Genomic DNA, 71,926 nt, shown 5'->3' on the forward strand with positions numbered 1-71,926 from the left:
CGCTGGAGGTCAGAGTCTCGGGTGGAACGCTGGAGGTCAGAGTCTCGGGTGGAACGCTGGAGGTCAGGGTCTCGGGTGGAACGCTGGAGGTCAGGGTCTCGGGTGGAACGCTGGGAGTCTGAGTCGGAACGCAGGGAGTCTCGGTAGGAACGCAGGGAGTCTCGGTCGGAACACTGGGGGTCTCGGGAGTCGGGGTCTCGGGAGGAACGCAGGGAGTCTCTGGAGGAACACAGGGAGTCGGGGTCTCAGGAGGAACACAGAGGGTCAGGGTCTCAGGAGGAACGCAGAGGGTCTCGGGAGTCGGGGTCCCGGAAGGAACGTAGAGGGTCTCGGTTGGAACACAGGGGGTCTCGGTCGGAACACAGGGGGTCTCGGGAGTCGGGGTCTCGGAGGGAACGTAGAGAGTCTCGGGAGTCGGGGTCTCGGCGGGAACGCCGGCTGATTCGGCCTCGGGTGCGCCGGCTGGAACGCCGGCTGATTCGGCCTCGGGTGCGCCGGCTGGAACGCCGGCTGATTCGGCCTCGGGTGCGCCGGCTGATTCGGCCTCGGGTGCGCCGGCTGATTCGGCCTCGGGTGCGCCTCCAGCCGGCTGATTCTGCCTCCGGTGCGCCGGCTGGAACGCCGGCTGATTCTGCCTCCGGTGCGCCGGCTGGAACGCCGGCTGATTCTGCCTCCGGTGCGCCGGCTGGAACGCCGGCTGATTCTGCCTCCGGTGCGCCGGCTGGAACGCCGGCTGATTCTGCCTCGGGTGCGCCGGCTGGAGGTGAGCCGGAGCGGAGCCTCGGTCCCGGCTGCGGGGGCGAACCGCAGCGAAGCCTCTGAACGGGCTCCGGGGGCGAGCCGCAGCGAAGCCTTGGAAACGGCTGCGGGGGCGAGCCGCAGCGAAGCCTCGGAAGCGGCTGCGAGCCGCAGCGAAGCCTCGGAACGGGCTCCGGGGGCGAGCCGCAGCGAAGCCTTGGAAACGGCTGCGGGGGCGAGCCGCAGCGAAGCCTCGGAAGCGGCTGCGAGCCGCAGCGAAGCCTCGGAACGGGCTCCGGGGGCGAGCCGCAGCGAAGCCTTGGAAACGGCTGCGGGGGCGAGCCGCAGCGAAGCCTTGGAACCGGCTGCGGGGGCGACAGCTCCGGAAGGCGACGAGGGGCCGGGTCCCTCGGCGGCTCCCATCGCTGTCTCCGAGCTCGCAGCGGAGGAGGTGCTTCCGGAAAGCGACGAGGGGCCGGGTCCACCGGCGGCTCACGTCGCTGTCTCCGGGTAGACGGCGGAGGAGGTGTTCCCGGAAAGCAACGAGGGGCCGGGTCCACCGGCGGCTCACGTCGCTGTCTCCGGGTAGACGGCGGAGGAGGTGTTTCCGGAAAGCGACGAGGGGCCGGTTCCACCGGCGGCTCAGGTCGCTGGCTTCCCGGACGAAGAAATCGACGGGGGCCGTACCCGGGGGGTGCTAACACCAGCCTTGTTCCCCGGAAAAGCTCCCGCTGCAGGTCGGCGAGAGCTTCAGCTAGCTCCCTGTCCTCCCTGCTGGATCTCCGCCTCGGTCCGCTCTGCTTTTTCGGAGGGAACCTCACTCCAGCTGGGTCCATAATAGCGAGCCTCACCGTTCGGTCTGGTCGGGTCCTTCTGTCAGGAAATGCGGGTGGTGAGAGTGGTGAGGCAGATGCAGCGGACCCAGGTATGATGAATATGATGTTTTAATTACGGAAAGCCAGTCAAAACAACGAACAGCAGGCACAAGGAAACACTGACGACGAACTGACTAGACATAGACGAGGACCCGACGAGGAACAAGGAACACAGGTGGAGTTAAATACACGGGAGGGTAATCACAGAGACGAGACACACCTGGGAACAATCAAGGGGAGGACAGGACAACGAAGAGACTTAACGACACAGAAAACTCTAAATAAACAAGGAAAAACACAGATCATGACACCATTTAGAATACTCCAGTCAACAAATTATTTTAACAAGGTTAGAAATATTCAACAAAATTTTACTGTATTCCAGTTAGAGTAATGGGAATACGGTAAAATTAATAAACTACAAAAAATAGTAAAAGGGAACAAAAAATGCAGTGAAAACAATAACAGTCAAATTACAATAGGGCTTCACAGCACAGTTTTAATGCTTCATTAAACCAATGCAAAAATGCAATACAGTAATACATGCATGTCCACACAATGTGAATATGTGTTTAAGAACCAAGTTGTGAAGAACTGGTAAAAAATAGTTTTCAAACCCATTAAGAACAATAATTGGGACATGTTAAGAATGCAAAGCAGAAGGCAAATTAAACACTATTTTGATAGAAATGTTCAAAAATATTTGCTGCATTAGGACTTTCCACTGAGCAAAAATGATTTGGTTTATGAAGTCATGGGGATTCCAGCTGTGATTAATCCTTTGTGGGAGCTGTGCACAGCTGGCGGGGAACATCCTGAAATGGCATGTAGCCTTCCAGCTAAAACTGTGCATTCTGGGAATCTCTTGTTTGTGTAGTGTGCTTCAGTCCATGACTGAGTCCAACACTCACAATTCTTTAAATGTCTTTCCAATAAGAGGGGAAAAAAGTTAGCTTAACTTCAGAGCTGTGTTGAACTTTCTCAGAAATTTCAACCTATTTGCAGGTTGTCTTACACCAATACAAACAGCCCAAAAAATTACTGTAACAAATATAAAACATGATCTTGAAGGGTTTTTCTGTTGTATTGACTGTATATATTTTTATGGGAAGTACATGGACTTTTTTAACCTGTAATTTTCCAGCTACTGCTGGGTATTTAAGGGAAATAGCTCTGTGATGAGCAGAAAAGCTGGCAATTGCATGATAATATCAATTTCTGCTGTAGGAAACGTGAGAAGAAATCTTTAGGAGGTGGAGAGGATTCACATAGATCTCCAGGGCCACTTCTCAAATGTTTCACAATAGACTGTGTTGCAATTCAGTTTTCCTCCCATGTCTTTTTTCTGCATCCAATCCCCAGTGAGTTTTCCAGTCTAACTTGATTCCCAAATACTTGTGGGTGTGTGACAGGAGCAATCCCTGTAATGCTGGTTACATGTTATCACCTGCAGCTTTTTCTGACATTTTATTTCTGTCTTTTTTTCATATTTTGACTTTTTTAAAAATAATTTGACAATTTTTCTCAGATTTCAAACCTTTCTTTCTTAGACATGACTTTTCACAGATTTTATTTTTTCCCCTTAATTTCAGGAGGTGGGGTCAGACTTGTGACTTTTCTCATATTTCTGACATCTAGGATTTCTAACTTTTTCTCTGGTTTAAATTGTTTCTAGATTTTTTCAGATTTCTGACAATTTTTTGTTAAATATCAAAATGTTTTTATTTTATCTTTTTTTCTTAACTTCTATTTTAAGATTGTCTAGGGGTCATACTGAGCTTCTTGATCCAGCTATGTTTACAGTAGGGGTTGAACGACTACATATTTTTTAAGGTCGACTACATCATGATAATAGTCGAGTCGATGTCGACTAGTCGCGGTGACGTCATAGTGACGTAAGCGCAAAAACCCTTCACATCTACTTGGAGGCTTTATTAGCTATTTTCACGGCAAATATTGACCCCCCCACCATGGGCGTAGGTTTGGGTATGGACGGTCGTGACATGTCACGACCAATATTCAAGGGATATAAAATAGTCCGGACCAATTTTTGCCATATTAATAAAAATAAAAAAACATATGTATTTTTTAACAAAAACAAAATAAATAAACGAAAATCTACATTGATTAGTTTAATATTTCAATATACTACGCAGTGGTAGCATTCCTTTTAAAATTCGCTGTTATGAACTATGACGACCCATGCAGCTGTTGGCTCAAAGAACATGGATCTACGTTCTTTGATTAGCTGCACCAGGCGGGTGTCAGTAAGTTGTAAGGTCCCACCAAAACGTAGACCAAACCTACGCCCTTGCCCCCCCCACACACACACTCTCCCCTTCTCCTGCTTTTACTAAGTCTATTATGGAGATTCTTCGTGAGCAGCGGGGAAAAGTTTGTTGCACAAAGTCGGGTCTGACTTTTTTTTTCGAAACACCGGCTGATGCTGATGATCTCTGGATAGTTACTATAGGACTCAAATTATCACACTGACTACGTGGTGCTTTTGGAACATCACAAATATAAATAAAGTTCACTCGCTGTCAATATTCTCTTCGCTAAGAGTTGTTGGGGTTTTTTCTTGGTTGACATGTAGGAAAACAAGGGCATCAACATGAGCCGGATGAAGGCTTGCCCGCTTTCTCGTAATGGTATTCCCAGCGAGAGAGAAAATCCTCTCGCTGGGAGTGCTGGGAGTTGTTCAGGAGCTAGCATTAGCAGATGCCTTTTCAAATGACTGTGCATCGCGGTCGTACTTTTGTTGTACTTCAGCACAGTTTTGCAGATTTTGCATGTTACGGTAGTTAAACCAGAAGAGTCATCTTTAGTGAAATATTTCCACACTGTTGACGAATTTCTACCTGTTTGACAAGATGCGGGCTTGTCCTCGATCTGTTTTGAAGACGCCATTTTGTAGCCAGTGTTCTGTCAGATCTGCTGTCAGAGTGTCATACACTTCTGACAGCTGATCTGATGACACTTCTAAGCACGAAGTGTCATTCTTAGCACAAACTCACGGCTATATATATGTCAGACAAGTATACACTGTCATTACCAACTACAGGCTTTTATTTAATCAGCAGCTGTCATTACCACAGATCTTTATTTAATCAGCAACATAACATCATAATGTATTAGTTAGATCGTCGTGACAAAGACACTCGCGAGCCAGCTAAGTGACATCCTTAGCAGGAAGGGGGCGAGTTTTAGACAGCTCGTGTTTTGTAGTGGACTGCAGCTGCAACTCCATCTCCTTTTAAAAACACTGTAAAACCACAAATATGCATCCATCTACATATCATTTAAACTAATGTATTAACTTATTTTTCTTGTGTCTTGTGACGTATACTGTGCTGTCAGATCAGCACAGGCTCTCACCACCGGCAATCACATGACTGCGACTAGTCGACATGAAATGTAAAAACTCGCGAGACGTCCTAGAGTCGACTAGTCGACTAATTGGTTCAACCCCTAGTTTACAGTAGGGAAGGTTTCTTCAGTGAGTTCTGGTTACACTGTTTACTTCTGAATGCAGTTGTTTATACCAGGTTTTATTTAAAAATATCAGAGTAAAACATGTTGGAAATCCCAGACTGTTGAGATTTTTAAAAATAGAATAGAATAGATTAGAATATACTTTACTGATCCCCAAGGGGAAATTGCTTATTTGTTGAAAGCTACTCCATCTTAGGTAATAAATACAAAGTTAGTAAAATATATATACAGTATATACCTAAGAGTGATAAGTTCAAAATGACTAGATGTAAACAAATAAATAAATAACAAGCAATCACATGGAATATATTAATCAATAAATAACCTGTAAATGAGCGCAGAAAGAAATTGAATCAATTAGCACAGACTTGGGCATTGTAAAGCCTGATGGCAACAGGCAGAAATGATTTTCTGTGGCGCTCTGTGGTTGGTTCACTTTGGCAAAATGAGTCTCTGGCTGAAGGTGCTCCTGTATCCGGCCAACACGTCATGGAGTGGATGAGACTCGTTGTCCAAGATGACTTGCATCTTGGATAGGATCCTTCTTTCTGACACCACTGTCAAAAAGTAAAGCTCCACTCTAACGACGCTACTGGCCTTCCGGCTCAGTTTGTTCAGTCTGTTGGTGTCCTTTACCTTCAGTTTGCTGCCTCAGCACGCCACACCATACAGGATGGCACTGACAACCACAGAGTCATAAAACATCCTGAGCAAAGTCCAAGATATGTTGAATGACCTCAGAAAGGAGAGGTGACTTTGGCCCTTCCTGTACACAGCATCAGTGTTCTTGACCCAGTCCAGTTTTTTTTTTATCAATGTGGACGCCCAGATATTTCTAATTCTCCACAATGGCCACACTGACCCCCTGGATGGTAACAGGGGTCACTTTCCTCCTGATCCTCCTCCTCAGATCCATCACCAGTTCCTTGGTCTTTGTCACATTGAGCTGCAGGTGGTTCAGTCCACACCATGTGACAAAGTTGTCCACAGCAGCCCTGTACTCAGTCTCATCACCCTCTCTGATACATCCCGTCATCTGAGAACTTCTGGAGATGACAGGTCTCAGTGCAATAGCTGAAGTTGTATGTATAGAGGGTGAAGAAGAAGGGAGCGAGGACAATCCCTTGTGGAGCTCCTGTTTTGCTGACAACACTGTCTGACACATAGTGTCACAGGCGCAAGAACTGTGGTCTGTCAGTTAGATAGTCCACAATCCAGGACACAAGGGGGGATCCACCTGCATCGCCGTCAGTTTCTCAAACAGTAGAGCAGGATGGTGTTGAATGCACTTGAGAAGTCAAAAAACATAATTCTCACAGCGCTCGCTGGCTGGTCCAGGTGAGCGTATGCGCGGTTCAGCAGGAAGATGATGGCATCCTCAACTCCAAGCTTGGGCTGGCAGGCAAACTGCAAGGGGTCCAAGTGTGGATGTACCAGAGTCCGGACCTGCTCCAGGACGAGTCCCTCCAGGGACTTCATAATGTGGGAGGTCAGAGCCACAGGCCTGTAGTCCTTGGAGTCACAGGGGACATTCAAAATGAGGAATGTTTAAAAACCTCTGTGTGATTTTTGCTCACTATGTCTCAAAAAATTCCAGCACTTTGTGGTTGTAAGGTGAAAAAAGTTCAGGAGTGTGACTCATTTTGCTGATTTGTTTTCATCTTAGTATAGAGTTTCAAGATTTATAAAGACTCAAATAGCATCCATCTTAGTTAAACTTCCTTTTTTAGTAGTCTCCTTATTTAGTCCAGCACTTTGATTTCACAAGTGACAGTCTTGGTTATTAAATGTTTCACATGTACACTCTTTGATTGTTTAATTCAGGGATTCCACATTCATTGTGCACAGTAATGGCCAGTGAACCACAGTAAGTTTCCTTTCTTCTTTCCTGTTCCTGTTTTGGCATCTGGCTGTTGTTGTTTGTTTGTAGTCTGTTCCGCTGCGCCGCCTTTTTCCAGTGTGTCACAACCAAATGTCTAACCAAGCGCTAACAGGAGGACTCACGGGGTCTGTGAAAGAGTATGTGTAAGTGTATGAAAAAGAAACCCTTTTATTTTCATGCTGTAAAATTAAACGACACAAGGGGTGTGTGTGTGTGTGTGTGTGTGTGTGTGTGTGGGTATGTTGGGGTGTGTTTGGAGGGGGTGTGAAAGCTGTTTGTATGTGTTTGTGTTTTAGTTCTGTTCCCCAGGGTCAGTGTGAAGGCTTTAGCGCTCCGAAGACACAGTGTGGCAGGTAAATAAACAGGCACACGCACACACAAACACACCCCAGGACCTGTCTGTGAGTTAACCAGGTGAAACTAAGCCAGCGTGGGATAAGAAGTGGGCCTGTATGTTTGTAGATTTCAACATTTCAAAAGCTCTCATCAACAGAACACACTGACTCCATAATACAACTGTAAATTAGAGGGTAATTAAAGTCATGTCTTAATGTTTACTTCCCAACATCCACCAAGCAAAATTTTAACCAAGTTAGTGAAGTTAATAATGCTAGGATGGAGGAGTAAAATGGCAAGATATTATGCCAGCTGCAACTTTACAATGTTGTTTCTTGCTTCTTCTCAAAATACTAAACATGTATTCATAAATTATTACTTTTCTTACTTAAAAATTAAAGTACATCATCAACATATTTCTTATATGTGCTTTACAAATTTTAGTAAGTTTATTTATAAAGCACTTTTTTTATAAAGGCAAAACAATTGTATTTTCGTCGTAACTTTTTGAAAGAAAAAAAGCATAAAAAAACAAAAAAAATAATGTAACTGTTGTTTTGAGTATATGTGTATTATGAAATCATAAATAATATGGTGTTGATTGAAAGGTGTGAGTTTCAAAGGAAGAAGGAGTCCCTTACAGGCAAAGTAATCAGTTGACCGTACAGTCATGTTTTGGCAGGTGGCAGGTAATCAGATTGGTGTTTCATAAAAGTAGGATTATGAAATCCAGGATAAGAGATAAAACCAGTTATGACATAAAGCCTTCATCCTGTCCTTATTCGTTTCACAAAGACCAAACCAGGCTCAGGAGGAGCAGCAATGTCAAGCCAGGCTTAAGTAATTCAGGTGAATGCGAGCCAACAGATTTCTTCAGCAGACCATAAGATCGATCACAGATTCATTGATGTACACTGGATAAATTGTGTGCCATACCTCACACCAAACAAACATCATCATTTAATTGAGGATTATGAGGGATTGCTGCTACAACAGCAAACGATAGCAGATCGACTGAATGAGCAATTAGATTGATATTCCAAACCATTCTTAACTAAAAGATCTGTTATGATCTAACCTGTCATATGCTCAAATAAAAAACTTTAATCTAATACATGAACAGTAGAAATCAATATTATAACATGTTAATCTGAGCGAATTTATCCATGTTACTCTTTTTTGTTTCACATCTTATATACAAGTATAAAATAAATATGTTAACAGAGCAAACATAACAACTGATCAAGATTAAATATAAGAACATTTTGCAGTATCTGGAAGTATGTGGATAACATGTTGACTACAAAGTGCAAATGACTTATATTGATAACTTAGAAGGTATAACACCTATCATCTTTAATTAGGTTTACCTATAGTTAACTTCCTGTTTGAGTTGTGATGCTTTTGTTTTGAAGGGACAGTTTCTTGTTTAACTGCACAAAGACAGCTTAATGGCAATCAAAGGACAGAAGATAAATTGCAATCAAATGTATCTTATTATTTGACCCTTATGATGTAAATAAGTGCATGTTTAAATATTGTGTGATTTAAACTGAGTATTTGTTTAATTATATGCCAAAAATAAAGTTAATTTACATTGTAACCATTGTTTTAAGTTAAGTTAAAAAGAATCAGTTACCATATTTTCTGGACTATAGAGTGTACCTTACTATAAGCCTCCTCAACTTAAAAGCTGCATCATATGAACTTCATGTAGTTTCCATGATGTTTGAGTTTGAAGAAATTTCTCCACCGTGCCACAAGATAGTTTGTGCTTGTTCTAAATGTAAATTAGAGCTTTCTTCTTTGATTTCCAATTTTGACTTCCAATTATTCACTTCCTGCTAAAGAGCCCCCTGGTGGTTGAAGAAAAATCCACAGGAAAGCCTCACCAGGCTATAAGCCACATGGTTCAAAGCGTGGGGAAACAAAGTAGCAGCTTATAGTCCACAAAAAACTGTAAGTATGTAAAGTATGCTACAAGTAATATATATAGCTTGACTTAATGACAATACATGTGCTTCGTTATCAGTCATTTAATCCCCTCATCAGATCATTTGTCTATCAAGCCCTTTTTGTCAAACAACTTTTCTGAACAATCTTTTTGTTCAGAAACACAATCAAACTTTAACAGACCTTGTATGGGCCTTTGTAAAATTAATTATGGTATTTTCTAACATTATAATATTAAAATAATAATACTATGTAGAATAATTGTATTTTAATGCATGGTGATAAAAAAAAGACCAAAACAGACAGATAAGAAAACAACGGGGCAGGAGCTGTCATCGGTGGCCAAGCTGGCCAGCCTGTGGATTCACTGCAGTCTCTGGTGGGGAACTAGCTGTTGTTCTCCACACCAAGAGTCAATTTTGCATTAACCTCCCATCCCTGCCAACACTGTACCAACTCCTTGGCAGGATAGTTGTTTTGAAGAGCTCCAAAATCTTCAAACCCAATCCAAAATTTGAGAACTATGTGTACAACTAGTTCTGTGCCAAGAAACCACCAATTTACCAGCAATTTATGTTTAAGAAAAGTGGTTATATATCCAACCATAATTATGCCTTAAGAAGTGCTTGCAATCCCCCATAATTACCCAAATATTATTGGGTATATGTATGTATATATTTGAGCCACGAGTAATTCTGCTTCAACTAATTGTTGTTTGTTGAATACTGTATTATCAGTCTAAATTGTATAGATCCGCTTTTATGTTTAAAAATAAATCCAAACAGCTGGTTCAGTAGTCAGGGTAAAATTGACACTTTTTAGATTTCTTGGCTTTTTATGATAAAACTGTAACCTTCAAAAATAATTTCACCTTACTAGTACTCAGAGTAGTACTCAGAACAAAGCAACATTTAATAATTCTGAGATTAATATTTTGCATTATTTAGTTTTTTTTGTAATTTGGCTGATTGAAAAGTCAATTTTCCCCATTTAATATAGAAACCTGTGACTTTATCTGTCCTTCTAATAGAACCATTTGTATTCCCTGTTGCCAGCTGCTTCATTAGCAACATGGTGACAAATAGTTTCAGTATCTCCTGCTCTGTTTTCATTTACACCCAATCAACTTTATTGATCCAGAACCTCTCACATCCACCAGTACAGTATCTTACTCTGCATGTTTGCTCTCTCTCACACATACAGAGGAACAGAGAGCAAGATAGATAGAGCGGATGGGGGACAGAAACAGAAGAAAAATTCCAAAAGATTTGAAAAACGGGGAAATAAAAGGCTAAGTGACAGCAGGAAAACTCAATCCATCCGTCACCTCTGAGAGCCAGTGACCTCTGTGTGAGTGTGTGTTTGTTTTCCCGAGTGGCCCTTTGTGTCAAGGGATGCGAAACTTAAATCAGCAATTAAGGTAAATAATTAAACAGGTTGACAATGGATTATTAATGAGACGGATGGGCTAATTGCCCTCCACTTTGAATGGACAGATAACACCTGAAGATAGATTAAAAAAAATACACAGAGAAAGCAGCAGAGTGACAATTACAGTCTGGGGTAAAGAAATAAAATAAAATGAATTACTTGAAAAGACGTTAAAGGAAAAGCAGCTAATGCTTCTACAATTCCTTTTAACATAGATGTGAAACATGTGCTGCATGCAGGAAATAAGGAACAGGAACCATGATCCATGAGTGTTTGGATTTTGGGTTTCTGAGTTCTTTATCATTGTCATTTGAATTTTTCTATATTATTTCATCACCCTGTGTTTATGCTGCATTGCTGCGGAAGAACAATCCCAGTTAACTAAATGAAACCTGGAGATGTATGTATTATTATTGGTAATAATTATTAATTATTATTATTATTATTAAAAAGCATATAGCCTTTGCTGTGGCCATGTGCCACAGCAAATGGAAATGTAATGCAGAAAAACAATTGAAGAATAACTCAAACCCACTTTTTTTCTCACTCACTGTGTCACGCAAACTCAGTGCTATGGCAACTGTTTCAGGATTCAACAACAAAAAACACTCAAACTTTTCCCACACAAAGACCAGAATATTTAATCCGTTACTTGTTATGTTTTTAGGCTTAATATTTATTTTGCTATTACAAATAATTGTTTGCTGTGCTAAATTTAAACAGTTCCGCTGATGAGCTGTCAGAGTTGGTGTGTAGGTCGTCTTTTTTATTTTTTGACTGAACTAAAACACAGATTTCCACATCACATCTACAAGCTTAGGTTGTAAAACTCAAGCAAGAATAACTGAACTACTTCTCTCACTATTTTTATTTATTAAAACTTTTCCTGACCTTGTTTTCCAGTGTTAACAATTAGTATCAGAACACTGTTCCTTTTTCTTTTAACAGACATATATTTAAGATTTAGCAAGCTATGTTAATAACTTAACAGCTAAAACCAATGGCAGTCATCGTCATAGAACAGCTTTTTGGGGGAGATGTTGGTGGAATCTCACACACATCTCACACTGCCTGGGGTCCATATATATGTATATATTTAAGTGTATTTAAGTGTATACACTGAAAAAATATAAACGCCCCATGTCCCATGCCAAGTTTGGGCCACACAATATATAGAGAAACTCAAAATATATTTTCAGTAATTACTGAAAATATATTTTCATTAAATATGTTTTACTCAAATATATTTTCCTATCAATGCCAATATGTTATTATATTGGCATTGATAACATTGTGGTATGCCCATTTGTAACGAATTGACAGTCCTTTGAACATGATAGGGATCAGGGTGAGGAATTTGCCAAGCATGGAAGTTGGTTTCTCGTAGGCGAACTTCCTACGAGAAGCACAACAGACTATTGGTCTGTTGTGTAGACCAATAGTCTCATCAACTGTGTGTGTCACTGGTCTTAGCCAATCCCGGAGATGTACGAGCCAGATGTGGTGATCTTGTGCTGGAGTGGTCACGAGTGGCCGACGAGAATGAGGTCAATTTGTAGAAGCTCCAGTCTGTTGGACACAAACTCTTAAACTGACGATGACATTGAGCCATGCAGCTACTGCTCTGCTGGACATCCAACATGCCAATGGCATGCTCCCGTATAACTTGAGACATCTGAGGCATTATGACTTGTGACAAATTGTAACATTTTGTCAGAATAAAAGAACAATCTTCATTTTACTCAAACATATACCTACAAAAAGTAAAATCAGAGAAATTGATCATTTTAATTAATTTTTTTCCATATACATACACACACCCGCACCCCCTATACATATATATATATATATATATATATATATATATATATATATATATATATATGTGTGTGTGTGTGTGGTCCTCTACAATAATTCAAATTCTCATGTTGCTCTTTTGAAAAGATAATTGCCCACCCCTGTTCTAGATCATACACCCTCTATCTTAATTAAAGTTCCTCTTCTTCTCTGTTTTGTCTCCCCCTCTTTTCTTCATGTCACTATCTTGCCAGTGCATAATATCTCTCAGCAAGGAAGGCTGTGGCCCCCTTTTCCCTTCCAGAAGAGATTCAATTGGACTGGAAGCCAATCAGTCACTGAAAGTATCGAGCTTTGATTGGATTTGCTTGGGGCTGACGGGATGAGGTGGGTGGGCAAGGGGGCCCAGCTTTGATTTTAACTCTACTCCAATGAAAGTAAATCTGATGTAATATTGCTGTAGACGCAAAGGACAGACGGACTTTGGGTGTGTTTAGGTGGAAGGGTGGATGGTGTGTGTGATTGTAGCTGACATCTGTCATAGCTTGAGCTTTTAAAACTGGACCAACTCTGACTGATGTCTCTGGAAGTTGAGCTCTGGCAATCTAGTATATTGAGTAGCACTGGGCTATGGAACATTTTACATCTAAAAAATTAAAATAAAAAGAAAAACAAACCCTGGATATAATGTGATCAGTGATACAAGAATTTGCTGTTTTAGATTTTAGGTATTTTAGTAAAACAAATATTTTTTTGTTATGGTTTAACCTTTTTGTAACTGAACAATAGCCATTATACAGCAAAATTACAATATAGACAATATATAATAACATGCTATATATTGTTAAGGTATGTTGAACCAAGCACTGCTGTGGTAACGACTGCTCTCACCCTCAACACACCCATAACCAAGAACACTCACAACTCCAACTACTGGGCAAAACCACGTGAAAACAAGGTCCTGTTTTTGTAAGCTATAATAAAAATATTAGTTACCAATGATCTTCAAAGCAGAAATCATATCCATTTCTATAGAGTGACACACAGAACATTGAATTGCTTGTAAAAACAGTTCTAATGCAACTGAACTTGTTACTGTACCGCCTGTGAAAGGAACAAAAAATGTCAATGTCAATGTCAAATTTATTTATATAGCACTTTAAAACAGGCATAAAACTGCACCAAAGTGCTGTACAAGAATGACAATAACACAAATGAATAAAAACAGAGTATCAAAACACTAGTTTAATTAAATGCTAAGGAATAAAAATGAGTTTTAAGAAGCGATTTAAAATGATCCAGGCTGTGGGCAGATCTAATTTGGAAAGGAAGATTGTTCCATAGAAGAGGAGCAACAACAGAAAAAGCCTGATCTCCTTTCCTCTTAAGTTGGGTCCTGAGGAACTGTCAGTAAAAGCTGATTATTTGAATGTAGGGTTCTGGACACAGACTGAAATTTTAAAAGGTCCCAAAGATAAGGGGGAGCTAATCCATTTAAAATTTATAAGTTAATAAAAGAATCTTAAAATCTATTCAATAAAAAACAGGCAGCCAATGTAAAGAGGCCAGTATGGGCCTTATATGGTCACCCTTCCTAGTTCCTGTAAGAAGTCGTGCTGCTGCGTTCTGGATGATTTGAAGTCGCTGCATCTGTGATTTATCCATGCCTCTATATAATGAATTGCAATAATCCAAACGAGATGTAATGAAGGCTGGATAAGTCCTTCAAAGTCCTTAAAACCAAAATAAGATTTAACTTTTGCTAAAATCTGCAGGTGATAAAAACTTGATTTAACGACAGAGCTAACTTGTTTATCTAGCTTTAAACAGCTATCAAAAGTAAAACCAAGGTTCCTAGCAGAGGTCTGACAAAACCGAGCTAAAGAACCAAGAATCAGATCTGGATTTGTGGTGTGAAGACTCTGACCAAATAATATAACTTGTATTTTACTTTGATTGAGGTGAAGAAAGTTTTGCTCCATCCAAGATTTGACTTCTGCTAAACAATCGATCAATAGCTGAAGAGATTTATTTTTACCATTTTGTAGTTTAAGGGGCATATAAATATGGACATCATCAGCAAAGCAATGAAATGAAATGGTAAACTTATGGAAAATCTGACCAAGAGGTAATAAATACCAAATAAACAAAATGGGACCTAAAATTGAGCCTTGAGGGACGCCGTACTTTAAAGGTTTGGCCCCAGAACAACATTGGTCTAGATGAACTGAGAAAGTTCTGTTTTCTAAATAAGACTTAAACCATTCAAATACTGGGCCTCTCAGGCCAACACAATGTTTTAATCTATGTAACAGAATCTGATGATCTACAGTATCAAATGCTGCGCTCAGATCTAAAAGTAATAAAACTGCGACATTGCCTGAATCAACTGTTAAAAGAAGATCATTATACACTCGAAGCAAAGCTGTTTCAGTGCTATGAGCAACTTTAAACCCAGACTGAAATGTCTCAGTTATATTATTGTCTTTTAAAAACATTTCAAGCTGAATAAAAACTAATTTTTCAAGGACCTTAGATAAAAAAGGGAGTTTAGAAATGGGCCTAAAATTTGCTAGTACGCTTGAGTCTAGATTAGGTTTTTTAAGAAGGGGTTTAACCACAGCATGTTTAAGAATTGATGGGACACAACCTGACTGAAGTGAGGCATTTATCACCATTAAGATATATAGGCCAGAAGTAAGAAAAATGTCTTTTATCAGACAAGTAGGAACACAATCCAAAGGATAATTTGATGGCCGCAGATGCTTAATTATTGAGGTCAGTTCATCTAAAGAAACTGGCTGAAAATGGTCCAGAACAGCTGTACATTGTGGCATTTCTGGGGAATCTAAATCTAATAGGGTATTCAAGCCTCTAAGAGCTACAATTTTTTCAGTGAAAAAATTAGAGAAAGCCTCACAAAGTTCAGCAGAGGCTAAAGGCCCAGATGTCATCGAGGGATTAACAATCCTATCCAGGACATTAAAAAGGACTTGAGGCCTGTGCCTATTTGAAGCTACAAGATTGATGAAATATTTAGATTTAGCTAATTTGACAATTAGCTAAATTAGCTGATAATTAAATAAACTGTTTTTCAATATTTCAAATGAAACCTGCAATTTATCTTTTTTCCACCTCCTCTCAGCTCGCCTACATTCCTGTCTGAGTGCATGAGTGGTTTCATTAAGCCACGGCTCTAAAAGTTTCTTTTTTGTAGTTTTTATAGTTTTCAAGGGAGCTACTGTGTTTAGAGCATTTGAACATGCATTGTTAAAATTTAGAACAAGGGTTTCAATACCAAGATTGCTATCGGTAGGGAATGTAGTATTAGCAAGGACTGCATTTAGTTGAAGAGCAGTATCAGAATTTATAGTACGAGAAAGTATGGGTTTAGTATTGTTTGTATCCACAGAAGATAAAATATTGATAGAAAATAAAACAGGCAAATGATCAGAAATACATGTCTGAAGGATTTCAATGATATCCAAACAAAGCCCATGTGATAGCACCAAATCCAGAGTATGTCCCTTTAAATGCGTTGGCCCAACCACAGATTGTGTAAAATCGAATGAATCAATCAAGTCCAAAAAGTCCTTCACCAGAGGTTTATCTGGGTAGCATACATGTATATTAAAATCACCTGTAATTAAAGTATGATCATACTCTAATGTAATCCATGCTATAAGTTCTGAGAATTCATGAAGAAAATCCTTGCTGAACTTTGGAGGACGGTAGACCACCACACACAAAACTGGTTCAGTGTGTGGTGTTATGTGTGTGAGTGTGTGAGTTATCTTCTGTGGATAAGACATCAGCTGCCTGTAAATTTTTAAACCGAAACTCTGTTCAAAACACCTGATCTACAGAAAAAATGAGCACTTGGGTAAGATTGGTGGGTGGGAATTATCTGCATTCACACATTCACATTGTAATTAAAGAGGCATATGTAAATTCAACTTTTTTGAGCTTTACATCATGCCATAAAGTTATTCCCTCATCAAAAATATACCTGGAGTGTTGCTTTGAATTTGTCTTGCATGTTTGAGAAATTCTTTGTTCTCCTGTGGCAAAGCGACTTGGGGGATCTAACACCGCCTTTCAGATTTCCTTTCAGTTTTCAATCTTCTGTGCTTCCACCTCACATAGCAGCCCTCCTCTTTAGGGCCAGAAGCCTAATTTCAAGGCATTAAATTAGGAAGTAAAATTTATTTTAATTTCTTTTATATATATATATTTTCCCAATAAATTAGTTTACCCATAAGGCAACAATTATTTAAAGAGAAAATGAAGGCTGGAAGTGGTGATCTGCCAGCAATGTCCCTGTATGAAACATAAACTCAGGAAACATGAACCATTTCTATTTTACAGTCTAAAAGTAAACAACTGTGGTTTAACGATTTATAGATATGATTATATCATATTTATCATAAAATATGATCATATCATATTTATCATAAAATATGATAACTTGTTCTGGAGTTCCTTCATAATAGTAGAACTGTTTAGTCTTGTTTCCTCATGGATTAAGTCTTTGCTTGAACCTCTGGAACAAGCTGATTAATACCATGTGAAATTGTCAAGTGAGTTATCTTCTGTGGAATAAACATCAGCTGCCTGTAAATTTTTAAACCGAAACTCTGTTCAAAACACCTGATCTACAGTTGTTTAAAACAAATTAACCATTGGGTGTTTCTTTGCTTTGCTCCTAACTCTGTTTGCACTCTTACCATGTATCTGGCAATTTGCATTAATGACAAACAGCTTTTCTAAGAAGATTCAATTAGTTTATGTAAACTCTCTGAGTAATGACAGCATACTCACACAGAAATGAGACTCCTTGCCAGTATATTATGACTGATGGTTGCATTAGGTCTGTGGAGAACCTCCTCCATGACAGTTATGATGCTAAAAGATCTGTAGATATTTCTAACTGTCTCTCTATCCGCCCATCTACACAAAAATATAGAATCCACACTTAAATACCCACACAAGCAGCACCCCCCCTCCACACACACATTTGAGCATATATATATATATATATATATATATATATATATATATATATATATATATATATATATATATTTCCATGAATTTGTACACCCACTCTTGCACGCACCACCCGACATTTTAGCAGTTCTTACACCACAGGCGAACTGTAGCCACAGATAATGCTGTAAGGAGATGATCAATACTAATTCACTCATCCTAACCTGCTTAGGACTGACCAGTCACTCTGTGGGTGTGTGTGCATGTGTGTGTAAGTGAGTGGGAGAGAAAGGCAGGAAGAAATGTGTTTGCATGTGTTCCTTTTCAGTGTAAGTGAATGCATGTGTGTAACCCATTTAGAGCTCCCATACATATTTCTTTGCTGTAACATGAGCCGCAGCTGTAGAGCAGATCAATACAAATGTTTCTTTGTTAATGAAGATGAGTCTACAGTATTTGTGCTGTGTGTGTGTGCATGTGTGTGTTGTTGGCTGCGGGGTGACCACTTAAGTTGACCACTATGGCTGACCACTGTGGTCAGCTATTGGAGGATTTAAACTGCCCACAAAATCCCACCAACAAACACACACACACACGCCCATGCCCACACCATATAAGGACACACACACGCAGATCCATATAGTAAAAAACGTCACAGTTAGTAAAAAAAGTATGGCATATTTTTTAAATAATCCTCAATAAAAAATAACCTCTCTCCCTTTCCTTAATTTAAATATACAATTGAAACCATTGTAAAGGTGTTGTGACAGAATGGACATTAGAATTATTACACCTCCCTCCCTCTTTTTACTTTATTTAAAAGACTGCAGTATATTTTTAAGCGGCACTTCTCCGTCTTGAACTGAGATGTATTAAACTGCAGTTACAGCAGTTCGCCACCAGTTGGCACATGGAGCAAGGTGAGCACTCCTGACTCAGCGAGCCAACGGCAATTTAGTGCGGTAACGGCTAGACAGCGGAGGCGTTCACTGTCGCTCTTGTCTGTGTTAACAGGTAAATATCAATTAGCGCTGCTATTTATATAAATTGTCTCGTATAGGGGAAGTGAGCTAGAGTAAGGTAATTAGATATTTGTGTGTAAGTTTTGAGTAAGCATTTTTTTAACCTATATTGTAAATATTTATTGACTCAGCGAGCCAACGGCAATTTAGTGCGGTAACGGCTGGTCAGCGGAGGCGCTCACTGTAGCTCTTGTCTATGTTAACAGCGTTCAGAAAATAAGAGAACCTTCGAAAACCACACTGCTTAATCATTAAGTGTGCAACAGTGTTCTAATATTAATAAGACTAAATGTTTAATCTTATAGGTTTAAGATTACCAGAATAATTTTTATTTACCAAATGCCAAAAAATTGACATAGTAAATTTATGTCCTGTATGAACTTTACCTATACTCCTTTGACCACTGCGGTTCTAAACCAACTGTCCCTCTTGCTCTGACCACTAATTCTCTCTGGGGTTAAGGACTTTGTGATGGTCACTCCTAAGCAATGACTTTGTTGCCTTAAGCCTCCAATTTAGTGGAATGTTTGGATTCAATACTTAAAGGCCCGTGGTAAATTTAATATAGAACTAAGCCTAAGTCCATATTTGTATATATTTTTTGGTATTGGTCTTTAAAATACCAGAATTTGCACAGTACACTAATTAGAGTACAATTTTTGGGTACACTAACCCACTTCCGTGTATGAATGATGATTGATTCTTTTGTTTTGATAAAAAAACAGCCATAAAGTAATGTGTACTATTTTGCGAGCAAGCCACCATGGTAAGCATCCCTTGTTTTAATTTCTGAACGAGTTAGGAGCCTAGACTCATGTGATGCCAAAAAGTGCAATAGAAAAAGTGTTTGTTTTACAGTTTTGTGAAATACATCTATTTTAATACAGCCAAAAAGCTTCTGATTCTAGCACAAAATCTTTTTAGCGAAAAACCTCAATTTTTTCAAAATTGGCATGTTCCTATAAAGCACATTTACTTTTGTAATTTCAAATTGTGCAATTTTATGGTGAATGGAAACAGAATATGACCATGGGATCATGGGAAATTTCCCACAGGAGACCCTACCAGGAGGTAAAACTTCCAAAGTGATAGTGATAGAAACCACAGGCTTAGGGTTGCACAGGGTCAACACATGAGTCTTGTCTCAACATATGTGTCTGTTTAGGAATGTTTTACATACATGATTTTGGACAGAGGGAGTAATAAATGCCAGAAAAATCTTTACAATCAATAGGACACATCTGGATAAGCAGCAAAAGGGAAGAAAATGAATGGAAAATTATGTTTTCCAGTCTTCCAGTCTTCTAGTATGGGAAGCTTTATTAGCATATCTGACTCATACATCACTCATATTAGAGGCTGACTATGCACAAATCCTTTGGGTCAATATCTAATTTCTGCTTCATTAGCATAGATTCTGTTAGAACGAGCAAAATCTGTGTGTACTGTGTGTTTGTGCTGTGTGTATGCATCTGATGGTACCATAATGGAAGGGGTTAGAAAGTAACCCAAGATTCCTTTTTTTCAATAGAAACTGTAGAATTGTTTAAAAGTACATCTAGAAAGCAAAGTAGCATTACGGAATGTCACAAAACGTTCACCTTTTCTGCTTTATTCACTTCCATGTCACTGATATCCTAGTTGGTAATAAACGATGAGTATCACAGTAAACAGTAAAGATCAACAATAATCACTAGTTTGATGTCATCATTCAGCTTTTTAAAGGTTGTAGTGTGGACCCTGATACTGTTTTATATAACCCAATCAAAAATTCCCCATGGAACTAAAATGCAGAGAAACAATGAATCAAACTGAGTGAGAATTCAAGCTGTGATCAACCAATCTTACTGGTTGTAAGGACAATTTCAATTCAAAAATCCACAAGCCATGATGAATGCTACCATAGAAGGTGAAGCTAAATAAACCCATCTAAATGATGAATAAATAAATAGAACAAAGTGAGAAAAGTCATGGCTCTGATTAGATCACAAAATGTAGAGGAGATGTTACAGGTGAAAAACTATATTGAAAGCTGAACAAACAACTAAATTAATGAAACAAGGTTCCGTACACCTCTTTCACGGAATTTCGAGCAGGGACTCCGCCTCCCTCACGGATTTTTGTGCAATTCTATGGTACCTGTTAGTGTCTAGAATTTACAGGGTTTGAGTTACGCGCAGTGATTCTCAGTCACTCACCGTTTTTCTTCCAGCACGGGGCTCCGTACACCTCTCACGGAATTTCGTTTTGGGACTCTGCGTTCCTCACGGATTTTTGTGCAATTTCAACATAGAATCAAAAATCAAAACATGACATAATATTTGGCAAACTAAAGGAAAAGAGATTTTCCTTTAGTTTTATTTTTTAATGTTTGCATTTTGAAATGTTTGAAATGTTTAATGTTTGCATTTTTAAGACTTTATAGTTGATGTTCAGATATTAATCTTCCAATCTTTCAATAACACATAATCATCAAGTGATATTTTTAAATTTCCTGCCAACTTTAAACATTTTTAACTCAAAAACATGGCGGGCCGCTGGATGAATGACTGCCAAGCGCCCCATCCACTGGGCTTAGCAAGTTTTCTGGGAGAAACCTTACTCATTCTACCATCACTTCTCCTGATGTATATGTCTTTTTGTTATCCAAAGAAAAATAAAAAATACAAATTAATTTGAAGGAGGTTATGTGATAAGCCAGCGCTCAATGGAGGTTGTCAGGCATCTAGAAACAACAGTGATTGTATGAATGAAAAGATAGATATAAAAGATGTGGAAACAGTTTCTCTCTTATTCTTTCCAAACAGGACAAAAATCATGTGCATGTAGAACCAAATTTAGATGAAGGTGGAATCAACATTGATCTGTTATGGTTGAAAACCTAACGCTGATTCAACAAGTAATCAGTAAAAGTCATTGACCATTTTTTGTTTGATTTCAATGTCAGGTTTCAACATGGATTCAATATTTCTGCCTAACCATGTTTGAACGTTGATTCACTCACATTTTGCCATCTGGGTTGTATGTCAACATGTTGACCGTTTCCTGGGGAGGAGGTGTCATGACACCTTCATTGGAGAGGTGTTTACATCAGCCTCTCCCCCACCCATTTAAAATCTATTCACACAACATGCAACACTCCATGTGAGCTGATGGAGAGAAGCCTCTGTCTGTTCCCTGTTCACAGCCTGGGGCTGGAGGCAGGCAGAAGGACTTGGACTGTCAATGCAGGGGATGGGGTGGTCTGCCTGTCTCCACCCTATAATGAAGAGGACCATGAAGGAGAATGAAGGGGATCTCCTGGGTCTGGAGGTCAGACCTGGGAATGGGGCGTGTCAGTGGGGCCTCAAAATCCAGGAATATTGCAATGCAAGAATTTCCACAATATATTTTAACTATATATAACTATGTGTTCTGTCTCTAATTATTGCAGCATATGGCTAACAGGAATCATGTTGTTAATTCTAAAACAAGACAAGTTTGGTCAGATTTCACTTCAGACAGTGAGTAAACAGGTGTATGGTTTCAATCGTATTTATACGCTTTGTGTCACTTTGTGTTAATTAGTTCTGAAACAGGTGTAATCAATAAGAGTATGTTGCAGGAAATAATTTCTTGTAATTCTTTTCAATTAACAAAGAAATATTATAATAAAAAGAACAACATATATTCCTCAAAGATAATCTAGTGTTTCGTCTTCAATTGCTCCTCTCCCATGGCCTTTGTCCTGTTCCTTATTTTTCCATTTGTTTTATCCTGGCAGGGCCATTAACTCATAAATCCAATACAGGCCACCTCAACACTATTTGTCTTCTGCCGATAGACAACAAGGTGGGGTGACGGAGCAGAGAGGAGGATCAATGGCTCCCCTGACTGTCAGTCTGCTCACTTGTTTTCACATCTATTTACCAGCTGCCTCTGCCACCTTATCTCCATTCCCTTCCTTTGCTCTCTTTTTTTTGTCTGTCCAAAACCCAGGAAATTGTTGTTTTTGAAAGAAAACGTGTTAATATGTTAGGCCTTTGCACTCCTGGTATAAACCGAAAAAATTCAAATATATTTTCTACTTACTATTACTTACTTGGAACTATTTCTTTATTTAAAGTGCTGCAGAATCTGTTACCAAAGGCTTGCAGAGAAGCTATAATTCCTAATCATGAAACAACCGACCAAATACTCATGTAGTCATTTGATTCTCTAGGAATAAAAAAATGCATTGACTTTAGGTATATTAATATAAAGCAGCATTAATACTGATCTTTTTTATTATCTTTACATCAGGTTATAGTGATTGTAACATTATAACATGTAACATGTTATACATTAAATGTACATGTTACATACAAACAATATGTTTATGTGCATGTAACATAATATCATAATGTTACATGTACAACTTTTTGAACTTTACATCAAGTTATAGTGTTAAATAACATTATATATTACATAACATTATAACAATATATATATGTTTATGAGGCAATATTGCCTCATCAAAAACATATCGGGAGTGTTGCTTTGATTCTTGCATGCATGTTTGAGAAATCTTTACATCTCCCGTGGCAACCATTCAGCTGTAAAAAATGTCTGGGTGGACTGAAGGCTGACTTCGAGCACACTGAGAAGCGCATACATAGGCTTGATTGACAAAACTTTATTCCTGGCCGTGGTTTTTTGTTTCTGACCAGGAATGATGCATTTCTACAGACAGTCATTTTCAGAAATGCTTCACTCCTGGTCAGAAACAAACAACACAGGAAGAAGGCAGAGAAGCTCCATTTCACCACAAATGCTCTGTCTCATTAACATACTGTCATGACAAACATATTGTTAATAGAAGTTACATACTACGGCTTTAAATGTGCAAACTTGGATCTTATTTTCTCTCTCCCTGACTCTGTGCTTATCACACACTACCACACACCCCAACACATAACACACACACCCCTACACACTCAGGTCATGCCCTTCTCATGTTTCCTCTGACACATTGTAATAGATTTCGCTGTTCTTCCACACCACATCTAAGTGGCCTCACCTTTCACTGAAAACAAATCAGTCCTTCCCTAAGTCTGACACACACCCACCCCTGCACACACACTTTTTTGACCACTACCTCCTTTTCTTCACACATTTCACATCTTTCTCTCCGTTTTCCAATGTATTCCTATCTCTGACCTTCCAAATCTTTTTTCTCTCATCTGTCTCTCCCATGGGTGTTCTCCTCTTCCTGTTCGTCAAGCCCACCATCTTTTTCTCTCTGCTCTATCTCTCTCCACTCTATGCCCTTCTGTAAATTCACTCTCTGCTGGATAATGTTTTGAAACAAACAGCTTTCGACAAACACTGAAATGGGCTGGTTGTGATTTTATTCTTAATTGAAATCAATATTATTACAGCAGATAGCATATTCAGTTGCTCTGTTTTAGTTTGGCATGAAAGTATTTCATGACTATTTAGTAGTAAACTGCTTTAGAAAGAATAATTTTAATTGGTAACCATTAAAAATATATTCCTCCTACTTTCAGTTTCAAAGGTCTGTGTTTTTAAATATTTGACCTTCATCTTTATGATGCCAAGCATGTTCCAACTAATATAAATTGGATATTACAAAATAAAATAATACACTTTTGTTGCAGCTATCTTAAATAGCCAAGAAATCTCTAAAGGGATTTTCATCAGTTTGTAATTATAATGTTATAATACAAATAATAAACTCAAAGTATTTTCCATTGATATTTTGTGTATTGGAAATGGACAACATTTAGAAATATTACATGTTAATGTTTAAGAATTGATAGTATAAAAATGCAAAAAATATACTAGCTATATAATTATTAAAATATATATATAAAATATCCCCATTAGTGTCCAATTAACAGGATGCAGGAGATAAATAAAAATACTGAACAATTAAGATTGTAAAAACTCAAGAACAATTCACTCATAGAATGCAGAAAATATTATATTATTAGTAATATTATTTCTCCCAATTAGCCCTTGTGAAACCTACCAGGTGAATATTGACTCTTTGACTCCGTGTCTGAAATCCAGTGCCACTATTCTGCAGGTGAAATTAAATGGTGACATTAGATTTTAAATCCAAGTCTGGCCTTTTTGTTGCAGCTTTTTCCAGTTGTAACAAAAAGGCAATTTTGTCCAAATTAGATTTTTAAAAAGATCATCCAAGCCCACCCTTAATTATGGTATCATGATTTATTTTTGGGTCAGCCAAGCTGCCCTCTCTCACCTTCATTTTGTCCAAAATGGAGCGATTCGTCTTTTCACTCTTTGTCTCGATCCAACAGGCATATCACTTCTGTGCTGAGTGCTCTTCATTAGCTCCCTGTGTGCTACACAATTGATTTCTATATTCTTACAAGAAGAATATAAAAATTTCTTAATGCTTGTGAATGTTTTCATGGACTCGCTCAACTCTATGTCTCAGACTTGCTTCAGTCGCACTCGTCTTCACGTCCTCTAAGGTCATCTGACCAGCTGCTCTCCAGAGATGAAGCTGAAGTTCAAAGGTGACTGGACTTTTGCGGTATCAGGACCTAAGTTATAGAAATGGGATTCATTTTAGGCAAGCTCCTTCACTGGCCTCTTGAAATCCTTTTTCTCTAGTGTTCAATAAGCATGAGGGTTTTTTTTCTCTGAGTTGTTGTGTTATCAATCATTGTCTTCTTAAATGGAAATTACACTACCAATTTTTCCACTTTATTTTTAATTAACAAACTAATTAAATTAACTTGTATTTTTACTTATTCTATGAATGCACTTTGATCAATCATATATTTTTTAATGTATTTTATAACTAAATTAGGATTACCAATTTAAACTATTGTAGCTTGATGTAACCTTCTAATACACTGTAACTGCAATATGGAAAAAATGTCCACAAAATTACGGAGGTATAGAAAAATTAAACCTCTTATTAAACAAAACTAAGAAAGAGAACTTTTAAGAACTGAGAATCGAGAAAATATAGACATGTGTCAAATATTATATGTGTATCACTGGTTTGGAGCTTTGAAAATATTGTGTATGCATAAAAACTGTCATCGTGGTCTACGAAGAACTGGTGGAATTTAAAATCAATGGTGTCTTATAGTACAATACTTCCCTCTAGTGGTGAGTGACATATAGACAATCACCGGTAAACAAGGAATTGCGAAGAATGTTTTCTCAGCTGAATGCTGTAAAAAAATAATAAAATGGAGATCTATTTATTTACATTAAAAAGCTTAACTGCAGTTTTACAACATAATAGTATTATCATAATATCATGTTGTGTAATTCACATCTTTATGGCAATGTTTTAACAATGTTGTTTATGATCATAGTTCATTCTGCAGCAACTTTTCTTATAAAATTCTGAATGGTCTTTTGACGTTTCATGTATAGTTTTATGTATTAGGCTTCAAGTTTTAGCATCAATGTCTGAAAAAGCAAGCGGTCTAAACATCTTCATGACTAAGTGACATATGTTTAAAATGTTTTCTACTTAAGTGGAAATTCCACCAATAACTATTTTAGCAAAGGTGTCCCTGGTAAAAAATAAATATACTAAGCATGTTAAATTTAGCATACTTGAAGCCACACTAATCATCAGTATACTTGAAGTATGTCATTTTAGAACAACTAATTTTGTGTATTTTAATAGTAATAGAAAATCACAATTTAAAGTGTACTCAGTGTACTATCACATAATTTTTTGGAACAACTAATGGTATGGCTTGCATACTTTAATTATACTGCTTTTTATGTAATATAAGCATGCTTGATTAGTTTATCATAAGTGTACTATTTTTGTGATCAGATTACATTTAAAACATATTTAGAATGTCTTCTACGTTTACAAGCATTACATATGTTATATATTAGTAGTGTGATCATAGTATGCTCCAACTACACTTTTGGTTTATTATAATTGCTAGTGAAGTACAATCTTCAGTTCCTTATCAATGTCTTTTATTATTTTTGCTTTGTCACTTTGTACATTACATGCTTCATACATACACACTACAGTACTGCAAACATATCAGGCTACAGTACACAGAAAGATCAATTACAACACACCTTCCAGCTGAGAAAGATTACACTGTGTACTCAATATATTCACATTTTTCAAGAGTACATTGCCAATATACTATCAGAGAATTGTACAAATTGGCAATATATTAAAAGTTTACAGACAACATGCTTATGAAAATTAGCACAATAAAACAACAGGTACACTTTAGAGGAAATGTGAAAAATATTTCCCCAAGGACACAGTATTGTTTTAATACAATGAGACAGTATTCCAGTATTACTGCAGACAAACTGACATTTCTCCTTCCTAAGAACAGTAAGGATCAACGACAGAACCAGTCACTGAACTTTACAGAAATCTATAAAAAAAAATAAAATAAAACAATAAAGCAATTAAACAGAGAAAGCACTTGTATTTTAAAGAGTACAGTAAAACGGCAAATAAAAAAGTACGACTTACAATTTAAAAACGTTGTGTGACATCATCAGAAATGATGATGATTGGGACCAGATGCCTGGAGTGGATAAACATTTCTGGGTGTCTTCTTTGCCTGTTTATGTTAAAGTAGAAACAATAGTCAGTAATATCATAAAATCAGTTAATGTTGGCATTAACTATAAAGTTGTTTTAAGTGTGGACTTAAGATAGATAGACTACCTTAAAGGGAAACTACCTTAAAATCTTTCCATCCATGATCTGATCCTTGCAGGGTGGTGAGGGGGGCTGGTGGTGCCCATCTCCAGCAGTCATCAGATGAGAGGCAGGGTTCACCCCGGACGGGTCACCAGTCCATCACAGGGCCCTGAAAGATAACAATGAATAAAATGTATGAAAGAGAAATGGTAGACTAACAAGAGGAATCAATTCTGTCAAATTATTTTTAAATCAAATCATGCTTATTGCAAAAATATGTTGAAGATAAAAACAAAGATGAACGAGTTATAACAACAGCCTCATAATATCAAAGTCTCTTTGGCATACTGAGCTTAATTAAAACCAGGTTACGTTTATGATACTAAGTCGCAACACACAGAGAATCCAAGCAGTTATAACATGAAGTTGCTATAAAAATACTAATAATAATCACAATAAAATTGATGAAATGACTATTTCTGAAACAAACTTAAGTTTGTTTATATATGTACTGCACTGTTTATAATTAGACGAAGATAATTAGCATTTTGAAGCTCCTTGTCATGCTCTTCTTTTTCTTTCGTTCCTGCGCTCTGCTGTCATCCATTCTGTTATCCACCATCGTGAGAAATCCCTCCACCCCAATGTGTTAGACGCATCAAACTTCGACCAATAATAATCTAGCATTCATGATGGACGTTTGCCAGAACAAATCAGACAGTTTTTCACCATCAAAATCCTCTTATCCCGTGATAAAATTAAAGCATTCTGACCGTATTCATTCACAAAAATACAAAGCATCTTTCTATTCCCCCAAACTGCCGGGGCCCTGGGCTGCAGCCCCGGTAAGCCCTTGCTAAAATCCAGGCTTGGACGTTGGGGATAGAAATAGTGAAGGAACATCATAACTTCATTTTACAAGTTAGATTGAAAAACTGTCTGCTTTGATCACTCCATTTTTGGTGGAAATCACGTTAATACATTTTTACTTCCATGTGCTAAAAATACCCATAAACACATCAAGCAGAATGTAGGGTTAAGTATTTTATACAAAACTGCTTTAAGCTTTAAGTCACTACTTCCATTGATGTAACCGCTCTTATTCCCGCGATTTGAATTACTCACAGAGCATTAGCGTCAAAGATAAGCAGAGAGACGGAGAAGTGATGAGATGCTCTTGAGTTAACTTCTCTTCACCCAGCAACTGACACACACACATTTTTTATCGTTCTTGCTTTTCCACACATTGGCTTGCAAACCACCTACATCATCCCTTCATTAAATGGACAAATTTAAGAGAAGGGGCATTCCACCATCACTCTTGAAACTTCTTGAGAGATTAATTGCGAACAGTTAAAGAAAAAAATAAATCTTCTTTCTGTCCACATATTTGAATTTTTTCTGTGACCTTTGATGTTCACATCACACTTCGTTTTGTGATCAGTGTGTGTTTGGATTTATTTAAAATATAAGTTCTTGGTGTTTAAAGAGTAGTGCGTTTGTTGGTAGGGGTGTATGTGTGTGTGTGGGGGGGTGTGTGTGTTTATTCTGAATGGCTCCAGACCCTCATGCGTCAGAGATCCTTTCTATTTCTATGGCCCCTAAGCAAACATATTAAGAACTACCTTATCACCGCTTGCACAGTGAGGGCCACACACACAAATGCAATTACACAAATACACACGCACACCAACACATTAAATTCTGTCCTAAGTACACATTCCACATTCACAAAAAATAGCTTTAAGACCAATCACACTAAGCTCTCTGACAAACTTTCTAAATGTCACCAATCTACATTGTAGGATGGGTGGGCCTAGAGAGCTTTCGGGTCTTTAACTGGTTCCTCTGATCAGTCAGTTACACATTCAGCAAAAAGCTTCAGTTTATAAAGGGAATATTAGACAAGTGCACCAGGACAGACACATATACTTGACAAGCCTTATCTAAGAGGAGCAGCTTTGGAATATTTGCCTTAAAGAAGACCCCCCCCAACAGTGAATTATTGGGGGAATTTGGAGTTAACCTTCTGGATTTTTTTTTATTTATCTAAGGCGCTTAAAGTGATTTAAACATCTTCAAATGAAAATCAAAATATTGGTCTATTTTTGAAAAGCTTTGACAATTTAAAAGGACAACTTGAATTGATCTGACCGCCAACTCAGCATCAACAAAACACCTGAGGAGTTTAATGCAACTTTTTAAAATACCACATACTGAGAAGCAGCAGAGTTTGTGGAAAGGAATCCGGAGTTTGAAATTTCAGCATACAGTGAGTTTCTTGTAACTAGCAATAGTGCTGGACTCTAAACTCCTCTGCAGACGCAATGCATAGCAGAGCAGCAGCTGTTTGGGGGATGAAGGTGGTTATAATTAAGCTGATACTGTTTGGAATTCAAGTTAACTCAGCACCCAGTGAGAGAAGAGAAGAAACGACTGAACTACCAGGTGAGACCAGCCAGCCAGTGACATGGTAGTGAAATCAGTTGTTTTCAGATCAACAGTTCTCCGTTAATCATTTCCAATGTAGTACGCAAGATGATCATGTGTATAAATGTATGAAATCTATACAGTTATTTCTAAAAGTATTATTGGGCCTAAATATAATTATGAGTAAGAGAGACAATCATAGCAGTTTGATATAGAACAGAAGTTGATATAACATTTTAATTATTATATTTATGAGTGTTTTTGTCACAACCTATTGCTATGTAACATATTTATAAACTTAACATAAACATTTTGAAAAATGTTATGTTAACATTGTGTATTTTTTGTTTCATTGTTTTTATGTATTTAAAAATAACTAGCTGCTAAAATTAGCTGTCAGCTGACCAACAATGTGCAGCAACAAGTAGAATTTGGTGAATCCCTCTCTGACTGTATGTACTTTCACAACTATAGACGTATTTCTATTAATCATGGAATGGCGCAAATTGAAATTACATTAATTTGCTTAATGAAAAGACGTTAATTTTGAAAAAAAAAAAACATTTTTTGATTAAAAAGTTGTGCTAAGATGAGGTAGTTTGTAGGCAGTATCAAAATAGATGTATTTCACAAAATTGCAATGGAAACACGTCTTTTGCAAAATAGAGTCACATGACCTCCTCATGGGCTGCCACCTTACCATGGTAGAGGAAGTGTCCCAGTGATTCTAGGAGCTATGCTATCTGGGGCTTCGTGCCCCTGCCCAAGCAGGCAGGTCCTAGGTGAGGAACTAGACAAAGCACAGCCCAGAGACAACTTATGATGACTGACAGCAATGGAGATTCAGTGCTCCCTCACCTGGACGCAGGTCAAAGGGTCCCCACCGTGGAGCCAGGCCTGGAGGTGGGGCAGGTTGGCAAGCACCTGGTGGCCGGGCTTTTACGCATGGAGCCTGGCCAGGCTCAGCCTGAAGAGGAGACATGGGTCCCCCTTCCTATGGGCTCACCGCCTGTGGGAGGGGCCAGAAGGGTCGGGTGCAGTGTGGGATGGGTGGTGGCCGAGGGAGGGGGCCCTGGCGATTCGATCGTAGATTGCAGAAGATGGCTCTTGGGACGCGGAATTTCATTTCTCTGGTGGGGAAGGAGCCGGAGCTAGTGTGTGAGGTTGAGAGGTTCCGGCTAGAAATAGTCGGTCTCACCTCGACGCATGGCTCTGGTTCTGGAACCAGTCTCCTTACAAACCCCCGATCTGAACTCAAGTGGTGTTCCGTTGTTGGACATACTGTATGTGCTCAACATGGGTTGTCCATAATGAACACCATGCTCAGGCATAAGGGTGTCCATATGTGCACTTGGCACCAGGACACCCTAGGCCGCAGTTTGATGATTGACTGTCATCGCTTTGTCGGATCTGCGGCCGTGTGTCTTGGACACTCAGGTGAAGAGAGGTGCAGAGCTGTCCACTGACCACTACCTGGTGGTGAATTGGCTCTGGTGGTGGGGGAGGATGCCGGTCAGACCTGGCAGGCCCAAACATGTTGTGATGCTCTGCTGGGAACGTCTGACGGATTCCCCTGTGAAACGGAACTTTTACTCCCATCTCCAGCAGAACTGTGAACTCGTTCAGGGGGAAGTGGGGGACATTGAGTCTGAGTGGACCATGTTTATGCCTCTTTTGTTGAGCCTGCTTATAGGAGCTGTGGCCGCAAAGGTGTCTGTGTGTAACCTCGGCAATCATGATAGCAATTTCTGGAAAACCCCGCCGGTCCCCAACTTGCGACATTTCCTGACAGCAGGACCCATCCTGCTGATCTCAACTTTATGAACTCCTCTCTTTTCTATAACTCACTATTTTGTGTTATAATTCATTAATCATATTCAACCTGTATTAAAATCATTTGAATCACTTTTCAAATCATCATAACATTGACATTCATTGAGAATTAATCACATTTCTTACTTATTATAATCATTAAACATAATCATTACATTGTTGTTACCATTACAGCTCATCATTCAGGAATACATTTTAGAAAGTTATTTAGTGATTACTGTCTGTTATTACGCAATAGCCAGCCCCGCCCACTCCTCACAACTTCTCCTGGGCTGACTACTGACCAGTTCTCTGTCTAACAGGTCCGGAAAATCTCTAAGACCTGGGTATTACCCTGAAAGTGATCTGTAAGAGATAATCTATTCAAACTGGTGGCGAAAGCGATTCGTCTAGCTCTAACTACCTCCAATCCAGAAGCTACGACCCTTTTCAGTTAAGGAACAATCAGCTGAGTAGCCCTCGCAGCTGCATAATTCCAATAACCACTTCTGTTAACGGTAGCTCGCTTTCTAAAATATAACTCGCTCTTGGAACCGGCTAGATTAAATTTAGTGACTTGGATGTAAGTCCCTGGGTCATTATTTTACTCTCACCAAAGGAAATTATGAAGCCTCCTCTTTTCTAGAACCATGTACATTAGTTTTACCTTTATTAAAAGAACTGAAAAATGATTAAACGACTCAATTAATTCCAATGTCCACCAACCTCATTAGAATTTTAGAGTATGAATTTATTAAGCAAGCTTAAACAGGGATATGTGACATACAAATCAATAATCAATTGTATATAATTCGAGAGCAGTATAATAAGATCCACATGTATAACCATACCATGCTGTCTCCTTTCCCTAACTTATGTCGCAAGTTCTGAGATAGATTTTTGGGGGCAAATTCAACTCACACCCAGTTGCTGATGGATCTTTAGCAACAGGAACATCCAGAAGCCTTGGTCAGAATCTTTGTCCTTATGTGGAAAAATCCTCCTTAGAATAGTAGCAAAGTAGAACGGGTTTAAATCCTTTAAAATCCCAGCTCTTTATCCCTCCGGGAACTCTGTCTTTTCTCCAAGTCTGTTGCAATATATTTGGGTTGAGGCAAGACCGACGGTCGAATCAGGAACCAGGGCTTGGGCGTCCGGAACTTGTCCCTTCTTGGCGGCGCGGAGTCTCAAGTCTCCCGTGGTTCCAGGGTGCGGTCCGTTGCTGTTTCCTCAATCTGCTTCCCCGTATCGACTTCTTTCCAGCGCCGAGGACAAAGAACCCTTGCTTTCTCATTTCAGCCTCCTTTTATATTGTTCTCCTCTGTGTGTGTGTGTGTACAGCTTGGTCTGCATGACTTCCTGAACATCTGCTGCTTCTCCGGTGGAAAGTACCGGCCCCCATCCTGTTTACTGAGTCCAGCAAAAAGTTCCTCCTTTTGCCTACTTGCGACATTTCCTGTCAGCCGGGCCTCACCCATCCTGCTGACTGTATTGTTCCAACTTCCTTCTTTTCTATAACTGCCCTCTTTGTCTTGTTAACATTATCAACCATATTCAACTTAGTATTGAAATCATTTAAATCATCTCAGCTCTAATATTCATTAAAACTTACATCTCTTTCAGATTATAACTCATCAACCATAATTATTTGTTGTTATCATTACAGATCATTATTCATACATTTCAGAATCATTCAGTGATTACTTATACACATACACATATTACCAATTGTACTCATACATGTTCAACTTAATCATTATAAATCAAAACACAAGATTGCTTTATTTCTTTCAGGCCTTCATGCACCTTTTTCTGCGTGTACCTGGATAGATCTCAAACCCCATTTCAGTTTTCTTGACATTACTCATACACCTTATACCAATTGTATTCATACATATTCCACTTAATTATTATTGTAATCAAATCACAAGATTGCTTTATTTCTCTCAGGCCTTTATGCCCTTTTTCTGCGTGTACCTGGAAAGATCTCACAACCCCATGCCAGTTTTCTTGACACAGTTCAACTCAGTTCTGCGTTGTGTGAATAAGGGCCAGGAAACAGGATGAGATGAAATGATTTTTATCTGTATGGAACAGAATAACAACTGATCAGGAATCAGGTTCATCACAGCGGGTACAGCACCTTACGAGGAATAGTATTTCATGTTAGCATCAAGCTAACATAACATTTTACCAGAGCGTTAAACTCAGTGAACCTACCTCGCGCTCATCTCTCATGAACTGGCAACGAGATATCTGTGTTCAGTATATTTAACACTGCCAACCACCAGGAGTGGGTGCTGTTTCACCCATTACACATGAACCCAAACTTGGAAGTAATGACAAGTGGAATTCTATACATTAACTATGTTACATGTGCCTGTTGTGGCGGCAACCCTTAAACCTGTTGGTGGACACCTTTGGTGAGGGATGTTGTCAGGCTGAAGAAGGAGTCCTATTGGGCCTTTTTGCCCTGTGGGACCCCAAAAGCAGCTAATGGGTACCGGCAGTCCAAACGGCATGTGGCTCAGGTGGTTGCTGAGGCAAAAACTCGGGCATGGGAGGAGTTTGGAGAGGCCATGGAGAAAGAATTCAGCACAGCTTCGAGGTGATTCTGGTCCACCATCCAGCATCTCAGGAGGGGGAAGCAGTACAGCACCAACACTTTTTATAGTGGGGATGGTGTGCGGCTGACCTCGACTCAGGATGTTGTGGGCTGGTGGGCAGAATACTTTGAAGACCTCCTGAATCCCACCAAAATGCCTTCCATTGAGGAAACTGAGCCTGGGGACTCTGGGTCGGGCTCTCCAATCTGCTTCTTGGTGGCAAGGCCCTCTGGTTGGATGGGATTCGCCCGGAGTTCCTTAAAGCTCTGGATGTTGTAGGTTTGTGTTGGTTGACGTGACTCTGCAATATTGCATGGACATCGGGGGCAGTTTTCCTGGATTGGCAGATTGAGGTGGTGGTGCACTTGTTCAAAAAGGGGGACTGAAGGATGTGCTTCTTTTACAGAGGGTTCACACTCTTAAGCCTCCCTGGCAAGGTCTATTCAGGGGTCCTGGAGAGGACGATCAGTCGGATAGTTTAACCTCAGATTCAGGAAGAGCAGTGTGGTTTTTGTCCTGGTTGTGGAACACTGGACCAGCTCTACTCTCTCAGCAGGGTCCTGGAGGGTGCGTGGGAGTTCACCCAACTGGTCTACATGTGTTTTGTGGACTTGGAGAAGGCGTTCGACCGTGTCCCTTAGGGAACCCTGTGGGAGGTTCTCCTAGAGTATGGGTTACCGGGTCCTTTGATATGGGCTGTCAGGTCTCTCTATAGTCTGCATTAATGGCAGTAAGTCAGGCCCGTTTCTCGCAGTGGTGGGCTGTCAGGGCCTGCAAGGCCTTCTCTGCTGGCCTAAAAATATCTGAATCACAGACTGATGTTAATTATATACTGCTCAAAAAAATAAAGGGAACACTTAAACAACACAATATAACTCCAAGTAAATCAAACGTCTGTGAAATCAAACTGTCCACTTAGGAAGCAACACTGATTGACAATCAATTTCACCTGCTGTTGTGCAAATGGAACTTTGTACAGAACAAAGTATTCAATGAGAATATTTCTTTCATTCAGATCTAGGATGTGTTATTTGAGTGTTCCCTTTATTTTTTTGAGCAGTGTATTTTGTCCATGAATACGTATTAAATAAATCCAAATGGTCTGTCCGCTTCCTTTCATTGCTAACCCCCTGGTTGCGCTGCTTCCAGACGTGTATTTTCATATTTAAGCATTTAACCAATCACATTTCAGCCACTATTTGTTGCCAGGGTCAAAGAAATCTGCCTGGAGGCCTTCACAATCAGTTCCACGGGCCCTGTAGCATAAAATAAATGTCTATCAAACTGTTGCTTCAACCAATCAAATTTTGAGTTGGCGACACCAAGGTCGTCTAGCAGGCGTACGGAAACGTCAGCGTATTCACACGCTCTGATTGGATAGTCAAAGAGTGTACTAGCCAGAGCTAGCAAACTGCATCTGTAGTAGTGATGGGATTTTCGGCTCCTTTTCGAGATGCGGCTCTAATGGCTCTTCTTACTGTGGAGAGCCGGCTCTTTCGGCTCCCAAACGGCTCCCCATATATATTTTTGACATTATTAATTAATTAATAGCTTAAACCTAATTTTATAATATTTTGTTTCATTATTGACATTGTTAAGCACTTATGATGAGTAAAAATGCAGCATAACAATGCTATAGCAATACCGATGCGTGTGATGTCCGCATGTGCCTGTGCAGGTTGTTTGTCGAGCCTGCACGATAGGAAATGCTGACTTTGCACAGTCTGCACTCTGCCCTGGAGCTTGATGTAGCATTAAAATGAGTCCAAATCTTGCTCCGTTTTCTGTCACTCATTTATTTTCACCTATTCAGTTCTCACACTGACTCCCCTTCTTTCTGTGCTTCTTGACCGCTGACTGAGTGTCTGTGCATAAACACCTGCCGACGAACGCTATACAGTTTGGCCAATTGCCTGCTGTTTCCACAAAAAAAGTGGAGATAAACTTTTTTTTCAGCGTTTTCCCACCACATTATTAACTGAAACTATGTGTGATTGGTCAGATGTGTGGAGCACACGCTTGACATGAGGGCAGTGGACCGACCGAGGGAAAAAAAACTCTCCGCTCTGGCGCTGGCAGAAGAGCAAAACGCGCAAGGAGAAGGAGAAGGGGGGGAGAGACAGCGAGGCACCGCAGGACAAAAAAAAAAAAAACGATGTGGGGAAAAACTATCGGCTCTGGCACTTGCAGAGCACAAGCACAACGACAGGGAGGCGGAGAGACAGCGATATACTGTAGAAAAAAACCCGGCTCCCAAATAGGATCCTAAAACGGCTCCCATTGTGGAGCCGGTTCCAATCGTTCACTTCAAAGAGCCGGCTCTTAGAGCCGGATCGTTCGCGACCGACACATCACTAATCTGTAGCGAGCTGCACAAGCAAAGATATTGTTGTGTTGATTTAATAGCTGGTTTGTCAACCCACAATGGGTGAAGGAGGAGAAGAAATGGATTTGGTTGGAGATTTACTGTCAAAGTCATTTTCAAGACGGACTTTTCAAGAAAAGCTGGACATTGTTAAGCAAGGTCGGGCAACTCCTGAGCTAGCAAGCCTGTCACAACCGGGAAAAGGATTTGTCCGCCACTTTCAGTCTACTAACGACGAGCGGTACTCCTGGCTCACAGGCTCCGAGGAACGCTGCAAATTGTATTGCTGGGAGTGCTTGTTATTTGCCACTGATCGACATGGTGTTTGGAGCCACACTGGATTTGTAAATTTGACTTGCCTAACGAAGGCAGCAACGAGGCATCAAAGCACTGCCGGACACTTACAAGCAACGGTGCTTTCCAAAACCTGTGGGGAAACCAGAGTGGACCTACAGCTGAGCGAGCAAGTGCGCAGGGAAACGGAGCTCCACAACGAAAAGGTGAAGAAAAATAGGGAAATCTTAAAAAGACTGATAGACTGTGTCATTTTTGGGGGGCAAGCAGGAACTTTACTAGAAAGGAGGATGGATTTTGTGTACAATCAGGATTTTTGGTGAGTAAAATGTTGCTATATTCCTAAATAATATTGCAATTTTATCAGGTTATTTTTGATGCTTTTTTAAATGTGTGTCGCAGCTGTACCTGCAGTAGATTTTTTATAGCCATAAAATAGTTATTGAGGGTTGGATTGATTCAGACGCAGCACTACTGAAGGCCTAGGTGTGAAATGCACGCCCGCCACTGGTTTCTCGTGAGGGTTGGACTCCCCCAAGGCTGCCCTTTGTCATTGATACTGTTCATTACTTTCATGGACAGAATTTCTAGGATCCGTTTTGGTGGCCTTAGGATTGCACCTCTGTTTTTTGAGGATGATCAGGTCTTATTGGCTTCATCAGTTCGTGATCTCTCGCCGGACTGGTGCACATCCAAATGTGAAGCAGCTGGGATGAGGATCAGTGCCTCCAAATCTGAGGAGTTTGTTCACCCGACCAACTCTCTACATCCAGTGAATGGCACAGGTTGATACAATCAATAGTAGCCACATAGGCACACCCGCTACAAGGAAACAAATGCACCCAGTACCACACCTTCATTCTATTGGCTGAGAGGTTGCCAGGTGACTGTGACAAAAGGCATTTCCAAAATCGAGCAGAGACTAAGTATGAGCGTGAGGAGAAGTTTTGAGTACAATCATTACAAGTTTTGAGAAGAAATATATGAAGTCCTGCTTTCAAATGAAAATGTAAGAAAAAGTATGAAAAGTTTTGAGAACAAAAGACATGAAATCCTGTTTTCAGGATTTCAGGATTTGAAAATGTGTGCTCCTGGATTATGGCAGAAAAATCCCCCCATAACTTTGCCGCTCCATGAAGCTCCACTCATGTTAACTTAGTCCATAAAAATGCTCTACATGGTTTTCCATCTGTTGCCAAAGTGGCAAGTGACAAGTTTTAACCAGAATACACTTGGAGACCATATGGGCTATTCACTTGTAATTTATAAGGCCAGTTATGTAGCACAACATTTTACTCAATATTTTACACTCACTACATCACTAAAATCATTTGATCATGTAAAGTTTTTAGCAACCATGAGTCAACCCTGACTGGGGCAACCTATATAATCCTACATACACCTCTCATCAGGAGAGGGCCTGCTTTCTCCAACTCTCTTCAGAGCTGGATTTCTGCAGTCCCATTCTGTCTTTCATTTGGGCCGGTAGGCCCCCCAGGTTCAGGGCCTACCGTCCTTCCAGGGGGGCCCTCAAGCTCGGAGGGAGCCAGCGTTGTGTCAATTGAGTACTGGACCATGCTTATCCAACTTTCCAGTCATTTCAGTAATATGTCATGGTCAACAGTGTCAAAAGCTGCACTGTGGTTCTTCCACAGTCTGTTTATATGTATGTCATTGAACACTTTGACAAGGGCCTCAGTACTGTGATGAGCATGGAAACCGGACTGAAAGACATCAAGGTAGTTGGTTATATTTAGGAAGTCATTTAATTGTTGAAACACTGCTTTTTAACATGGATTAATTCAACAGCGTTTTTGCAGGTCTGCCTAATAAATCTATCCTCCAGCTGCAGCTCATCCAAAACGCTGCTGCGTTCTCACTAAAACCAGGAAGATAGAGCACATCACCCAGTTCAAAATTCTCTGTACTGGCTCCATGTAGCTCAGAGAATAGATTTTAAAATACTGTTAGTTTATAAATTACTGAAGCACAATACATCCAAGATCTGCTGTTGTTGTATCAACCTTCCAGACCTCTCATGTCTTCTGCTTCTGGTCTGCTCAGCATCCTCAGAACCAGAACCAAACATGGAGCTTTTATGCACAAATGTATTCCACAAATCTGGAATAAACTTCTAGAAAACACAGCCGAAACACTAAGTGCCTTTAAATCTAGACTAAAAATCAACTTGTTTATAGTTGCTTTTGAAACATCATAAATGAAACATTAATCAGCAATCTAATGTGTAAAGATGGTACTCGATCAGAATGAAATGTTTTAATTGACTGTGACTGTGTGTTCTATGACTTTGTATTTTTGTGTTGTTATGATGTAAAGTACTTTGAAATGCCTTGTTGCTGAAATGTGGCATACAAATAAACTTGATTAAACATTGCGGTTATTTAACCACAACAACATCCAGAAAAATATTTACATATTTACATGTGATACATACTGTAACTACAACATACTGATAGTTGTGAAACCTAAAATGTTTGTGAAACCTTGATGTTGTCGAAATACCTGTGATTTGCCAACTCCCCCATCCCCCTTAATTAAAAGAATTAACAGTAAGATAATATTGCAATACAGTTAATGAGCATGAATTCAGCTGTTTTGTTGTGTGTACATTTTGAGCAAAAGTGAGCAGAAGATTGTAAAATTTTAAAAAGGGAGAAATAGAGAATTTGAGGTGTGTGTGCTCTAAGGGAGAACATTCTCATTATGTTTTAAAATTAAGTATTTACTTATCCTTTTCAGTGAATGATCAGAAAGTTTTATTCTTTGCAAATTAATGTTGAAAGTAATCATTTTAACAGTGATTGAGATTCTTCGCTTTTTAATGAGTGTATTTTGAGGGTACAGATTTGAACTTAGGATGATGCAAGCCCAGGGTGGGGACAAGTGCAGGAAATAAATATTTGATTTGAAGACATTAGTATAACTTGAGGATTTTATGATTTTTTGGTGTGAAATAAATAATCTAGGACCATCCAATGTATTCTATAATGAAGAATCATATCTGCTTTGTATAAAAACTTTAATGTTTTTCTTTCTATGTATAATCATAAGTTGCAAACATGGAAAAGTTATGATGATGAAAAGTTGATCTAACCTGTATGGATTATATAACAAGTTAAAACTGTGAGCAATTAGATGATTTTTGATAACTGTGGAATAAAATGCTACAAATATCCATAATGAATTAATATTAAACAATGATATCAATAATTGGGAAGTAATTTAAACTAAGTCTTTGTCATTTAAATTATATTTTGATTACACGTGTATAAAATGTATTGATTGGTAAGATAAGGAACAGAAGATGACTCAGATGTGATGTGAGAAAAGGGGAAGTTTTCTTGGACAGAATGTAGGTGGCTATAGGGGAACAGTTTTAATGGCAAAAAAGAGGAATTTTCCAGTACAGAGGGATGATTTTACGTGTCACAAAGGCATTGCCCAAAAAAGTATAAGACAGAAGCACTTGTTAATATTCGGGGTTGTGCCTCGGGGACAGTCTTTGTGTTCACATCAGGAGGAGAGACCATAAAGACCATCTGAAGAACTGCTGATAATCCACGAGCCTAAGATTGAGTTTTCAGAATTTGGATTTCCTCAGGACTACTGCTTCACATTGGGTTTCTTTTTTTTTTTGTTGGATACAAGAACTTTCAAAGGTTTTGTCAAGAACAAGTTGAAGAATTTTTTTATTAGATTTTTGGGGCTACATCTGACCATTGGGGAAAATTGGATTTTTACCATGTTTTCCTCACAAAGAAGAAATGGATCAACCCAGGAAAGGGGGTACAAGCCTCACTCTGTCTCCTTGCAAATTTAAAAAGTTCACTTAGACACAGTTATAGGGAAAGATATAGGGACAGATATTTTGTGAAATCCAAATTCTTTTGCATAGTCATTCACATTTTCAAACATATGCTGTTTGTATGATCTCTTGTGTGAATTGCAAGGGATCTGAGCTTGTGCCGCATGCATGGTAGAGGGCGCAATAATGTCACACAGAGAGAACGTGTTAAGCCAACCACATTAAAAAAGACAGAAGTGCTCAGTGTTTGCGGGAGGAAACATGAGCATGTCTTTTCATGTTAAAGTTGTTATCCAACTACAGCCAGCACATCAACAACTTAATCCTCATTATCATCCGCCATGGTTGTTGTTTTTCTTCCTGCTTGAGCGTATGAAGTCACAGCATAGTGATGTTTGTTGAATATCAATGACATTCGGGTCAGATGAATCATGGGATTTATGCGACCTGACGGTATAGACACAGGTCACATTTGAAAAGATCAGATAGATATCAGATTAAGGACCACATATCCAGGTGATCCTAAATCCGATATGTTTGTGAGTTGCTTTAGAAAAAATCCTATCTGTGTTGTTCAGACTGTTAGGAAAAGATCAGATGAAGGTCACATTAAGGGAAAAAAAATCTGATTTGGTCACTTCAGCTTTTTTAATATTGCTACAACTTTGTTTCACCAAGAACTTTTCTCCATACAAATTTATATTTCAAGCTTACAAAGTCAGGCATAGTGATTAATTGTGATTATTCACTGAGCTAGAGTGTGACTAATCTGATCCTTTTTTAATCGATTGACAGCACTAGTTTTAATTCACGTCTTATTAGAATTACTTAGACCTTTCACTAAATGTACTTAATACATTTCAGACACGACTTTCAGCATGCATATTGTATCCTCTTTTTCTTTCTAGCAGGGTTTGGGACACCATCAGATCTTTTACCGCCTGGCACTATAGCATCATCTGTCCTGTCGAAAGCCTCCCCATTAAATACGAGTCAATGCATGAAATTTAGTTTTAGCATAAAAACAACTGGGCTTGATAAAATGACAAGAAATGCAGAAAAAATTACTCAACGAATTATCACTGCTGGTATTATGGCTGGAAGATCACAAAAAAGTACAGACACTTCCAGGTCAGATAATCGAGCCAAGATACTGAAGATGATCTCAGTCCTTGCAGAGCTGCACAAGACCTTCAACAGCACACTGAGTTCACAAATCACTCTTATCCCTCATGGTAATTTTACTTTATTTTCTCACTTATGTGGATTCTAAAACCAGTTTGTATTCTTTTTCCTGATCTGCATTTGCCATTTTTTCTTCTCTTTTCTTATTTCAGCAAACAGCAAAAATCCTAGAAGAAAAAGTAAAGTGGTAAGATCCAGTATTCAGATCAATTAACTTTACTCCAGTATTATGATTTACAGCCTACATCATACTTTGTATACCATGATATAATATGATGTATTTAAAAATCAGAAGTGCTTTTTATATGCATGACTCCTTCCAAGTATGTAAAACCTGTTGCCTGTTATTTCTTCCTGTGAGAAGCTCCCTGCTCCAGTAAAGACAACTGCTGCCTCTCTGCCAGCCTCGCAGACCACTGCTTCCAGGTCAAGCCCAGACTCTATTGCCCTGAGTATGCCGGGCCGAAACTTCAGGAAGTCTCTGCCACCACAGACCAAGAAGACCAACAAAAGAGGTGAAGAAAGCCAAAACCTTTTCACTATGCATCTGTGTTTCTGATTACTAGAAATGACATTTTTATTATTCATTATGGCACATTTTGTCCTTTTGTTGGGGTGACCAACAATATTTAAAGTACGTTAAAACTATACTACCCAAAACATTACTTGATATGAGCAAGGTGAGCAATGGGCTATTTTAACCTTCTGGCGGTCTTAGTATGATGGTCATGATGCTGTCATGGTTGGACAGCAGGGATGAGGGGGGTTGTTCCATCAGACTGTCAGTTCCTGAAACCACACAAAAGAAAACCTTTGTAAAAGCACACTCAGGTTCACTGTGGACCCTCCAATGTTCCCTGTCTCTTAAGACCACAGGAGGGTTAAACTGGGTTAAATGTTGTTCTTTTTGTAGGCTGTTGCTCAAAATGTATTTGGTTGAGGCACTGCATGTTTGGAGAAATATTTGCTCTGGTTTTGAATTCTGTGTAGCTGGAAGTGTTTTGCTCAAATGATTTTATATTTGGACAGTTGTTATGATGCATAACCATGGCAACAATGTGTTGGTTTTACAACAAGAAGCAGCTAATTAAGCATCTCAAAATCTCAAATAAAACCTTAACTATGATCTCAAATAACACAACAGTTCAAATAACAGTTCCACGACTGCAGAGAAGGGCCAGTAGCCAGAGATAGAAGGAGGAAGTTCAAATGATCTCTTCCGTCTGTCATAATGGGTCACAATGGGTCATATTGGGTCATATCCCCGTCTTTCTCCTAAACTTTTTAACAATACGGTCATACAGATATTTAAACAGGAGCAGCTAAAGCAAATGAGATGGATGAAGCAATGCTTGCTAACAACTGGTGGTGACACCCAGCACATGTTGTGGAATATATTCCCTGTTGTCTTGAAATTGAGCTATTATCATGAGCTACTGTCATACAGCAACAGTTTTTAGTTGGAAGCCTCTTCAGATTTTGTTTTTTGAGACTGACTGCTACCGAAGAGCATTCCTGCTCAGAGCATAACCATCTGACTCTTTGAAGATACTTGGATGATATGAGTTACAACAACATATCATTCTATGCTGAGATAAAATTGATTTAAACTCACCTGAATTGAAACAGCTATAGAATAGAGTATACTTTATTGATCCCCAAGGGGAAATTGTTTATTAGTTGACAAGCTACTCTATCCAAGGTGTTAAATGTTAATAATATAAATATAACCATGAGATGAAAGAGTGATGTAAGTAATTCAATGTGACTGAATATAAATAAATTAGGATTGCTGTAAATGAATATTTTAGTAATTGGGTATTCTATTGATTATGCTTACCGATTATATCTTCTTAACTGATTACTAGATTAATCAAAACACACTGTAAACAGAAGACGAGATAGGTTAGACCAGGCATGTCCAAAGTCCGGCCCGGGGGCCAATCACGGCCCGCGGTCAGCTTCGGTCTTATAATGTATTATTTATGGCCCGCCTGCACTGTCAAACAGAATAAATTAATCATAAAACTTGAAACTGTAATTCCTCCTTTCACCAAATGGTGGCAGCACCACTTTAATACTATCAGTCTCTGCCTCCGTGCAGTGAACCGCTCTCCGCTCATTTCTACCATGGCCACTGCAAAGAAAACGAGGAAAGTTGACAGTGAGGGCCGCCGCTTTCAAGAGAGATGGGAATTACAATACTTCTTCACTGAAAATCAAGGCAATTGTGCTTGTCTAATTTGTGAGATTGTTGCCTTGTTTAAGGATTTCAACGTAAAGAGACACTACCAGAGTAAACATGCTAACACATACAACAAGCTAACAGGAAGTGACCGTGCTGAAAAACTGAAGCAGCTCCAAGCTGGACTGGCATCACAACAGCGATTCTTCACGCGGGCCTGTGAGTCAAAAGAAAATACCACCAAAGCAAGCTACGATGTTAATGTTAATAGCTAAACATGGCAAACCTTTTACTGAAGGTACATTTATCAAAGACTGTGTTATGAAAATGGTGGAGAACATTTTGCCCTGAGAAGAAGCAAGAATTTGAGAAAAATGTTTGCCTGGCACGTAACAGTGTGGCACTGAGAGTTGAGGACATGAAACTGAGTGTTTTGAACGGTAACGTCTGTCACTATCAGCAGTGAAGAGCCAAAAGAACATTTATGCACCTGGATTTATGGCACTTATTTTTATTAAACTCTTGAGTAAGATTTGGTTATGAACCTGTAGATATAGTAAATGACGAGCAAAATTCACTTGTTTTAAGATTTAATAATAACAGACAACTTTGCATTACTTATAACTCCTGTTTAAAATGTTCTTGAGGCAAAGATATTTTTAAACTCATGTAAATTTAAGGTATTTCATACAGTTTGTTCAATGTTATCTGACTCTCCAGATATGAAAGAAAGGCAGAATTTGGGTTTTTAGAGTTGTTCTCATCTGCCTGAGTGGCTTATATTTGTTTTTTTGTCATTTGAAAAATAAAGATAATTGTGACAATGAAAATTGTGTATTTGCATGAAACTTTTGTAGTTAAAAAATGTCCAGGGCTTGCCGTGGTGGCGTAGGGCGACCCGTATTTGGAGGCCTTGAGTCCTCGACGTGGCCGTCGCAGGTTCGATTCCCGGACCCGATGACATTTGCCGCATGTCTTCCCCCCTCTCCTTCCCTGTTTCCTGTCAGCCTGCTGTCACGTAAGGGACACTAGAGCCCACAAAAGACCCCCTGGAGGGGTAAAAAAAAAAATCAAAAAATGTCCGAACAAACTATTGGCCCCCGAGCATCTTCACTTGATCAAATCTGGCCCTCTTTGCAAAAAGTTTGGACACCCCTGGGTTAGACTGTAACCAACATTTTTGCCTGTAACCATTAGATTATTTGATTAATCAAGTAATTGGATAAAAAAAAGATCAAATAAAATATTGGTAAATCTAACATAAGAGCTGTGTTACTATTGGATATCAACATCAGTCTAATTTTTCATATATGAGCTCCTGCTGCACTCTTTCTCGCCACCAGGCAGCAGCTCCGGGAGGAGAAAGCCTGCCGTACTCCAGGCATCGCGCCAGTCATTTTATGGATGCTTATTGGTCCCCAAAAACATGTTGCTAACACTTGGCTTTCCTCAACAACTTATAGGAGGAAGTGAGAGCGCTGCGCAATGCAAATAATAACCTGACCGGAATACGGTGCTAAATAATAAAACAGAATTTAACGAAGCTCGAAGGCAGATACATTTTCCTCGAGGAATTTTAACAATCGAGGAACTCAAATAATTACAGTACTTAATTAAATAACAAACATGTACATGCAAATATGTTAATCGATAAATGAGTGCAGTGAAAATTAGATTTAAGTTACTCTGTTATGAGGTGGTGGATGAGGTGGTGAGGCAGACGCGGTAGACCCAGGTATAAATGAGAAATGAAGGTTTAATGATGAAACAAGTCCAACAATAGTCCAACAACCAGGCGGCACGGCTGAGCAGAATCCAGGGCTCAAAGCCGGTAGCAACTGGAGGAAACGAATGGACAGCTGATGGAGACGACACATACGAACAAGCCAAATGAGACGAGGACCCGACAGACACACACACACAGGTGACACTAAATATACAGGAGGTAATTAGGGAACGAGACACACCTGAGAGTAATCGAGGGGAGATAGGACAACGAAGAGACTCAAGGACACTGAAAACTCAGAAATAAACACAGAAAAACACAGATCACGACATACCCAGACTTGAGCATTGTAATGGTTACAGGCAGAAATGTTGGTTACAGTTTAACCTATCTTGTCTTCTGTTTACAGTGTGTTTCTGGAAGTACTGTTCCCAGAACTGAAGTCTGCCAGCTAACACTGGTGTCCACTCAACACTAGTCACCTATGTCTGATCTTCCTACCGGTGATGTCTTCTCAACTAATCATCAACTCAACCATCTATCCCAACAGAGCCAGCCACAAATAGTTCTCTTTTCTTGTTCTGTTCCTGTTTCATTGTCAAGAACTTTGAATGAGCAGTGTAAGGTTAAACTTGTTATTTTACAGTAATGAAATGGTTACATAGAGGTTATCAATAGTGCAAACAGAATACCTGCTACAACAATAAGTTGACTGTATATAAAATGGTGAATGTATCCTTTCCTCTGCTGTGTCTTTTCTCTGACTTGTGCTAGGAGACTGTTGCCAGGCTTCAGAAAGCACCATGTCTACCCTCAGGCTGGCGCCAGTCTTGACTTGGCCCTTTTCATTTACTCATTTATTAACAAGACTGACCAATCAAAAACAGACGATGTGTGCTCGTGGTCTGGGCACATGAACAGATAGCTTTGTTAACCACATTCTGTTAAAGGATGGGCACATGTCAGTTTTGTGTTTGTGCCATGTTTAAAATAAAATTCATCTGTTGCATGACAAACAGCAGCCATGGCGACAATGTATGAAAAATGTCATCAGCTTTCTGTAGTTTCACTGTCAGTTTGATTTAAACTTTCATGATTTTAAAACTGATGTTGCTGTATAAAAAGTTGCCCTTTTGGAGTATTTAGTAGAGTTTAATTCCAAAAGTTTTATTTACAAACTGGAACAAAAATAAAACACAGTCCATGATGCTCCTTCAGTACTTTGTTCTTTTTTTTCTGCATTTTCAGGATATCTCATTGGATCAAACAAGCATACAATTCACACTGCATTAAACGGAAAGAGTTTTTATTGTAAACGCTGAAAAGCATTGCAAGATTTGAGTGTAATTCCACCACCTGGTTGTAACACTGTTACACTGAGAGGTGTGGTGTGGAAGAAAAAACTCCTCAAAGTTGGCTGTAGCATAAACAAAGGTGGTTTATTAGGCCTCCTTCAGCACAGCATGGCTCACAGACAAGACAAAAATGACATCTTCTCAAGCTTTCTCCCTCTTTTGGCTCAGCCAACAGTCCTCTTATATACTGTTGTCCCCACCTTCTCAATTAACTGCCCAGCCAATCAAAGTCCGGCAAACATGGACCTTTCTATAAAAGAGCTGGGTTTGAGGCGGGCCTCCTCTTTGGTAGGTTCCAAGATGGCCGCTACAAGGACACACCCAAAAGGTAACAAACATTTCACAAACAAAAGGATCACATACACATTCTAGAATTTAAATGTTACAGAAAATATTATTGCTTCTTAACATTTACTCACTTCTTCCCCCTCTGGTTTACAAAACTCAGGTAAACGAGAAAGGTAGTCAGCAATAAGATTTTTCTTACCTGGACAATGCTGTATGGTGAACTGGTATGGCTGAAGGGCGAGGCACCAACGTAATATACGGGCATTCTGATGCTGCTTGGAATGCATCCACTTCAGAGGTCTGTGATCAGTTTGCAGAGTAAACTCCCTTCCTAGGAGATAATATTTTAAAGAGTCCAAAGCCCACTTTATTGCAAGTCCTTCCTTTTCTACTGTGGAGTACTTTTTCTCCCGGTCAAAAAGTTTTTTACTTAAGAAAAGGACAGGTTTCTCTTCACCAGCTTCTCCCTGAGCTAGCACTGCTCCAAGACCAACATTTGAAGCGTCCACTTGAACAATAAACGGCTCGGAAAAGTTAGGACTCTGTAAAACAGGAGCTTGACAAATCAGTTTCTTTAAAGATTGAAATGCATGTTCACAGTCCTCCTTCCACATAATTTTAGAAGTAGACCTTTTTGTCAACTCAGTCAGAGGGGCTGCCAAAGTTGAGAAATGGGGTATAAATCTTCTATACCACCCAACTAAGCCCAAAAATGATCTCACTTGCTTCTTTGTTTGAGGTCTGGGAATCGTTTGAATGGCTCTTACTTTTTCAAGTTGTGGCTTTATCTGTCCATGGCCAACAAGGTAGCCCAGATATGTTACTTCTTCTTGTGCCCATGCACACTTGTTCACATTCAGAGTGAGACCAGCATTCTGGATCCTTGCCATTACCACCTTTAGATGTTGTAGGTGATTCTCCCAAGTTTCACTGTAGATCACAACATCATCCAGGTAGGCAGCAGCAAACTTTGAACAGTCACTAAGAATAATGTCCATCAACCTTTGAAAGGTAGCTGGTGCTCCATGAAGACCAAATGGTAGAACCATGTAATGAAATAAACCCATTCCTGGAATCTGAAAGGCTGTGTATTCCTTACAGGATGGATCTAAAGGCACTTGCCAGTAACCCTTACATAAATCTAATGTTGTGATGTATTTGGCTTTCCCCAGTCTTTCCAGTAGCTCGTCAATGCGTGGCATGGGATAAGAATCAAAACAGGAAATGCTGTTTAACTTTCTTAAGTCAGAACAAAAACGTAGTTGATTTGAGTCTTTTTTAGGAACCAACACAATGGGATTTGACCACTCACTTCTTGATGGCTCTATAACTCCCATTTCCAGCATCATCTGGACCTCTTTTTTCAGTGGATCCATCATTCTTTCTGGAATCCGGTAAGGCTTAAGACGAACAGGTGTTGTATCTTTCAAAGTTATTTTGTGTGTTATAATTTCAGTTCGCCCAGGTACATCTGCAAACAGGGATGGAAAAGACTGTTTAATCTCACCCAGCTGTTGCCACTGATCAGGAGTCAGATGCTTAGGAGCCTTTTCAGATTTGGTCAATTCTCTGCATGGACTCATTTCAGCTTCCCCATCTTTCAACACAGCACTGTCTTCTGGCTGAACATCTTGTACCATCAGGATCTGCTTCACATCCATTTCTGGAACATTTCTTTCATGATACTCCTTTAATAGATTTACATGAAGCAGTTGCTTTGACTTTTGTTTTTCTGGACAGATAATTTCATAAGTCACTGGTCCTGCTCTTCTAACCACAGTGTAGGGTCCTTGCCATTTAGCAAGCAACTTACTTGGCCCACTGGGCAAGAGTACTAAGACTTTCTGGCCAGTCTTCAGCTCTCTTTCACGGGCACGTCTGTCGTACCATACCTTTTGCTTATGTTGAGCCTTCTCCATATGATCTTTAACTTGTTCTCTGTACTTTTCCAGGTTGTCTCTCATCTGAAGTATGTAGGAGATGATGTTTGTTGGTGAAGCCGCTTCACTGGACCCTGATGCCACTCCAGCCACCCAGTTCTCCTTCAGCATGTCCAAAGGGCCTCTAACCTGTCTTCCATAAAGCAACTCAAAAGGAGAAAAACCAGTTGAGGCTTGTGGTACTTCTCTGTAAGCAAACAAAAGGAAAGGCAACCATTTATCCCAGTTTTTGCCAGCATCATCAATAAACTTTCTCAACATTTGCTTTAATGTACCATTAAATCGTTCTACCAAACCATCAGTTTCTGGATGGTATGGAGTAGTCCGAATACCTTTTACACCCAGTTGATCATAAAGAGTTTTCATCACCTGTGACATGAAATTGGTACCCTGATCTGTCAGAATCTCCTTTGGGATACCAACTCTGGAGAAAAGGTCTACTAAACACCGAACAATGTGTTTAACCTGCAGAGAACGTAATGGATAAACATCTGGATATCTGGTTGCATAATCACAGATGACTAATGCATATTTATAGCCATTACTGCTCTTAGGTAAAGGACCTATGATATCCATGGCGATTCTCTCGTAAGGAACACTCATTATAGGTAATGTCTGCAACTGGGCACGGTCTGAAACTTTAGTAGGGGCCACCAGCTGACAGTCATGACATGTTTTGCAGTATTCAACTACATCTTTATATAATCCTGGCCAATAAAAACGTTGGGCAACACGATTATAAGTTTTTGCCTGTCCTAAGTGCCCTGACCACGGTATAGTGTGACCCAAATGCAGAATTACTGAACGGTATTCTTTTGGCACAACAAGTCTGGGTTCATCAATGTCTGCTAGATACAAAAGTTTATCCCTTATAATGAAAGGCTCTCCTGCTAAACTTTTAAACTCAGCAGCACTCTCTTTTCCACCATCTTTATATGCTTTATTAAAGAGAGGTTTCAAAGATGGATCATTTTCTTGTCTCTCTTTAAAGTTATTAGGAATTTTCCACTGGAAATCAATACATGGAGTTAATGGCAATGCAGGTTCAGGGTGTTTTGACCTGCTTTTGTTCCTATTTTTCTCCTGTCTACGCTGTCGTTTTGATTTCCTGATTTTGTTTCCTACTTCATACAGATCATCATCTACATCTGGCAGAGGTTCTAAACCCTTTTTCATGGAACGTGTGGTGACAGCACAGGAAGAAGCCACCGAGTTTTCTTGAACCAAACTGTCTAGGATTGGTAAATCTTCTCCTAGGATAACATCATATGCTAACTGATTCAAAACTCCAACAGTCAACATAAAAGCTTGTCCTTCAACATTAATAGTGACATCAGCAGTTGGATACTCTTTCTGACATCCATGAACACAAGTAATGTTTACCGGTTTGTTAAAGTTAGGCAGTACATTACTCAACAAGGATGATTTCACCAGAGTTTGTGAGCTACCTGTGTCTGCAAGAGCTTTTACAGCTTTGCCATTTATCACCACATCAACTACATATTTATGTGGAATCATGTCATCAGAAAGTTCATAATTATGTTCTTTGGAAGGTACCACACATAACTCTACTGACTTACTTTTTCTTAATGGACATAAAGAAGCTTTGTGACCAGGCTGCTGACAATAGTAACAAATGAGACCATACTTTAGTCCAGACTGTGTATACTTCTTACCACCCCTCTTGTCCAAGTTGTCAGCCTTAGTTGCACCTGGAGGTTTTACCTCCATAGACCTTGGTCTCTCAGTCTCTCTTGACTTAAAAGGTTCTCTGTGAGCAGCCAGGTAACGTTCAGCCAGGTCTGCCGCTTCTTCTCCAGTCTTTGGATTGTTCTCCTTCACCCATGTGCGGACGTCTGGTTGAAGCACACGAAGATACTGCTCCAAAATGATTGTTTCCCCAATCTCTTCTTTACTACACTGATGCTTCGAAACCGGAATCTGTAGGTCTCTTCTGTTACATTAAACTTAGACAACACAGCAGCTTTAATAGCGTCATAAGAGTCAGATTGGTCCTCATCCATTCCAGCATATGCCTCAAGGGCTTTTCCAGTCAATAATGTGACCACTCTAGCAGCCCATTCAGCTGGTTGCCATCCCCATGTTTTAGCAATGCGTTCAAAACGTATGAAAAAACTTTCAGGATCCTCACCCTCATTAAAGTCAGGTATTCTCGGATCACCTCCACGGGTTGGTTCCACTCTTTGTGCTGGAGCTCCTTGTGCTATATGCCGCTGGGGCTGAGATGGAGAATGAGGTTCAGCTTGGTAATCAGAGGCTCCTTGGACTTCCTCTGTTGCAGACAGCTGAGACAGTGTCCTAGTCTCTCGCTTTGGGAAAGCTGCTTCTGTAGAAATGCCAGTCTCGATAGACAGCTCATGTTCAGCATAAACATCACTTCGCAGTTTTGGCATGTTACTGCGCAACTGTTTAATCTGATCAAACAGTATTGCTTCTGTTCGTTTAGAACGTCGGATAAATTCTCTTATTTCATCAAAGATGTCAGATTCAGAATGTTCTTTACTCACAGCACCAACTGTGGTCTGCTTAGGCCGCACAACCGGTTCAAAAATGTCTTCCCCAGCCATGGCTCCTTCAGGTAATGAATCCGGCTCTGCTGGTCCTCCGCTTTGTCCTTCTTCCATCTCAGAAAGGGGGCTTTTCTTTGTCCCACGAGTTCTACCACGTCCTACTCCTCTCATTTAGCCTGTCGTCTTCCTTCATTCACAGGCGTAAACCATCCCACTTCTGACACCACTGTTACACTGAGAGGTGTGGTGTGGAAGAAAAAACTCCTCAAAGTTGGCTGTAGCATAAACAAAGGTGGTTTATTAGGCCTCCTTCAGCACAGCATGGCTCACAGACAAGACAAAAATGACATCTTCTCAAGCTTTCTCCCTCTTTTGGCTCAGCCAACAGTCCTCTTATATACTGTTGTCCCCACCTTCTCAATTAACTGCCCAGCCAATCAAAGTCCGGCAAACATGGACCTTTCTATAAAAGAGCTGGGTTTGAGGCGGGCCTCCTCTTTGGTAGGTTCCAAGATGGCCGCTACAAGGACACACCCAAAAGGTAACAAACATTTCACAAACAAAAGGATCACATACACATTCTAGAATTTAAATGTTACAGAAAATATTATTGCTTCTTAACAACAAAGCTGACTCTAGTTGCATTTTAAACAAAGTATAAAAGTATGACAGAGTTTTCCTTTTTTCCTGATTGGCCAACAGTTTTACAGTTGGATAAATGGACATAAAATGCTTTAAAGTCAGTTCCTCAAACTTTTTCGTCCATGTTTGTAGTTTGATAGCGGTAATGCGATTATTCCCAAGTGTATTAATGAAAATGCATCACAATGTGTTGTTACTGTATTTATATGATGCAGTGCGGTAGGCTGCATCATGAATCTCAGATTGTGCTTTGTCATAAAAAAATGAATTCAGGAAAAATAATAATAATTCTAGGTGAAGTTATTTTTATTGCTGATGTCATTTTTTTATATAGAGGCATATCATATAAAGCCACTTGTGATCCTTCCCTTTAATTTCTACTGAATTTTCCATTTTCATTTGGCTGCAAGCATGTTTGTGGCTTTATTTTAACTATCATACAAGAACAGAATCACTTTTATCAAATTGTGTACAAAAGATATTTTATTTAACAACAGTGTTGTGATAACAGCTAACTCAGGTTTAAGAGAAAGTCACAATGTTGAAACAATTAATGTGTGGAAAAGGATATTTATTTGCACTTCTACCTCAAATCTACAAATACTCAAGTCCCCCACCCCCAGAAAATGCCTAAAGTGCCTTATTTTAATATTTTAAACACCAAACATACCTTAATACACCTTAGAATTATGCACAGTAAACACTACCTTAGCACTACTGCAAAGATAACGTCTCTCTTGGTGGTACAGCTAATCAGCAGCAAAGAAAATGAACTGAACTCCTTTGCAAACACCAGCCAATAGTGTGTCAAGCAGCATTTCAGCCGAACAACCTGCATTTTCTTTAAAACATTTTACAAAACAATCCATGAATGAGTAAATTTTCCACAAAACACTTGAGTATAGGTTCCAAAAAAAAATCTGACAACAGAAGAATCTATGAGTATACTGAACTAATAATAGGTGGGCTCCACTGTACTCACAGTCATAAGAACTAAGAAACTGTGAAGAAAAGAAATAAGGACACCAGATGTTTAAAGACCAAGGCCTTTACTTGTGATCACAGTATAACATCTTTCATTTCATTGTGATATCCGTTTTTTGTTGTAAGTTATATGTCATGCAGTGATTTTACTGTAAATGTGGCTCTGCCATCATGTGAGAGTAAAGAAACATCACATGAAAAATGTTCCAGAACATGCATCCCAACCGGTGAGTGCACAAAGACAAAATCATACCTCATCATTTTTAGTAAGTCTCTGTCTGTCTATAAAAACTATAAATTCACATTGGATCTTGTTTTGTTATAATCTGACTCTCCTCCCTCTACATCTTGACTCTAAACATTCAAACTAGCTCATTGTAGAACTTGCATCTAAATTTTTCCATGTTATCTTTTCCTTCTAGTAGGAAAAAAGATTTTTGATTTCTTTTAGTCAGGCAGTTTATTCCTCCAAACCAACTATTCCTTTCCCCGCTCCTATTTAATTAGTTTTGCAACATCCAGGTAGGCAAACTCAGTCTCCCGTTCTGCAGGGCAAGTGCTGGTGAACTCTGTCCTTAAGTAGGCACAGGTCAAATATCTCCACACACCAGTCATTTCTCCAGGGATGTCAAGTCCACGGTATTTCTTCACTACAACCTGATGAAGAAACCAGAGAATAGTGAGCACAACAGGTCACACAATCTCCAGTGAAGAGATTGAACTTTAGTGACCAAACCTTTAGAATATGTAGCTTAGGTAGCAGGTTACAGTCTGCAAGGGTGAGTTCAGGCCCATCCAGGAAGCTTCTGGTGGACTCAGGCAGGTCTCCAACTGCATCTGCATCAATCTCCTCAGACAGCGGCGTCCTCAGGAAGTCATCAAGACGACGGAGAGACTTTAACAAGGCTTTCTCTAAGGCTTTCATTACAGAGGGACAGAAAGAAAAAGTCTGAAGCATAAAAATGGATCAAGTTAGATTTTTTTCATTCATACACATTTTCTTCATTTTGCAAACTGTGGAAGCAAAAGCAACAACAACTTCCTTTCAACATTTAAAGCTGCAGTATGTAACTGATAAAAAATTCTTTTATATATTTGTCGACACTGTCACTAATGGAGCCTTGGCGAAAATTCAAACTGGGAGACTCGACCAGTTTGAATGGTCAAACTGGTCGACCACATCATCAAACCACATCATCTAATCACTACGCCCGACCGCAGCCAATCCGGACCGGAGCTTCACGCCGCTCCAGCCAATCGTCGTCCAAAGACACCTTCAAAATCCAAGCTACCCTGGGGTCTTCCTGCTCGTCAGCCGTGCTTCGACCCACCTCCTCCCCATCTCCACCTTCACCATGAGGGTCGTCCTCCAGGATCCCTTGTGCCCTTCCTCTCCAAGCTCCGCTCCACCACCAGGGAAGACTATCCCGAGCTCGCCGAGCAGACCGCCTGCTCACGGCAATCCTCGGCTCACGGTCTTCTGCCGGGTCCGAGCGCCAAAGAAATTGTACCATTAAATCTTTTTAACTGCTATTTTCTTCTCTGTGTGAGTCTCTCCAGATTGAATTCTGTGATTGTATTATCAGACAGATAATGTGGAAAAACTGAGCTCCTATGCCTTCTTCCAGTGCTCACAGTGCTAACTATAAATAACCAATCAGAGCCAGGAGGAGGGTCTTAGCGCTGTCAATCACAATCTTATTTGGCGCTGATCATCTCTCCCTGCCTCACCGGCTAGCTGCAGTGCTTTCTGATACACTGGCTAGTTAGTATGGGCATCAACGACAGCTAAATATGGAACTAAAATTACAAATATGGAGACTTTAGGATGATGCACTGCTTTTTGCTGATGTGTCATTAAATCTCAATCAAATAAAATTGAAGATCTTTTTCATAAGAGATAAAAAGGGTTGGAAATATTTTTGGAAAACACAGAACTTTTTTTTCACATATTTATACAGCAAGCAATTTTTGAGACAGCATCAGGTAAAATTATCCTGATCAAAATTAGGAAATGCTATTATGGTCATCACAACGGTATGTTCACAGAAAATGTTCATAGTCACAGGTAATTCTTCTGCTGGCAAATGTATTCTGTTGTGCTAAAAATATTACTAAAATAATATGAACCTTTATAATTCCTGTACTGCAGGGGTCTCAAACTCGCGGCCCTCGGGCCAACTGCCGCCCTCGGGATGATAGTTTGTGGCCCCCGCCTTAATATGAAAGTTTAATGTTAGTGCGGCCCGCGAGTTTGATATAATTGGCACTTTTCAGTGTTGTGTGCAGAGCTGAATGAACTTACCAATCACGGTGGAGTATATTGCTCTCGGGGGCGGAACATCAGCCGGGCCTATTTGCGTTTTCTATTTTTCATTATTTGCATGCGGTACATGCGCAATTTCCACGGCCGCTCCCGCTTCACGTGCTTCAGCATCCAGTCCAGACCCGGAAGTTGCTGATCAGTGTAATCAGTGTAACGTAATTAAGGTTAGGCGCTGTAACGCTTGGGTTGTGTTTAAGGGAGGAGAGGAGGCGGCAGATTCGTCAGGACGGTCAAAAACTCACAACCACACTGGTACTGGGAATTCCACAGTGTTGTCCTTTAATAAATACGCTCTTCACCAACCTTACAAAGCCCTGTTGAACGGCTGCTATATTATCAGACATGAAAATTGAGCAGCGTCCAAACAACCCGTAACATTACTAAAAAGTTAGGGAGCTAACATGTCCATTTAGCACGTTTCTCCCATGCTCTCTACAGAGAAGCCGTGGCGCATACTTCTGACATCATTAGCAATACTAGAGTATCTTAAAGAGACACTACACAATTACGGCTGTTACAGCGCCTGACTACGGCCAAATATGGTAATAGGCAATCAGAAAGGTTCAGCTGAGGAGACCGTGTGTGTGAATGCGGCCCAGCCTCACCCAGACTCTACCTCCAGCAGCCCCCGGGTAAATTGAGTTTGAGACCCCTGCTGTACTGTATTAGTGTAATAATCATCACAACTTTAAAGAACACCATAGAAATTATGTTAACTTGTAATAACAAAACCTGAAAGTCTGAGAAAAAGAACAATAGCATCAAAAACAATAGTTCGTCCCCACACCAAATCAAAAACTTAGTAATCTTTCAGCTTTTACTAAGCCAAAAGACTACACCACTACATCTGTACCACATGAGGGTGATGTTTAGCTACTCTAAGCACAGATGCAGAGGAAGAGACCAACGGTAAAGCAACACTTTCTTGTCCAAATCATATAATCTCTCTCTTACCATCATGTGTGTCTCTTCTTGGGTTTTTGATGTAGGCAGAAAACTTGGCAAAGATGTCGATTCCTGCTGTGTTGGCTTCACGATGTTTGGGAGCTAGTCTGGGGTACCTGTTTTTTTCAAGAAACAAAAAAGAGCTAAATAAACTGTGTGCTAATATATTTTGGCAGCATAAGTAGTCAGCAAAGTGGGCATAAACATAGCCTGTGCATATTTTAGCACTTCTCACCTTGTGAAGCCAATTTTTCCAATAAATACTGTGTTGTGAGGACCCAATGCTAAATATCAAACCCAAGGACTGGGCCCCACGTTGTTTTTGGGTTAAGGGTTAGCTTTAGGAGTAAGATATGAATTGAGTTTAGGTTAGGTGTAGAGTTAGATATGCAGTGGTAGTGTTTAGGTTTAGGATATTGGTCAGGGTTTGGCTACAGAAACAAATGAAAGTCAATACACAGTCCTTGTGATGACAGACTTGTGTGTGTGTGTGTGTGTGTGTGTGGGTGTGTGGGGGTACGTGGGGGTGCGTGCGTGTGGGGGTGTGTAGGCGTGTGTATACCGTGGTGGAGTCAGTTTCTCCTCCAGGAACTCCTCTATCTTGTTAACATCAACCTTGACCTCGCCATCAAATGTCATGAAAGGAGGATTGACCCCTGGAGCGAGGTCCTGTAGGTTTGCTGGCTTTCTGAAGGTACACATTAATTGATACATGAACAATAGCGTAAAAATGCAAGAACAACGTCTTGACATCTGCCTCCAAAGAAACTAATAAAACAAACTTTAATGCTTACACTGTCAATATGAAAAGATGGTGACAAGAAGTTACCTCTTAACATCCACTGTGGTGACAGTAAAGACGACTCCTTTCAGCAGTAAGATCATGAAGATTCTCTGAGAAAAAGGACAGTTTCCAATGCTCTCTCCATCACTTCCTGCCTAAACACATGCATATAAAAATATGTTCATTTTTTACATATTCTTCATAATAAAAAGGCACCAGCCCCCTATGATCCTGTAAAGACAATTGGGTATTGGATTGCCATGCCTAATGGCAATTAAAAATAATCAGCAGGGTAATATGTCTCACAGCTGGAGGAATTTAAATTTAAGGACTTGCTGGAGGAATTTAAAATTAAGGACTTGCTGAAGTTGGTTTTGTTAGACTGCCCCAGGGCAAAAACTGTGTGTGTGAAGGGGTGAACAAAGCAATGTAGAGTGTGGTGGCAAACATTTTGCCTGAAGACTTTTTAGCCTTTTGCATTTTTTCTACATCCCCCAAATTCATTGCAGGCATACCCAGGGGATGTTCATCCCCTGGTGTTGTCCCAGTATGCCAAGTGGTCAGTTCTGCTTTGAATCTGGATGTAGTGTGATTGACTCAGACCTGGACATTCAGAGAGACATAAAGCCAATGATAAAGTTGGCCTTTTTATCACCTGAAGTACATTTCCAGAATTAAAAGACTAATGTTCCAACAAAATCTAGAGAAACCTTTATATTTAGTCAGTTTGATTACTGCAACAGTGTCGTCATTAGTCAGCATAGAAAGTCAATCAGATAACTGCTTTGATCTAAAAGATCTAAAAATCAACCATTGTCCTCTTTTGCTCTGCTGTGAGAGAATTCTGACTAATAAACTGGCCCACTAGGTCTTGTCTGCAGGTTTGCACTTAACATAAATGACTGGTCAAAAAACTGCAATTGGTGCTCCCCTAGTAAAAAGAGCCTGGAGTAGGCTCTGAGGTGTTACACATTCAACACGAACACAGTAGAAGTGGGTATTTGTGGTCAGCAGTTCTTCTCAGCATCAAATAGTGGGTTAATCAGCTTAGAGAGTGAGAATGGGGAGATTAACCTGCTATTGGGAGCAGAATAACACAAGTACACTGCAAAGCCATTGGTTTTTATCTCATAAATAGACAACCCTGATGTTGTCTCTAGATGAGACAATTTGGAATCAGAACTTGTCATATTATTGACGATTTGACCTGTACACACAACCAACACAGTGAAATCCAGTCCATGTACTCATTCCATAATATTTTCATCCATCTACAGGCAATGCCCCAGAGCTCCTAATAAAGAGGCTATTGTTTGAATGTGAGGTCTCGTGGTGTGTAAGCTTGTTGTGCAAATATTTGAGGCACAGCTCAAATACCCCCTTATTGTGGAGTTGGACCATTGCTAATACCCTTTGTAATTCATGCCCTTTTTCCAAGGCTTCTGGTCTATAGAAGAGCAGAATGAGCTGCTCTATGGTGATGAGGGAAACTCTAAACTTTCCATCATTATAGAATAACTAAGACTTTATACACAATGTGCTATTCTGTCCCTTACCACTAGGATTGCATGCCAAAGTAAAGCAAGCTATCTTGTCTGTTGGATTAGAACAGCACTGGTCTAATAGGATAAAGAAAGCAGTCTGTCAAACACACATACTGTACATGGACCACAAATCCTCTAGGTGTGTGTTCTTATAAAAATGAAACTGGTGTTGGAGCTAAATTCCTCAGTTCGTATTACTACTGTAGATCTTTTGATATCTTTTGCTTAAAGTGTTTGTCTCAGTTTTGTGGTTGGTGATAGAAGAAGTCTCCCTATACCTTGAATTGCAAATTCTTTAAATTTAATTAGGTTCCAGGAAGAGCTACATGACATGCTTATCCACATTCCAGATGGCAGTCAAAGATGTTGTGATGCTATCTATGGCTGCTATGGATGTTTCTGATAGTGGTAGGTTCCAACTAGAACTACTAGTTTAAGAAAAGTATGTTAAATTCTTCAGCCTACCAAGCTTTGAAAGTATATCAGTTCACCATTCAATCTGTTGCTTTGCATAAGTATTCTTGTCCAAATTACTTTTTAGCATTCTGCCATGTTCTAATCCAAAAGCATAGTGGACTCTCATCTATTGTGATTCAGCAGTTGTGGATTCATCTATTCACAGAATGTTATGTGGGACATAGTTCCAAATTATTCACAGATAATCAACCTATTCACCTAAAGTATATGGAAATACTTACTCTTTAGTATTTCAGCTTAGGAACCCGGAATACATAGGTGGAATGCTAGCTGACATGTCATTGGCTGGTGTTTGCAAAGCAGCAAATCCATGAACATCATTGATTTCCTTGTCACTGATTGATTGTATCTCCATGAGTGGGGATAGGGAACACAATAAATGCTAGCTTCTGCAATAATACTGTACATTATAACACATATTAATAGTGTTTGAGCTGTAAAAATTGTTATTAGTGTTTTTAGAAGTGATCTCAAATATTTGAAAATTTTAGCCACAATTCCTTTACTAGGTTATGGCAGTTGCAAACGTTGGTGTAGATTCTTAGTCATCTAGGATTTGACAATCCTAAATACTTAAGTAGAACACTGGACTTTTTTTTGTTTCTTGAAAATGAATACCAAAATGTTAGTTGATGTGTCTCAAAGAGTGACTGACTGTAAAAGCACCTGAGACAAATCAGGACTGTAGAGTACTGAAGATGTTAGAAAGATAAAGTTGGAAGGTGCTTCCTCTGTTTTAAATTTGTTTTTCATGTTGAAGATAGATGGCTAATTTAACTCATTTCTACAGATGTCTCCCCTGTCTTTTTATACATTGATTCTTTTTAAAGAGTGTCCCTTATTTTTGAGATGCGGGCCTTCAACCAATGAGCCTTCTGTGTTCGGCATTGCTTTTATAACACAATTTTATTTCTCAAACAAAATTGCAAATGCAATCGCTGAACTGGACTGCATATACCACTCTGCTGAGCTTGTGTTAGGGTCTCTGTCTAGTATCATGTCTGAAAGTGTTTGGTTTAATATGCACCAGAATGTAAGGCTTAATAAGAGTAGAGTGCCTTCTCTGGGTTGGGGGATGTCCTGCCCCAAGTGAAAGAGTTTAAGTATCTCAGGATCTTGTTACAAATGAGGGAAGAAGGGAACGGGAGATCGACGTTCCTACCCTCATCTATGGTCATGAGCTTTGGGTCATGACTGAAAGAACGAGGATACAAGCGGCCTAAATGAGTTTTCTCCACATGGTGTCTGGGCTCTCCCTTAGAGATAGGGTGAGAAGCTCGGTCATCCAGGAGGGACTCAGAGTAGAGCCGCTGCTCCTTCACCTTGAGAGGAGCCAGTTGAGGTGGCTCAGGCATCTGGTTAGGATGCCTCCTGGGCGCCTCCCTTCTGAGGTGTTCTGGGCACATCCCACTGGGAGGAGGCCCTGGGGAAGACCCAGTATACGCTGGAGGAACTATGTTTCTCAGCTGACCTGGGAACGCCTTGGGATTCTCCCAGAAGAGCTGGAACAAGTGGCTGGGGAGAGGGAAGTCTGGGCCTCTCTACTTAGGCAGCTACCCCTGCGACCCGACCCTGCATAAGCGGAAGAAAATGGATGGATGGATAAAAATCCTTCTTTGTTTCTGGGATACTTCAGACATATGTTTCTCTGTCTTTCCCTTTACTGGATTGAGTTTTGTGTTTTCTTGAAATCCTGGATACCTTAGCAAGGCCCAGTGAGGGTACTTTCTAAGAAGTACTTTCCAGATGATTTTGTGTGCCTTGGCCTTGGTCATCATTGTAAGGACCAGTTTATGTTACAGTGAGTGATGACATTAAAAACCTTAAGTACATGTCCGTGTGTGCAGAATTTCAAATCCATGATCAGAACTGCAGAAGCATTTTGTTTTGTTCTGTTTCTCCAGAGCAAGTCCAATTGCCTTCTACTCAAGCACTTACAAAAGGACTTACAAAAAGGAAGTATGTAATCAGCCCTTCTAAGGCAACATTTTAAAGGAACTTAGGCCTTATTGCTGCTGTATTGTCTCTGACATCTGGTAGTGGTAATGAATGAAGCTCCAGCCAGAAATATCACTTTTGAAAAAGTAATTATAAACTTCAGCCTACAAAGTCACTGTAGATCTTCTCATTTGAAAAACTTAATTTTCATTTTATGAGGGACAATACAATTAAATGATCTTACAGTCTTATTGAACCAGAACCTTCTATGGTTTAGGCTTAGTTTGGTATTCAATATAACAGCAACTTGTAAATATTGATATGTACAACTCTAGAAAAAATTAAGAGACCACTACACTGAACTCCATTGAAAACCTCATGGTAAACCCACCAAATATTGATTTCTGAACTCTTTCTGAGCTAAAAATTTTACTATTGTTGTTTCTAAATGAATATGAACTTGTTTTATTTGCATTATTTGAAGTCTGAAAGCACTGCATCTTTCTCATTATTTTGACCATTCCTCATGTTCTGCAAATAAATACTATTTTTGGATATGTGTTGTCAGTAGTTCATAGAATAAAAGAACAATGTTAATTTTACTCAAACCTATAAAAAGTAAAATCAGAGAAACTGATCATTTTAAGTGGCCTCTCAATTTTTTCCAGAGCCATGTATAGGCCTTAAACCAGTTTTGTTGCATATACAACTAGATTGTGTGTGAAGTGCAGTGTTAGAACTCCATTCATTACCTTCACATAGAGAGAAATTTCATGGTTCTGATCTTGAAGTGTTCTGCTGTTTTTTCGTTTAGGATGTACTGGGCTTTCCACTTTCCTGTGGAAGATGAGCTTGACCTCCTCTCTCTCGTCCGGGCTCATCTCCTCCCGCTGTGGTATATATGAATGGCCATCCTCCAGTAGCACTACTCGCTTCTTCTTCACTTGGTCATCTTTTTTTTTGGACTGGGATTCATCTTTGATCACTGACTTTAACTCTTTCATCCAGTCTCCCTTCTTTGGTGAACTTTGCGGTTCTGGCACTTTTTTCATTATCATCCATTCTTGGTCTCTCTTTTCATTCTCCAAGATATTTTTTCTAAAAGGCCTCAGTTCTTTTCTCCGGTCCTTCACCTCTTCTCCAATCCCTTCATCTTGTTGGTCTCTTTTAATCCAGTCATCATCTTTTCTCATGGTTGACACCAGTTTCGATTTCCCCTGTCCTTCTTTCCAAAGTGGTTGTGGTTGTACCCCCACAGTTCCATTCTCTATTACCTGCTTCAATCCTTTAGAGTCTTTCTTTATGTCTTTTAAAATCTGATAATCCTTTTTCTCTTCTTTTTCTTTTAGTTTCTCTTTCTCCCCCTCTTGTTTTGTGCACTTTTCTTTTTCTTTGACTTGTTTCTTTTTTTCCTCTTCCTTTTCTCCAGCTTGAACTTTCACTTTTTGAAGCTCTTTATCCTGCTGTCTCTCACTAGTTGTACCAAAAGGCCATCTTATAAATGGAATGCTTGGGACTTCGGTGGACTCTATAATGTAATCATCTAAAACAGTGACAGGTTCCTCTCCCATTTCAACTTCTGCTTCTACTGGATTTTCTTGTTCAGTCTCTTTCGTATCTTCAGCAAGTTGCCTGAGTTCCTGATTGTCTCCTGGACCTATTTCAGACATTCTGAGATCTTGCAAAAGATGCTCCTGCACTCTGCCTCTTTCAGCTGTTGTAATTGCATTTTCTTTTAATGGGACTTCAGTTTTTTCATTCATTTCAGATGCGTCCCTCTCCTTATCAAAAATCTTATCTTTGTGTCTATCTACAGACACATCCTGCACATGCAGCTCACCCGGTTTTACATGAATATCAGCTGCCAGGTTTTCAATCTGATGAAACATTTCTTTTTCCATTTCATCTTTCCCCTCAAACACTAAGTCTCCAATAATTTTTTGGCATGTCTTTCTTTCATCTTCCTCATCTTCCAAAGTCTCAGCCTGGCCAACTCTGGCCCCTGTTTTCCTTTCCACAACCCCATTCTCTGTCAGTGATTGTGGTTCAAAGGTTACAGCGAGCAGCGTTCCCGGTTCTGTCTCATCACCTGCTTCACTTCCTATCTTTGACTCAACATTGGAATGCTGATCATTAGAACTAGAAATGGTGTTTGTATTTTTCCTGTTCTCATTGTTTTTCACCTCATCTTGATGGTTGGTTATTATCTGGTTGTCCTCGGTTTGGGTAAGTGTATTGACTTCTATGCAGTCATTGCTTTGGCATGGATTACCCTGAGAGCTGACATTTTCCTTTACTGCAGTGAGAACTTGGGCCAAGTCTCTCTCTAAGTGGTCAGGATATTGGGTCGTGTTTTCTGAAGTTTTTCTAACAGAATATTTTCTTCTATCTCTGGACTGCCCCAGGCAGACGTCAAGACAGTTGACATTGAGTTCTTTTAAACTGGAGTCCCGCATATTTGTTTCAATTGGATCTGTTTCCATACATTCTTCTGCATAGATTTCCTCCCTGAGGACTTCACTGCTGGCTGAAATTTGATATTTCTTAGCCTCTGCTAACACAGAAGAAGAACTTATAAATGTCTCACATTCTTTGTCTTTTGTCTGTTCATCTAACTTTCCTCGATCTTCATCCTCCGCTTCAGTTCCCTCATTTACATGCTCCTCTCCTTCCTCGTGCTGTAGTGAAGCCACTTCACTTCTTTTTGTGTCCTCATTTTCACTTTGCTGTCTCAACTCATTCACAGTGTCATCAACTTGCTCCTGTCCTGCTGCAGTTAACATTAAGACATCTTCACCTACCTCCTCTGCTAGTTCCACCTCTTCAAATTCCCCCATTGCCTCCTCATCCTCTTTACCGCTCTGTGTGTCCCGATCTGAACAGATGGCTACTGGGCTGTAGATAACGGCTCTGTTTGACAGATCTGGGTGTTGGCAGGAGCTGAACTGAGCCATGAGGAACTTTTACTGAATGATGGAATTTAATCCAGAGCTAATGCTGCCCAGAATCCCAGGATACGATTGACTCAATTGATTAAATTACTCTTTGTTCGGTAACTTTTAGATGAGTCTTTAAATCCAGAACAAAGCAAAGACGAATATTTACCAAACCTTTATATTCAAAGAAGTACGATGTCTTCAAAATCCAGACTCCAAAATTACAGAAATGAAGAAGTTCAAGCGTACGGTATGAATAATATCCACCTGAAGGATCAGCTTGACTTCTTGATGTGAGGCTCCTCTGCTCCTGTCTGCTAGCAAATGCTGGATATTAATATGTACAATCTTACTCCCTCCTTCTCTTCCACTTCCTCCTCCTCTTCTATGTCCTCTCTCTCTCCCTCTCTGTTCAGAGATTAAAACAAGGCTGATCCCCATATGACCAAAGGCTTTAATCTCTTTGCAATTCAAGGACCAGCACCATTTAAACAGAAAAAAAAAACAACTCAGCAGAACCTGCACTAAAACCTTTGCACCTCTTAGGTTTACAGTTTGTGCAAACAATCAGGTTAATTAAATTCTATTATTGAAAAGTTCATTTCTGCACAGTGGAGCAGTTGGTAGCGCTTGCCTTGGTTCCAGGATTCGATTCCCTGATACCAATGATTCTAGGAGCTATGCCAGGGGTGGGCAACTCCAAGCCTCGAGGGCCGGTCTCCTGCAACTTTTAGATGTATCTCTACTTCAACACACCTGAGTCAAATAATGAGGTCATTAGCAGGACTCTGGAGAACTGGACTGCACTTAGGAGGTGAGTCAGCTGTTGGATCCAAGAGTGTTTCAAGGGAGACATCTAAGAGTAGCAGGACACCGGCCCTCGAGGACCAGGATTGCCCACCCCTGAGCTATGCTGTCCGGGGTTTTATGACCCTGGATCCGTTTTGGTGGCCTTAGGATCACGTCTCTGCTTTTTGAGGATAATGTGGTCTTATTGACTTCATCAGGTTGTGATCTGCAGCTCTCGCTATAGCGGTTTTCAGCTGAGTGTGAAGCGGCCTGAGGATCATTGCCTCCAAATCCAAGGCCATGGTCTTGAGCCGGAAAAGGGTAAAGTGCCTTCTCCGGGTCGGTGGGGGATGTCCTGCCACAAGTGGAGGAGTTCAAGTATCTCGGGATCTTGTTCACGAATGAGGGAATCGACAGGCGGATTTGCGAAGCGTCTGCCATGAAGCTGCCGCTGAACAGGTGAACTGAGTCAAAAGCGAAGTTCTCGCTGTTCTGCTCCAGGACTCCAGGGGGCGATAGCTTACTGGGTGTGTGGAGCGCCTGGGAGAAAATGCAGAGGCGCGTCATGTCCTTTATCCTGTGAGCAGCTGTCATGTCAACAGACTCAGTATTTCGGTGTCTCCAGATATAATCCAGAGTTCATTTTGGCCTAGCAGCTCTGATTCAGTCTGAAGCAGGTTAGTGTGGAGTCATTAGACTACTAGGAGCTAACTCAACCGTCTGTCAGCTCAGACCAGCTTCACTCTGCGAGGACATTCTGTTTTAGCTCATCGTGATGTTGTGTCTGTGTGTAGGAAGAGAGCCTGGAGATGGAGCTGCAGCAGGCTGTGAACGGAGCCGCGGAGGAAGAAGAGGAGGTGGCATTAGATGTTCAGGTCACTGATTTACTGAACGCCCTGATCGCCTGGAAGGTCCCGGATGATCTGTTCACCGTCAGCAGTCTGAAGGTAACAAGTGGCTGAAAGCTTACCGGGTTTTCCTTCCATGATCAAACTATGCAGCATACCCCGAAGTGGAAGAAAATGATGCATGGTTTCAGGGTGATTTACCACTTATAAAGTAGAAAATAAATTCCACCTGCTTGTAATTCAATTTCAGATTGACCTCAGATGTTTGTTAGAGAACTGCAGAGATCTGAATCATCCTTATTCGCCAAGATTGTATGCAAACAAGGAACACTCACAACGTACAGATGTTGTACAGTATAAAATTTAAAGGAAATAAAATAAAGGATTACAGGATCTGTTTGTGTGTTGTACAGCCACTTCACTTCTGTAAAAATAAAAACTCAAAAAAGAAAGGCTGTGGTAGCATAAATCTGCTTATTTTGTTTCACGCCAGAGTATCTGACTGCCCGGGTTGTAAGATGTTTATTAGAGAGGCAGCCTGAAAGAAGAAACTTTTATTGTTTTTGAAACCACTGTTTATCAGAGTTGACCTGAAGATAAAAGTCTGTGTCCAGGATATGTGGAGTCTACAGAGATGATAGATGCCCTCTTCCTGACCTGACCAGAGGTCTGCAACATTTACAATCCTAAGAGCCATAATTGCCTCCCGTCCAGCTAAATAACTTTAGAGCCGTAAATGTTACCTGACTTACTTTTTCTTTAAAGGATGACTTAAAATTTTGATAAATGTCTACTTTTTATTTTTACATTTTATAATAAAGAAAACATAAAACCTTAGCAGAAAGGAAGGGGGATATGTTTCCTTCTGTGGGATGTTTAAATTTATGGAAAATGAAGAAATGGTATATAGTTTCCAACTTAATGATAAAAAGAACTAAAACGATATCACTTTGTGTCATTCTGTTGTGTGAAATTTATGTATTACATGAAAAAAAACTTCTTATTAAATTTATATTTAAAACACTAGTTGATTCCTTATCATTTTAAGCTAGAGTTATTAATACCAAGGAATCATGGAATCTCTCTATTAAGGTATCGGTCAGTAACATGAATTGAGAGTGAAATAATTGAAAGGATTTGAGGATAAGCTACACAAGTTTGTCCATTCTTATTTCATTGTCCTCCCTGTTATATATATATTTTTTCCAGGCCAGCTTTGAGTCCCTGTTCCGTTCATTTGACCCAGAAGTTCAGTTCCAGTATTTCCGGTCATTTCGACGGGTCAGGATCAGCTTCAGAGATGCTCTGGCAGCAGCTCAGGCAAGGCTCAGGCTGCACAAGACAGAGTTCAATGGGAAAGAGATGAGACTGTACTTTCCTCAGGTGATTCTTGTGTTCCAGGCTGGAAGGTCTTCCACATTTCCTAACAGTTTGATGAATAAAAAGAGAACGTGTTTAATAAATTAGCTAGACAGTAACGTTTAGCAGTATTTTAATGAATTTGTAAGCTTCTGGTAATCTGTTTAACCTTTTTAACTTTCAATAATGTTTGATATTTTAAATATATTCATCTGTGAAACTAAAAGCTGCTGAACAGGCCGGTTTGTTCACTTGTTTTTTCATTTTTATTTCCTATAGTCTGTCCACATTGGGAGTCCTCGTCTGGAGCCTCCAAAGCCGGAGAAGCAGTTCCTTATCTCCCCTCCAGCCTCCCCTCCAGTCGGCTGGGAACAGTCTCATGATGCCACACCAGTCATCAACTACGACCTGCTGTGTGCCATCTCCACACTTGGACCAGGTACAGAACTCAGCTTCCCCTTCACTTTTAATGAAGAACAAGGGTAAGTAGAACCTCAACTGGGACACCTGAGCTCCACTAGCAGTAGTCACAAGCATCAGTCTGTCCATTTCAAAAGAACTCTCTGTTTAAGTCTTCATCTCATAAACTGGGCAGTGTGTCACTCCTGCATCTTGGGAACCAGTAGGCTTTTTCTCTGAAATCTTGTCAACCCAGTGGTAGAGACACTGAGGCCCACCACAGCCTGGTGGTGGGCAAGCAAATCCTGGCAGCCTACCAGACCTATAGCACGCTGGGACAAACCCTGCATTGTGTTTCCACATATTTATTATGTTAATGTTGCTAACTTGTGCTCCTTTTCCCCTGCAGGAGAGAAGTATGAACTTCACACGGCCACGCCCACTACCCCCAGCGTGGTCGTCCATGTGTGTGAGGATGAGCATGCTGACGGTTCGGCGGCTCCCGACAGTGACCAGGAGGACAAGCCCTGTCCCCCCCGGCCAAAGATCATCCAGACTCGACGTCCCGACTACACCCCCAGGGTGGAGCAGTGAACAGTGACCACAACAGAGTGCAAAGTTTTATCATGAAGTCATTGGTCAAGAGCTGACCATGCTCTCACAAAGATTCTTTGACGGTTAGGGGGATTTAAGAGCGCCCTCTAGGGAGCGAAGGTATCCTGGTGAGGGGCGTGTCTTCTAAGATGGAGACAGAAAACTAGCTGCTGATTGGACCGTTGTCCAATGGGAACTACATTATGAGAGTTTCCTGTTAGAACCAATTGAGCTTAGCCATCAGATGATATTTAGTGTTTGGGTTTGAGGGCTGAAGGAAATGTTACTGTTGCATCATTGTAAAAACTTTGTCCTCATCCAGCTTGCCTGATTTTCCACTTTGGTGAAATCCAGTGTTAAATGAGGCCCAGCCTAAATCATCCATTCACTTTATTGTATGGTTGCTTTAATTTCCGATATGAACAAAGTGTTGGTCAGGTGACTGGAACTGAAGGAGCGAATTCTTGCTGCTGATGAACTCTTTTGTCCTGCTTTGCCAGGTGACTTTGCTACTGTTTCATCTGATGACTGAGCTTTACATATCTGCTCTGTTGAACCAAGCAGGCACCCATACTTCCTGTGGCAGCATTTCCTTCTGCAACAGAAAGCCAAGCAGGGGTGGCCTCTTTCCAGATGGATGTATTTAGTGTTGGTAGGTTGGAAAATCCAGGCTCCAGAAAGCTTTTGTTTGTGCTGGGATTTTGTGTGAGATCATCATATGAATGTTTCCTGCAGCGTCACAGCATGACTAAAGTATTCTCACCTTCTGACCTTTCAGCTTCATGTCTTTTAGTAAAAATAAAAACAGAGGGAGAACAAAGTAAAAGTTTTTTTCATTATTATTATTATTATTAATACTGTGGTTGGACCTGGACAGAATGTGGAGAAGCTCAGTGGGGTGTGAATACCTTTTTTGACTGTGTGTCCTGCTCTAACTGTTAACATGTAACAGAAAACACACATTTGCACAGATGTAATTTTAGTCAGGGTGTGCAGACCTGATGTACCCGTGTTGTCTTCAGTGTTAGCATCACTTAATGAATGGACATAACCACCAGGTTGTCTAATAGCTTCTGGAAATATGTTTATTAATGACAGAGATCACACTCTGTAGGGAATGTTATTTTCTTTGTTTAAAAAGTGATAGTGATTAATGCCTATATAAATGCTGATCACTTGACAATGTTATATATGTGCAAGTTACAGGGGGCTCTGGGTTAGCAGCACTGTGAGAAAACATTTGAACCCTGCAAAAGGCTCTGTGTCTTCTTTGTTTTAGTCCTGGTACATTTATTTTGATAAATATAACTTACTGTTTGTGGAACAACAATAAATAGAAGTTTGAGAAACTTCTTCCTGTGTTATCTCAGCATTTGATGATTATAGGCATATATATGATTATTTTTATACAAATCTGTTGGATCCAAACAGAAAGCTGTGCTTTTACATTTTTCTTACAACTTGCTGCTACAGGTCCTATTTTTAAAGCCTGATCAGTTTTTTATCATGTTCTCTATTTACACTTTGGAAAAGGAATCAAAACTAGAAACTTGAATATGGAAAAACAACTTCATTCCAGGTGGGAAGCCTTATATATATACATATATATATATATATATATATATATATATAATGCTCTTATTGACAAATATATCAATTGTGTGCAAAGTGCAGGTAAATCTACTTGGTTAGACATCTGCCATTTGCCCTGTTGATACTTGACTCCAACAATTCCTGACTGATTTTTCCATGTTGGGTTTAATATGGGAGCAAGTGTTCAGTTGGGATCCAAATTAGAATCTTTTCATCATTTGCCCAGTGAACCAGTGCTCCATCACACTAGAAAACAAGCAGGTTATTTCCAGGTTACTCCTTTAGAAGAGGCAACCTCATTAATGTTTTTTCTCTACATTATCGATTCGGTCACTGGAAAGGTGCTGAAGGTCTTTCCTTCACAGGGTAAAGACAACAAATGAGCTTTGTACTTCTGAGAATTAACTAAATGGCGTTTGGTGCTCAGAATGAGGAGTCGAGTTATCACATTCTATAGAACCAGAGCTCCACCTGCTATTTATAGACACAAGTAAAAGCAGACAGGTTTATAGGCACTTTTTAGTCCAGTTTCTTAAACTCTTTATTCCCAAACAAGACTGAAACTCTGGGATTTTTTGTTATGCTTTTTTCTTTTAGATGTACATGCTTCAATTTTAAAAAATATTTCAAAGACTTTTATTATGCTGCATTGACTCTAATACCTCAATGGAGTCTGGAAGCTTCTATATGACTTTCCTCATTCTAAGGATTAGGTCTGCACAGAGGTTTCCTTTTGATTGTCTTCACAGGACTTTATTAGTTTACTATTATGAAGATCACAATTAAAGAATGGCAATCAAGCAATGCTTTCTCCCAGTGATTGTGAATGCATCTTCAGTGGGTGTCCCTGTGGTCACATGAGATTCTGGCATCCACACGTATAGGTTCTGATGCCACTTCTCACTTTCCTCAATGCTTATGGCGTACATGTAATAATTCACAGAGCTCTGTGCAGAGATATAATTCCTGAAATGTTGACTGCACCTACTGTATGTATCAAATTTAAATAGATTTTGAACTAAGAGCGATCTTCTCCTTTACATTCAAATCCCTAAGTCATCTTACATCCTGAAATTCTTCTCAGAGTTTTACTGCCATTCTTTGCAGACTGCTCTTGACTTGCTCTGTGGGCTCCACTATCCAGAGTTTCTTGCAACACATTTAGTTCCCTTCCTCCACATCAGTATTATTGATAGCTCTGCACTTTAAACATTATCCACATGCAGGAATCCTGCCACGTGCCTCTTGGTGTCCGATAACATGTTTCAGTTGTCAGCCAAGCAAAAACAGCAGCATGTGCAAAAGGTTATATTTTTACCCTTAGTATGGATGTGTCTGGTTAACATAAAGGAGCTTATCAATCAGGTGAAGACCACCGGCACCTTCAACTGTCTTAAAGAGACAAACGTTTTCCTTTTGGCAAGTCTGCCATGTTTGTTCAGAGGGATCACATTTACCAACCAGCTCTAAGCTAGTTGGACACAATGATTCTCAACGTAATGAATCATTGTGAAGGTTTGTGATTCATGGACTTCTTCTTTTTAAAAAAAAGGTTTTGTTGGCTCTAGTGGCCTTTATTTGAAACTAGTGTGACAGGAAAGAGGGGGAAGACATGCGGCAAATGTCACCAGGTCGGGAGTCGAACCTGTGACCATCGGTACGAGGATACGTGGGTTGTGCTTTGCCCCTGTGCCACCACAGCACCCCCTGATTCATGGACTTCTAATTTTATTTTGCAAAAAAGAAAAAAATCATAATGTGGCATGCTTTTGCATTGAGCCCACCTCTAGTTTGTAGATCCGTCATGCTCCAGGTTTTTGGTTTTGTTTCTACCAGATTTGAACATATCATACTAACTAAGACTGGATGGCAAGCATCTGTAAATATCTGCTTTGAAGTCTTGTTACAAATTCTCTGTTGAATTTAGGGCTGGACTTTGACTGGGCCATTCTAAAACGTTGAGGTTTTCCTCTGGGATTATCTTGGATTTAGCTCCATCCATCTATTTTTCAGTTCTGAGCTGCTTCCCTGATCCT

At 39.9% G+C, this 71,926-nt stretch overlaps 4 protein-coding genes and 1 long non-coding RNA gene across 7 annotated transcripts in view; 3 read left to right on the forward strand and 2 right to left on the reverse strand.

Moving 5' to 3' along the window:
• The first annotated feature begins 18,353 nt into the window (after positions 1 to 18,353).
• Positions 18,354 to 46,817, forward strand: LOC114140245 (uncharacterized). Its single transcript, XR_003594525.1, has 5 exons — positions 18,354 to 18,510; positions 41,431 to 41,757; positions 41,860 to 41,894; positions 42,072 to 42,222; positions 46,028 to 46,817. It is a non-coding gene; the product is annotated as an uncharacterized LOC114140245 (long non-coding RNA).
• Positions 46,818 to 47,038: 221 nt separating this feature from the next.
• LOC114140258 (uncharacterized) lies at positions 47,039 to 51,110 on the reverse strand. The gene is made up of 2 exons (XM_028010008.1): positions 49,040 to 51,110; positions 47,039 to 48,157 (listed from the first exon to the last, which is right to left on the reverse strand). The coding sequence occupies exons 1-2, from the start codon at positions 50,930 to 50,932 to the stop codon at positions 47,378 to 47,380; spliced, it is 2,673 nt and encodes an 890-aa protein (XP_027865809.1). The 5' UTR covers positions 50,933 to 51,110; the 3' UTR covers positions 47,039 to 47,377.
• Positions 51,111 to 52,839: 1,729 nt separating this feature from the next.
• On the reverse strand, positions 52,840 to 64,979 carry LOC114140255 (trichohyalin). Its single transcript, XM_028010005.1, has 6 exons — positions 62,125 to 64,979; positions 57,459 to 57,568; positions 57,192 to 57,317; positions 56,639 to 56,745; positions 54,095 to 54,276; positions 52,840 to 54,015 (listed from the first exon to the last, which is right to left on the reverse strand). Exons 1-6 carry the CDS (start codon positions 64,324 to 64,326, stop codon positions 53,854 to 53,856), a joined length of 2,889 nt encoding a protein of 962 aa, XP_027865806.1. The 5' UTR covers positions 64,327 to 64,979; the 3' UTR covers positions 52,840 to 53,853.
• A 661-nt stretch (positions 64,980 to 65,640) lies between these two features.
• Positions 65,641 to 69,650, forward strand: rcan1b (regulator of calcineurin 1b). The gene is made up of 5 exons (XM_028011139.1): positions 65,641 to 65,774; positions 65,892 to 66,044; positions 67,155 to 67,328; positions 67,584 to 67,743; positions 68,113 to 69,650. The coding sequence occupies exons 2-5, from the start codon at positions 65,907 to 65,909 to the stop codon at positions 68,295 to 68,297; spliced, it is 657 nt and encodes a 218-aa protein (XP_027866940.1). The 5' UTR covers positions 65,641 to 65,774; positions 65,892 to 65,906; the 3' UTR covers positions 68,298 to 69,650.
• LOC114140866 (uncharacterized) overlaps positions 68,834 to 71,926 on the forward strand; it is a 15,104-nt gene continuing 12,011 nt past the window's right edge. For 2 of the 3 annotated variants that reach the window (XM_028011136.1, XM_028011138.1), the window contains exon 1: positions 68,854 to 68,949. In XM_028011136.1, coding sequence (XP_027866937.1) covers positions 68,935 to 68,949 — 15 coding nt within the window. In that variant the 5' untranslated portion in view covers positions 68,854 to 68,934. Of the gene's footprint in view, positions 68,950 to 71,926 lie in introns of all 3 variants that reach the window. The other variant, XM_028011137.1, reaches the window with a different exon arrangement.

The sequence above is a fragment of the Xiphophorus couchianus genome, chromosome 24 (assembly GCF_001444195.1).
Source record: "Xiphophorus couchianus chromosome 24, X_couchianus-1.0, whole genome shotgun sequence".
Taxonomy (NCBI): Eukaryota; Metazoa; Chordata; class Actinopteri; order Cyprinodontiformes; family Poeciliidae; genus Xiphophorus; species Xiphophorus couchianus.

Bases quoted from the DNA above. Each gene is read 5' to 3' on its own strand.
- LOC114140258 (XM_028010008.1), bottom strand. From the start codon at position 50,932: ATGGAGGTAAAACCTCCAGGTGCAACTAAGGCTGACAACTTGGACAAG. The intron at 48,158-49,039 runs GTGGTTAGAAGA...CAACATCTAAAG, and splicing joins AATGGCAAGGACCCTACACT to GTGGTAATGGCAAGGATCCA.
- LOC114140255 (XM_028010005.1), bottom strand. From the start codon at position 64,326: ATGGCTCAGTTCAGCTCCTGCCAACACCCAGATCTGTCAAACAGAGCC. The intron at 57,318-57,458 runs GTAACTTCTTGT...GTGTACCTTCAG, and splicing joins ACCACAGTGGATGTTAAGAG to AAAGCCAGCAAACCTACAGG. The intron at 56,746-57,191 runs GTATACACACGC...TGAAAAAAACAG, and splicing joins GAGAAACTGACTCCACCACG to GTACCCCAGACTAGCTCCCA.
- rcan1b (XM_028011139.1), top strand. From the start codon at position 65,907: ATGGAGCTGCAGCAGGCTGTGAACGGAGCCGCGGAGGAAGAAGAGGAG. The intron at 66,045-67,154 runs GTAACAAGTGGC...TATTTTTTCCAG, and splicing joins TCACCGTCAGCAGTCTGAAG to GCCAGCTTTGAGTCCCTGTT. The intron at 67,744-68,112 runs GTACAGAACTCA...TTTCCCCTGCAG, and splicing joins CATCTCCACACTTGGACCAG to GAGAGAAGTATGAACTTCAC.